The 71,557-nt window shown below is 47.4% G+C and overlaps 2 protein-coding genes across 3 annotated transcripts; both read left to right on the forward strand.

Moving 5' to 3' along the window:
• The first annotated feature begins 19,088 nt into the window (after positions 1–19,088).
• On the forward strand, positions 19,089–28,988 carry LOC147252661 (arginine and glutamate-rich protein 1-A-like). 2 transcript variants are annotated; one of them, XM_086221033.1, is made up of 4 exons: positions 19,095–19,678; positions 23,275–23,500; positions 25,890–25,973; positions 27,445–28,988. In XM_086221033.1, exons 1-4 carry the CDS (start codon positions 19,347–19,349, stop codon positions 27,607–27,609), a joined length of 807 nt encoding a protein of 268 aa, XP_086077159.1. In that variant the 5' UTR covers positions 19,095–19,346; the 3' UTR covers positions 27,610–28,988. The 2 variants fall into 2 exon arrangements, 1 of the variants encoding a protein (XP_086077159.1); XR_015118785.1 differs by having other exon boundaries at positions 19,089–19,678; positions 23,275–25,973; positions 27,445–27,518.
• Positions 28,989–31,728: 2,740 nt separating this feature from the next.
• On the forward strand, positions 31,729–58,658 carry efnb2a (ephrin-B2a). The gene is made up of 6 exons (XM_086221034.1): positions 31,729–31,823; positions 31,938–32,468; positions 42,199–42,482; positions 50,740–50,832; positions 52,069–52,179; positions 54,741–58,658. The coding sequence occupies exons 2-6, from the start codon at positions 32,356–32,358 to the stop codon at positions 55,148–55,150; spliced, it is 1,011 nt and encodes a 336-aa protein (XP_086077160.1). The 5' UTR covers positions 31,729–31,823; positions 31,938–32,355; the 3' UTR covers positions 55,151–58,658.
• Positions 58,659–71,557: the final 12,899 nt, after the last annotated feature.

Genomic DNA, 71,557 nt, shown 5'->3' on the forward strand with positions numbered 1-71,557 from the left:
CACAGCCCCTGCAGCTCATTTAGCAGCCCCTCGTTGGAAGCTAATGGGTTGTGTGTACTGACACATTCCTTCTGTGTGTGACTCTTTCAGGACTTTCATACGAATGCACTTAATTGGACTTTGCACTCTTTATGTGTTAAAATGTTGGAGTGAACACCAAAAAACCCTGGTAATTTTATGTGTGTGTGTGTGTGTGTGTGTGTGTGTGTGTGTGTGTGTAGGTGTGGGGGGCAGAGCATCTGTCACCCCCTGTAAAAGCACTGCTACCACAGGGAAACACAATGCTTATCATCCTGTTGTGAAAGACTGTGTGTTATAAAAGGGACCTTGGCGAGACTCTGACGCCCATCTCACCATCTGATTCGGCCTCTACTTGTTCAACGGTAACTTTCACCAGTCGCATGACGGTGACTCAGCCTGGGACACAAGGACACGAGACGTACTGGACTTCTGGTCCATGGACACGACTTAAACAGGCTTGGAAAACAGAGCAAGTTGTGCTGCGTGTCAAGGAAAAGAAATCAGAAACTTGAATCCATGCACGTGAATCAATACATAAAAAAATACTAAAATCATCAAGACGTGAGAGTCTGACGAACACTAAACGACTTTGTCACAAGACTGAGTCACAGAGGATGAGGTAAATGACTTTATTCATGGTTGGACTGCTGCGACGTCCCGCCACTGTTAACAGCTGATCTCATTTCTGGAACCGTCAGCATCTGAGCCCACAGACGTCGTTCCACCCTCATGTGGAGCTCTCTGCTTTTCCACCACGGTTGTTTTCACATGGTTGCTTGGAAACTGATATGACTGAACCTCCAGCCAGCACAGCTGGACAGTGGTCACATCTGGACTATTTATTCTTTAGGATGGACGGGTGCATCATTTTTGTTGCTCTGACTGCTCTTTTTCCTTTTAAATGTCTCATAGTTTCATAATTAAGACAAAAAAATCTAGATGTCCAAAGGAAGCCAAGCTGAGCTGTCAAATGAAAATGTTAATTTCCGTCTGTTTTCCTTCCATCCATCCTTCCATTTTCTACTGCTTATCTGTTCAGGGTCGCGGGTGGGGGGTGGAGCCTGTCCCAGCTGACATTGGGTGAGAGGTGGGGTTCACCCTGGACGGGTCACCAGTCCATCACAGGGCCATCAGGAGCAATGAGGGGTTCAGTATCTTGCTCAAGGACATTTGGACAAGGTCACCGGGGGAAGTGGGGATCGAACCAGCGACCCTTCGGTTGCCAGACGGCCACTCTAGCCATCTATTACTGTTACATGAAAATTAGCCGTTTGTCTGGACTCATTCTTCCGTCTCAGTCTACCACTCCTGTACGTTACTCATTTCTCTGAACAAAACACTGTCCAGACACGATTCATTTTCAAGCCTCCCTGAGCTCAGAATGAAGTCTCTGCATGTCCCTGCAAGTGGAAGTGATGTCCTGAACAGTGTTTCCATCCCTCGTGATACGTAGTAACTTGTTTTCATGTGGCCACGCCCACCTCCCGTGAGTATAAACGCGTTTTTAGCAGGAAAATGTTCTAGCTCTGTTAACCATCAGTCACCAGCATTGTTCAGATTTGGCTGAATGTGGGTTTGATGTGGATTACTAACCACTGCTAACCCTGAAGTTTTAACCTGTTAACTAACAAATCAAGCGGACGTAACTTGACATCTGTCAGACATTAAATTGACGTCAGGTGCCAGCTGAGATGTTGCCCACCAGTGTCATGTAACTTTACAGAGGATATTATTAACCTGAGTATCTGAAAGGCAAAGTCCACATTTTTGGGTGAAGAATCACGTCGGCGGTGCTTGTAACCCGCTGGCTCGGCGAGTTGAGTGAGACAGACAGCATGAGGACTCTTTGTGTGTGGTCATTGCAAACCTGCCAAAATGATTTTCAATTGCTTTCCTGTGATTGTCTGCCTGCTTGGCACTTGCATTGTCTCTCGTTCCCCCCCAGTCCCACCCATCTGTCACTCCAGACAGGTTAAAACAAACAGGCGGAATGATGTAAGCATTAAGTTTGCTCCCAGGTCAGCCAATGTGCTGTTTCCTCCCTCTTTCAGTCCTCTTCCACTTAATCAAGAAAACCTAGTTTGGTGTCAGATTTCATTCAGATATGAAGGAGGCTGTGAAGAAGAACATAGAATATCTGACACCGTTCGAATCGATTGCGAGAGGAGTGAAGAGGATGAGACACTGGGAGGATTGGGACAAAACTTCTGACAACCTCCAAGACGTGTTTCTGAAAGTGTAGTGTTGGCCTGAGTGCCACATGATTGTCAGACATCAGAATGGACCTTCCTTTGGACTTCTAGACTTTTTTTGTCTTAATTCTGAAACTATGAGGCCAACATGCCTGTGATGGTTGAAGTGGTGAACTTGTGTTGTTCAGAAGTTGATCAGCAATGACATGGATGCCTGGTGACCTCAGGAGACTTGGCTAACTGTAGCTGTTTATGTAGTTGACCAGAGTGTGAGTGTGGAAGTGGAAGAGGACTGAAAGAGGGAGGAAACAGCACATTGGCTGACCTGGGAGCAAACTTAATGCTGAACCTCACTAACCCACCCTCTCCTGGAGGTCACGCCAGGCTACTGTGATCCAGGTATCCACTTGTTTTCTTGCAGAAAATCGCAAATCAGTGACTGTGGTGACAGAATGAACCAAAGCCAGCAGGATTCTTACATTACATTTTGGACAATTGTGGAAAATAAGCATATTGAACAGCACGTTTATTTTAAAAGTTCAAAGCTCACATTTGACTATGAACAAACTGCATCGTCCATGCTGGACTTCACTGCTACAAGAGTGCAACCTCGTCTGTTTCATCGTGATGACGTTTAATGTCGCTGACAACATCTGTGGTCCGTCAGAGTCATTTGTTAGCAACTGCCGGTTTTAAGAGACTCAAAACGCTTCAAAATTATGGAAGAAGTATTGATGGTATTTACTTCCATATGTACGCTGCAGCTGCAAGCTTAGCCTGAAAACCTCTCACGTTGTAGCGTCCTGTGTCTCCTCTGACACACAAATGGTCATTTCTGCATCTGCAGGACCTCAGCGGTCTGTTTCCTGTTGTTTTAGTCTTTCTCTCATACCTATGAGGGTCCGCGTGCCGCATTTATCACACGGCAACAGATGTGTGCGGATGATCAAGCTCAGACCGTGTTTGGGTTTCAACCCTCGCCCGCTAACCTCACTAACCCACCCTCTCCTGGAGGTCACGCCAGGCTACTGTGATCCAGGTATCCACTTGTTTTCTTGGACTCCCAGTTCTGCAACCTTGATGATGTCTTGACATTCATCATTTGGTTCGTCAGTTTGCCAGTCTCTTACCCACAACAGTCGGTCGCACCAGCGGAGACTTGTAAATGCTGAGTGTCGTGCCTGCAGGCTGCCACCAGCAGCCCGAGAGCATGGACGATTCATTCGGTCAGTTCAGCTCTCCAGCTCACACAGATCTGGTGCACACTCACATCCCTGGCAGGCCTTCACTCTCAGTGTGCGCCATGTGATTTTATTTCTTGTCCCTTTGAATTGTTCTGTTGCCTCTTCCGTGATGTAACGTCTGATCATGTTCCTTTCTTTTACTGTTTTGATTGTTTTGATTTTTCCATCTCGTCATTATGCTGACAACCATCAGCCTTGCTGTTGCTAAAGGCAGAACATAGTGAGTAGACGGAATTGACACCAGGCTCATTTTGTATTTCACGGTGAGCCCGGCAGCTCCTACGGTGGATGGTTTTGTCCAATCATTTGTATCAGCATCGTGTTCAGCTCAGAGGGAAGGTGAAGGGGCGTCGGTGCAGATCCAAATATCAGTCGACTAATGGGTTTGGATCTGGCAGCTTCGTCCAGGTCCATATAGAGGTCAACCCAGTGACAGTGGGGTGTCTTCAACAAGTTAACTGGACTGTGAACAGGCTTTCTGAGGTGGACAAGGCCTCCATACATAGCACGCCGGGCCTCCTACTGTTAGCGGAGGGCCCTGTCGGAGCGCTCAGGGAGGCTACTGTTTCGGCTACTGTCAGCGAGATGGATGAGGGGGGAAACACAGAAAGAGGGAGAGTCTATTTAGGCCTGCTGACATCCTAGACTGTGTTTGACATGTGAACACAAAAACTCACATCCCCCACTTTTACTTACGCTGGCACAGCGAACATATGGTGCCCTCAAACCCTCAGACACATATGCAAAAGAAATTAGTTTACCATCGATGATGATGACCAAATTAGATTTGTCACACTGGGGATGGAGAATGCTTTACACACGTGTATGCACGCACACACACACACACACACACACACACACACACACACACACACACACACACACACACGTGTACAGCACAATGGCTGGAATTGTACACAAAGAGCGCAGGGCTGACACCATGCTGGGCCTCGGACAGGCAGGGTGATGGATATGATGGATCAATCACTCGCTCAGTTTAATCAGGACATCAGTCACCCAAACCAAGACTGAGAGCCATGGGTGAGATGAGAGGGCTGGGAGGGGAGGGGAGAGCTGGAGGCTCTTTATTACCACCTTTAACCCCTGGTGGGAATCTTTATGGGTTGATTGAATGAGGATGCTGTATACTTACATTAGCATCAAGCACACACTGGCTGTGAAGAGTGTGATCCTGCTTACAAGGGAGAAGGAATGAAGAAACGAGTGTAAGAAAGACTTGAGGGAGGATTCTGTTCTAGCTGGTATTTTTGTGGGAATTCCAAAATCCCCAACGGTTATCCAGGAACTGGCACATTGCAGTAATATTTTATCTGTAACAGTAAGAGTAGCTTGTCAGCCAGGTGATTTATGAACACAAACACCACAAAGACTGAGAAGATGCTCCTTGAAGGTGCCTCTTGGTGAGGACTCATCCTGGCGCCCAAGCAGGTCGGCGGCTGGAACGGCTTCATGCTCCCACTGTTTCTGACAAATGGCAGAACTCTGCATTTGCATCCCATCATGTGTTCAGCTGGACGCGCTGACGAGGACTGAATATGGCAGACTGAGATCAGCTTGAATGATTTTTAAAAGAACAAACTGTTTAATTTGACTGTTATTGATATCGTGATATGACTCAAGATTAGAAGGGATTGTCATTCTTGTGTCATGATGATTTGAATTGAAAAACACATTGAAATGGTAAAGCTGTGATTCTGACAGAAATCTGAATCCAAACAAAGATCTTTCTTAAATCGGTGGAACAGCATTTGAGACACCACTGTAGAACCTCTGTACTTCACTCAGAACGGCTCTCTTCTCAAATATTGCACCTCCTGCCATTAAGACACTGCAAATGGCTAAATGGTCGTCCTGGTATAATTGTGAGATATTGTCCACTGAAACATGCTTTCATTAAAGCTCAGTGCCAGCCTCATTCCACCATCTTAATGCACCTGAGACAGATGTAAGCCAGAGAGAGAATAGAGGAGCCAGTGTGTGCCGAAAGGGTCCTCATGCTCAGAGGCAACCGTTAAATTCATTCTGCTTCCTCTGTCCTTTCTAGTTTATAATGACCAGTTTCAGTTTTGCTCCTAAATGTACAAAGAGGAACGTTGTCCTCTGTTGGAGCGCTGATGCAGCAGACTGAAGCTGCACAGTTCACAAAGGAAAATAAAGTTTACTGAAGGGGCATCTTTGCCCGACGGGCAGCTGTGGAGCTAAAACTTCAGGGAATCGAACCTTCAGGGAATTGAGCCTTCAGGGAATCGAACCTTCAGGGAATCGAGCCTTCAGGGAATCGAACCTTCAGGGAATCGAGCCTTCAGGGAATCGAACCTTCAGGGAATCGAGCCTTCAGGGAATCGAACCTTCAGGGAATCGAGCCTTCAGGGAATCGAACCTTCAGGGAATCGAACCTTCAGGGAAACGAGCCTTCAGGGAATCAAGCCTTCAGGGAATTGAACCTTCAGGGAATCAAACCTTCAGGGAATCGAACCTTCAGGGAATCGAGCCTTCAGGGAATCGAGCCTTCAGGGAATCGAACCTTCAGGGAATCGAGCCTTCAGGGAATCGAACCTTCAGGGAATCGAGCCTTCAGGGAATCGAGCCTTCAGGGAATCGAACCTTCAGGGAATCGAGCCTTCAGGGAATCGAGCCTTCAGGGAATCGAGCCTTCAGGGAATCGAACCTTCAGGGAATCGAGCCCTCAGGGAATCAAGCCTTCAGGGAATTGAACCTTCAGGGAATCGAACCTTCAGGGAATCGAGCCTTCAGGGAATCGTCTATGCGCACACACAGATTCAGGAGACCTGAAGGCCCACCCTGGCATCGCTACTGTAGAGATTTAATATTTGTGTTGACTGTTCCAACCATTATTGTTTCTTTGGTTTGACTGGAACAAAATTTCCAGGAGCCGAAGCACAGGAGGTGCACCGCTTCCTCCCACTGGTGAAAACTCTGTCTGTGACGCTGCATCCACGCCAAATGTTGCACTTGTGACAAGTCCACCTGAAAAAGAGCTGGCAGTGCGACCCCTCCTTCATCAACCATGGCTGATAAAAATCAGCGTGAACTTTGCCTCGCCTGGGTTCAGTTCAACAGGGGAGCGCTAATTAATGCTAACATGATCAGACAGAACAGCAACCTATCTCTGAGGGCTTATCAGGGCTTATTTAGCAGCACTTAATGCAAATCACATGAAATGTGATTTTCATGACATTTACATTCATTTTCACTAAGAGTGAGTTTGCCACAGCAATAAATCTGTGGCAGGTTTAATAAATACTCCCTACAGAACTTTAACTTTGGAGCCACGGATTAGATCTTTGTGGTGGCGCTGAGGGAATGTCTGAACACATCTGCCTCAGCCGTCTCAGTGGAGTGGTGTGTGACGGCCAGGGAGAGAGAGGTGTGTCAGTGAGAGGTGGCAAACTCATCTATTCGTGCTAACGAGAATGACAGAGCAGCTTCTCGCTGAAGCGGATGTTGATGAAAGGCAGCCTGACTCAGAAAGACACAAACCTGACGAGGCGCGAGGGCCTCGACACCTTGTTGTTGCTCTAGAGATATCAAATTAATAGAAGGAGTCTGGGGCCTTTAGTGCTTTCATCTAGGTGAGAGTGATGATCCCCCTCTAACCTGACTGAGAATGTACTCCCCTTGCCACTCCAGATGAAGTGATTCCTGAGCAGCAGCCAGAAACTCCATATCTCAGAGGTGAAAATGTTGCAGCTTGTCGACAGTAAAACTCAGGGAGCTGAGATAAAACTGAGTCATGCTGCATTCAGCAGCAGCAAACCAGGGAGCTTGTGAAATGTTTGTGTCATGCTAAAATAACGAGTGTAGAGAGGAAACCATGCGTGGATATGAAACCAGTCTCCTATTGTGTGTGCTTCTCAGGAGAAGCGATGGCTGGATGTTGAGTAAGACCTTGGCTCCTTTCTAGTCACCGGTTCTGGAGCTTTCACACAGCAGCGTCTGGACGCTCACAACGTCACCATGACCCAGTCTTCAGGAAACATCTATTGTTACAGCAGGGAACAGTAGCAAATGTGTGTGTGTGTGTGTGTGTGTGTGTGTGTGTGTGTGTGTGTGTGTGTGTGTGTGTGTGTGTGAGTGTGAGTGTGAGTGTGTGTGTGGCAGCAGGAGAAGGGGTGTGTGTGCTTGTGATGGATGTGTCTCTCTTCCTGTTTGTAGGTTCTCAGGAGCGCTCTTTTTCCCAAGCTGTGAACTCACACACACTTTCACACGCGCACACTGCCGTGTGTTCCACCGTGCACATTGTTGGAGAAAGGCAGGCACAGGCAGAGAGAGGGGAGGGAGATGAAAGAGTTGCAGGAGTAAATCTCATTCCCCGTGGACCCAAGGATACGCCACAGGCACACTCAGGAGGGCCTGAGACTCTTTTAAGTCAAATTCTTTATTCCCTCTTCTTTTGACATAAAGCTGCAACCTCCACCGTCAATATGGTGTCGGCACTCAGCACAGCTCATGTTTCCGTCAGGCCCTTGCGCTGTCACATATCTGCGCAGTTGAGCAAACACCGACCTACGCCTCTGCATTCACTCACAGCTTTTCATTTCAACTGATAATTGCTTTGCCTCTTGCACCTTAGACTGGCAGGAAGGGAGGGAGAGGGCAGAGGACAACCGTTCACCTCAGATGAAGACAAAGACAAGAGACTTAACCAGATCAGCTTCCTCGCTGGCCAGTACTTCAAACCTGACCCATGACCTTTCCGTTTTAGCCTGTCACGATCACCTGTCCTCTCATCCAGGTATCTCGAGAAAGATGATCTTCCATGCTGACCACATATACGTGGTGGTGACAGCCACGTTCCCTCGGAGTCTTTTGTTCCGGAGGTCATCTCTGAAGCTCGTCTAACACTTAATTACATCTCTTAAGAGGAGGGGACCGAGCTGTCACGTGTGAGACCAGCCACTTCATCAGAGGAAGAATCCTAGAATCCTAACCTTCCCATCTGAAAAGTTGTGGCAGTTGATCAGAGCAAAATAAATATTGTGTCTTTCTGTTTAAATGCTGCTTTTGATCGCTGCCGTCAAAGATTCATTCGGTCTATTCTTCTTCAGAGCAAACACACAGCGACCTTCAAGAAGCCTGCAAAGGCAACACTTAAATTTGCAAATATTTCATGTGACAATTTCAGTTTTCTGTGCATGGAGGTTTGGCTCATCATGGCCGAACAGAAGGATAGCCATCTTGTGGCTTCCCTTTAAATCCAAGAAAGTTTGATTAGCATCTTGGAAAAGGATGGTGTAATGTGGTTATAAATTCCTCTCTGATCGTGGCCAAGCAGAAACATCTTGGGGGAAACCACAACTTAACAAAAACCCTCTGGTCAAGTTGCAATACTTCGTTATACTGTTGGCCTGAAGCAACAACAAAAGTCAGCACCTTTGGCAACCAGAGACAGTCTTTTCCAAAACATGGACTACAATAATGTCTTGCTGTTATGCTCTGTGGCTGAGCTAGAACGGATCCTGATGGCAGAACCAGTACGAACAGGCTCCCTGGAGGTGGAGGAGCCACTATTTGACTGCACCATTTGTTCTTATATGTATGAATCTAAATGTGCTCTGCAGGAATCAGACCTCATAAACAATTTCATATTTGCATGTAAAGAAAAGAGAGTGAAGCAGCAGGGAGACGACTCAGGCTGGAGTCAAGCTAGCGTGCACAACTATGTGGAGTTCAGTGTTCTGGGTAGGAGCTCAAACACACACTCACGCACACACACACACAAACACACACACACACACAAACAAACACACACACACACACCCTCCAAATCACAGCAAGTTGCAGTGAAGTGCTGAGCATTAGGCAAGTTGGATGGTTGAATCCATTTTGTTAAAATAGAGAGTAAAACAAACAGAAGCCTAGGAAACAGAGAGAAGAACGAATGGGACGGGTTCATAAAATGTTCAGGACCTTTTAGCCCTCAATTTAGTCTTACAGACAGGAAGCAAAGCCTCCTCGCCCCCGACATCTATTGTGCACAAACCTGGGTGATTGACAGTTACACAATTATTCTGCGATAATGGCTATCATTTTATTATCATGGCAATGATTTTAGCCGTCACTTCTCAGCAGTTGAAATTGTTCATAAATTGATTTTTTTGTCTTGAAGACCTTTGTTGCTTCAATTCCCAAAATTGTGTGGGAACACCCGTTATTTAGCCTTCCAGGGCCGAAAGCATTCTTAAATCAATGAATTTCATTAAACGCATGCCTGCAGCAGTCACATGGTGGCCTGAGCCACTGCTCTCAGCGTCTCACTCTGAGATGCTTTACATTGGAGTTTTGCATTCTTGTTTCCTTGTGGTGCAGAATTCAGTCTAGGGAGACTTCACGATTGATAGGTTGGACACATGCTGTCATTCACTGCTGAAGTACCCACTCTCCTCCACATCCTCCATCTCTTTGCTCTCCTAAAATCCCCACCTCCTCCACCCTCCCTCCCCCTTTGTCTCCTTCCTTCCTCACCTCTCGCTTACCCTCCCAAAGGTGGAAGAACTGTTTCCATTCAGGGCGGTGAAGGCGGGGGTGGGGGGGGGCAGCCTCTATGGCTCTTTATACCAAGGCCCCTGGGCTATCAACATGACAATGTGACAATGTGGCGGGGCTTTTTAAAAGAGATCTTGTGATTGTTAAGTGTTTTTTTTCCCCCTGAAGAGGCACTATGGGGCAGGGTCAGGGGACCTGAAAAGTTCCAGTGAAAGAAGAGGGCCAACTTTGATCACACAATGTGACAGGGATGGACATTTTATTAACTTGAGCCAGGACAGCTGGGTTTGGTCTCTTGGGGTTCAAGAGTCTAGTAATGGTAAATCGGAGTTGTCAGGGAAATTCATGCTGAGATGAAGGAAATCTTCAGTGAGACTCTCACCAAAAAGTCTGAAAGGCTGCAAAAAACCTTCAAAGGGATTTGGTATTTGGGAGAACTCTTTTATTTTCTAGACTCATAAATGCCTCAAATTTTCAGTGCAGTTTGAAGCCAGGCAGTCAGTAGCCTGCAACGCATCCTCATGAAACATTCATACAATATCTTACAAAAAGTTATGCAAAGTTATTCATGCAGCATCCCACAAATGTCCAACACCACCAGTGATCAGTGCACCTGTGTAAGAGTGGCCAGCAGATTCAGGGCGACACCAGAGATGTGTCCACCACCAGGGGGGGCGGCCTTCTCCTGAGCCCATCCGCCTGTCCCACTGGGGTCACGAGCTCCTGCTCATCCCCGCCACAGGGAAGCAGACTATCTTGTTGAAAAATTGAACTGAATATGCATCAGACATGCAAGTTACAACTGTGTTGACGAGGGATAATCGCATTTACATGAGTGATACATGACAATGAGTCCAGGAAGTACCTCTGACAGGCTTTATACATACCTAGAGTACACCAGTTTAACTCTTTCCCTGCCACAGCCCTGCCAGCGGGCCTCCAGACCCTGAAGAATTTTCACCTACTGCAAGTGCTGCTGTGTACATGTATTTGTACGCTGTTTCCTAGAGAGCCATTGTTGAGTTAAAAGTATTTAACCTTATTCTCTCTTCCCAGTCAGTGACGAGAGGGAAACACTCATGAGATAAACCGTCTGTGGAGGCGAAGTACAGAACGCAGAGGCAGCATCTGTAGTTCGGTCCTGTAGTCCAGACGTTTGCTGCTCAGGTTGAACAACAACCTCATTCACATGCACTCAGTATTCACCTGTTATTCCATATTCTACCTGTATTGTGACTAAGCTGTTTTTTTGTCTTGGGAAAAATAAATTTCCACTAATAATCCTGTTAAAATGCATCCATTCAAATTCCAGCAGAGATTTGTCAGACACAGGGGATGTTTGCTGACATTGTTTCCCTCCTGTCTGGTTCAGTGTTACACACCGTGAGACTTACAAAGAAATGAGGTTAAATGCTGCTCTACTGTTTGCTTTTGTTACTGTAACATGTTTAACGAGTGAGAAGTCAAGTCAACTTTATTTCTAGAGCGCCAAATCACAACAAAAGTTCTCTCATGACACTTTACAGGTAGAGCAGGTCCAGCACCTCCCTCCTTCAATGAACCTCCACCCAACAATTCTCCATCAGCAGCACATCCTGCAACAGCAGCCACCAGAACCTTCCTTTACCAGCAGGAAGGTGGAGCAGATCCAGGATCAGTGGGGACGGAGAGAGAGCAGGAGAGCAGGACAGAGACAAAGACAAAGACAGAGAATGGAGGAAGACAGAGAGACAGAAGGAGAGAGAGAGAGGGACAGAGATAAAGAGAGAGAGAGAGGAAGAGAGACTGATGGACAGAGACAAAGACAGAGAATGGAGGAGGACAGAGAGACAGAAGGAAAGAGAGGGACAGAGATAAAGAGAGAGAAAGGAGGAGAGACTGATGGACAGAGACAAAGACAGAGAATGGAGGAAGACAGAGAGACAGAAGGAGAGAGAGGGACAGAGATAAAGAGAGAGAGAAAGGAGAGACTGATGGACAGAGACAAAGACAGAGAATGGAGGAAGACAGAGAGACAGAAGGAAAGAGAGGGACAGAGATAAAGAGAGAGAGAAAGGAGAGACTGATGGACAGAGACAAAGACAGAATGGAGGAAGACAGAGAGACAGAAGGAGAGAGAGGGACAGAGATAAAGAGAGAGAGAAAGAAGGAGAGACTGATGGACAGAGACAAAGACAGAGAATGGAGGAAGACAGATATGCAGAAGGAAAGAGTGGGACAGAGATAAAGAGGGAGAGAAAGGGAAGAGACGGACAGAGACGGACAGACGGGGACGTGAGCAGGTGGAGCTACGGGTGGCAGTTGGAGCCTCTTCAGGTCTGGAGCCTCCTCCAGCAGCACCAGGATCTGGGATGAGGGGAGAAGAAGAGGAGTCAGTAACACGTCTGAGGACAGGAGGAGGAGAGAGAAGCCCAGTGCATCATGGGAGATCCCAGCAGTCTGAGCCTATAGCAGCAGATCTAAGGGCCAGCCTAAGCAGTCCTGACTATAAGCCTGATCAACAAGGAGGTCTTAAGACTGCTCTTAAACCTAGAGAGGGGGTCTGGGTCCTGGACTGGAACTGGGAGACGGTTCCACAGGAGGGGAGCCTGATAGCTGAAGGCTCTGGCTCCATTCTACTGTTAGAACTCTAGGAACCAGCAGGAACCCTGCATCCTGGGAGGGAAGGGTTCTAGCTGGATCATAGGGGACTAGGAGCTCTGTCAGGGATGAAGGAGCCTGATTGTTGAGGACTTTGATGGTAGAAGAAGAATTTTAAATTCTATTCTGCATTTGACAGGGAGCCATGCAGAGAAGCAGTACAGGAGAGACCTGGTCTCTTCTACTAGTTCCCGTCAACACGTGGGCAGCAGCGTTCTGGACCAGCTGGAGAGTCTTTAGGGACTTATTAGTCCAGCCTGACAGGAGGGAATTGCAGTAATCCAGCCTGGAAGTGACAAAGGCATGGACTAGTTTTTCTGCATCCTTTTGAGACAGGATGTGACTGATCTTAGCGATGTTTCGTAAATGAAAGAAAGCAGTCCTAGAAATTTGCTTAATGTGGGCATTAAAGGACAGATCCTGATCAAAGAGAACTCCTAGGTTCCTTACGGTCATGCTGGGGGCCAAGGTGATTCCTTCCAGGGTACCTGTCTCATTAGATAGGGTGTCTCTAAGATGTTTTGGGCCCAGGACAATGACTTCAGTTTTATCTGAGTTTAATAAAAGGACATTATGGGTCATCCACGTTTTTATCTCCTTCAGACAGGCCTCCAGTTCAGTCAGCTGATTTATTTCATGTGGATGCATTGATGAGTTCAGCTGTGTGTCGTCTGCATAGCAGTGAAAATTAATTGAGAGTTTCCTGATCATGTGACCGAGAGGAAGCAGGTACAGGGTGAGGAGGATTGGTCCAAGCACAGAGCCTTGAGGAACACCATAACTGACTGCAGTGGTTTCCGAGGGTTTATCATTAGTTAGTACCAACTGAGATCGACCTAGTAAATATGACCTGAACCAGTTTAGTGCAGTTCCTTCAATGCCAATGACAGGTTCCAGTCTCCGTAGAAGGATATGGTGGTCAATGGTATCAAAGCTGCACTGAGATCTAATCAGACCAGCACAGAGACCAGTCCCTCATCTGATGCTAGTAGGAGGTCATTGATAACTTTGACTAGTTCTGTTTCTGTGCTAGGATGAACCTGGAACCTGGCTGGAAATCCTCTAATAGGCTGTTACTATGGAGACAGTCACACAGCTGTTTAGCAACTGCTTTCTCCAGAATTCTGGAGAGAAATGGAAGATTTGAGAAGAGTTCTATCCTTTGTTCGTAGTCTGATAGTAGCATTAAGCTAACATATTTATGCATCTGCCATAAATAGGTGAGACGCAAAATCACAAACGGCTGTAAAAACCCTGACTTGAGACTGAGGTAAATGTATCCAAGACTGCTCCTAACACCCCCATAATATCTGCATGTCCCACGTCTTCACTGCAAAATGACAAATCGTGGAAATCCAAGTGAAATTTGCTCTTAACCTGACCTTGAAATGAACATTGCCATTTTTGGAATCGTCAAGACAAGTCAGGTGCATCAGCAAATCCCTCACATTAGAGAAGGTGGAGAACCTCCCTCCTAGTAGAGCAGGTGGAGAACCTCCCTCCCAGTAGAGAAGGTGGAGAACCTCCCTCCTAGTAGACCAGGTGGAGATCCTCCCTCCCAGTAGAGCAGGAGGAGAACCTCCCTCCTAGTAGAGCAGGTGTAGAACCTCCCTCCCAGTAGAGCAGGTGGAGAACCTCCCTCCTAGTAGAGCAGGTGTAGAACCTCCCTCCCAGTAGAGCAGGAGTAGAACCTCCCTCCCAGTAGAGCAGGAGGAGAACCTCCCTCCTAGTAGACCAGGTGTAGAACCTCCCTCCCGGTAGAGCAGGTGTAGAACCTCCCTCCTAGTAGAGCAGGAGTAGAACCTCCCTCCCAGTAGAGCAGGAGGAGAACCTCAGTGGGGGGTAAAACGTAGCCACTGTTGCGTTGCATAAATTTCCACTGCAATGCCACCGATCTGGTTTCTGTTTAGTTTGATTGTCTCATGTTACTCTCACCTCATCTTTACACCATAGTACAGTTTGTGAGTGTTGCAGAGGCCACCGAGTGATCACACATCATTTTAACCTTGTGTTTCTCGGGAATGTTGAGAGGTCAAACAAACTCTAGCTGAGTCACAGAGGAGGCAGTGGTCTCACCTGCCTGGTCCCAGTATGTCTGACACCAGCTGGGGAGTTGATCCAGATCCTACCAGGAACTGGAGAACAGAGATGAGCAGCGATTTGCTTCAGACTCTGACTGACATTTCTGTTCAGTGAGATATCAGATGACTCTTCATTCCGGCTGAAACTGAAAGGAATTGTTGGTGCTAGTGTCACTTACATGTTTTTGCCTTGACTGACATGTATCTAATTACTGTCCCTTGAGATTACCTTCCAAATACGGATTAGAGAAACATGACTCCTGCTCTGTGGATGCTGGAAAATCCTGTCTCTCAGCCTCAGCTTCCCCTCATGTCATAACCACTGACTCCAAACCACCCAGGAGCACAGCAGACAACCCCTGCAAATGCTGTCATTTACACATCCACTACCCCCGCCCCCCATCTGAGCCACGCTGGAACTCTTTTCCTCTCCTCTTCTACGAAACATGTTTTATTATTCATCAAAAGCTGTAAGCACCTCTCCCTCCCTTCTACACACCCGAAAAACAAGACGTCTCTGGCTCTTTAATGCTGATTCCTCTCATCCCTGAGAACAGTTTTGGTGGATCATTAAAATAAAACACAACCACAAGTTGCAGGAAATCAAGTCTTTGGCTTCAAGCAGGGGAATTTGAAAAAAGAAGCTGGGGGGGGGGGGGGGGGCGCGGCTGCTCCTGGATGGATGAACCAAGAGTTGCCCTCGATTTCTGGCAACGAAAAACACAATTTGCTTTAATTCAGAGGAAATGTGTATTTCTGCACATTCTGTACACTCACAACACTCACACTCATCCTAACAATGTCTGGTACAGTGGAAGACTACAGGCTCAGGAGTGAACACACACAAAGAGTCTTTTCATGAGTATGAAAGCACTTCATCTGACATCTGTTTCTAAAAGTATTCTTGATCTACAATCGAAGCACCACGCAGCACAAACGCGTGTGTACAAATACTCTCTTTCTACTAAAATTAGACTGCAATGCTGAGAGGGGCGGGTAATTAGAAAAAACAAATGACAAAAAAAATATCCTCCTGGATTTGGAGCACTTTCATTTTTAGCTTGAGAGTTGTGACCTTTTTAATTTATTCACTGGGCTTTTGTTATATGTTTTTAAATATAGTTTTACCAGTTTATTTTAAGTGTGATAGTCCAGGGAGATTTATCACAATGGCCTCATTACCCCAGAGTGGGATAGCAATCATTTCTGTTCAGGATGTCTTTGTCAAGTTGTGCTTTTTTACTCCGTTGCTCTGCCTGCTCGGCTATTTGATGTTCCTGCTGTTAGATTTACAAGCTCAGATTAAAGTATCATTTTAGCCTCCGATAGCACATGAAAAGAGTATTTAAAAATGGACACAAGCAAAGTTAATTATAGTTCAAACAGGGACAAAACATAAAATCCATGCAAAGGTCAAAGGGTCAACATGCATTCATTACTAAAGTCCACAATTAGACACAACAGATGAGGTGATGAAATAGTTTCACGTTAAAAAGAAACTGGAGGTGACGGTGCCTTTGGCATTCTCTCAGAACTCAGTAACTGCCTTCATGTTCTGTTTGATGATATATGAATTGATGCAGTTCAATATGTATGATGGGTTTTGGATGCGTTGCATTTGAAGCCAGTGAAGCATGAGAAGCTGCACAGGCTCAGCTTCCAGTGTCTCCAGGATTTCAACAGAATGCATTTTTACGAAAAAATTGGCAGACCCTGCAGTGACAGAATCCCAGAGCTCTGCGAGCTCTTCAAAGAAAACATTCCAAGAAGTTATTGGGGACTGGGGGGCCTCACTGAGGGGGTGCTATCACAGTGAGCTCATCATCCATAAGTATACGCCTAACAATAACAACAGCATAGCAAGTAACTTTAAAAATGGCAGGTTTAGGTGTCATGTGTCTTATCTAACATGTGTGTAAGCAGCGGGAGGAGGCTTTTGCCTTCAGGGTGTGATTGCAAAAAGGTATTGTCTCCGTCAGAGGACTCCATTTTTGAGTAGAAAAGCTCGAGCCTCACTGCACGGTGGCTTCACAGCAACAAACAGGACAGCAGAAAAACAAATCAAAAACAGGACATCAAGGAAATCCCAAACAGGGAACCACAAAACACAGTAACTCAAAACAAAGTAGCACAAAACAAGAGATGCAACTATTTGGAAATCACATTTGCAATAGACAGGCGGCACGGTGGAGCAGTGGTCCTCACTGTGGCCCCCAGCAAGAAGGTTGAGGGTGGAGCCCCGGCTGCAGCACGGGGTCTTTCTGGGTGAGTCTCCATGTTCTCCCTGTTCCTGCTGGGTTCTCTCTGGTACTCCAGCTTCCTCCACAGTCCAAAGACATCAAGAGGGACCAGGTTAATCCAGACTCTAAATTGACCGTAGGCGTGGCTGGGAGAGCCAATGGTTGTCTGTCTCTATGTGTTGGCCCTGCCATGGACTGGTGACCTGTCCAGGGGGAAGGCTGCTGGGATAGGCTCCACCCACACCACCCTCAACAGGAGGAGAGGGAGAACATGGAGGGATGGATGGATGATGGATGGAGGGATGAGTGGATGGATTTGCAATAAAAACATAGTGAATCAGAAAACAGTACAACACATCAGAAACAGATTTCACCAATAGCAAGGCTGCAGACAGCAGGAGCAGGTCCTCTGTCTGGCGTTAGCATCTTCTCCTCACGTCTGTGTGGCTTCTCTCTCTCCGTTTCGCCACTACCAAAGACATGGAGGTTACTTGGATGCTCTTGTTGGTGCTCCTGACCAGCAGGAACTGGAACTCACTGCCCTGCGGAGGATGGTTGAACGCAGAGAATACGTCTCACTGTGCTGTACATGTCATAATAAAGACGTCACACACAGGACTCAAGTTCACAAGTTACTTTTAGGCAGTAGGAGAGTAATACAAAGGTTTCTGATCAAATTGAGACTGAGGTTTGGTTGCTGCTTCGTTCTCAGTCCAGAGTGAAGATCTCCCTCTCAGAAGCTTCAGAGTCCAGCCTGGAACTTTCCTGCCTGCCGTCATGATAGCGAATGTCTCCTGGGAGTTTTAATCCAAGTGACTGTGCTGCTCTGCTCATCGTGAACACGATTGTACAGCATCACATGACACCGTCCGCCAGTCAGGGCTCGTGTAGGAAGTAGCCTCAGGTATCCTGGGTAACGGAGTTTGAATATGTTGGTATCAGCAAAAATATTTTATTGAGCCCTCAAATATTACCATAACATGTATACATATACTATATGTACATACAAATACAACATATAATGTATGTACACACAGGGAAAAAATAAATCGAAGACTGATATGCATAAATATACACAAATGCACATTTGACACTACAGGTGGTGTGAATAGAGGAGAAATGGTTGAAATACAGTTTTACATTGTTGACATATTACATTTGTGTTTGGAGGGTATTTCCTGTATCACTCCAAAAATATTTAAACCCTGTCAATACTTTCAAGTTGAATGGTCACAGAACATCCATCTTCCTCATGTTTTTAGGAGGGCCTGTTCATCAGAAGGGAAGAAGCTGTTTATGTCACAGAGCACTGCAGTTCCTGTGTGTGTGTGTGTGTGTGTGGGGGGGGGGGGGGGGGTCAGGGAAGTTATGAGCAGGGTGTGATGGGCCTGCACTGAAATTACTTCACTCTGGACGTGTCTATGTCCTGGGTGGAGGGCAAGTTGGCTCTGGTGAATTTCTCTGCAGTCCTGACTGTCAGTTGTCTGTTTGGTGCAGGGATCAAACTGGATTATAGCAGTGTAGACCCGGATCAACAGGTCCTGAGGCAGGTTGAACTTTTGCCCTTTGGAATCCAAGCATCCTGAAGCCTCAACATAACAAGTTGTTTTGAAAAATGTCACTGAGTGCATGTTTTTATCCTCCCTGTTCACTCTAGCCGGGGGCTGCCAGCCATGACGATGACGCCCAGCCACGATGTCGGGGACGTTTTTCAAGACATGGCACCATGAGGCTTCAGGACACTTGGATTACTTGAGCAGTTTGGAAGCAGTGTGGACTGCAGGAGCTGAACTTGGACAGTTTTTCACTGAAGATTGCTGATGCATTTATTACAAAGACAAACATGAAGACAACCTTGCTCCTTTCATTCCAGCAAGGGCTGAACAAACTGCCAGATTCAAAATCAGGCGCCTCAGTGAAACCTGTCCACAGCCGGTGTGCTGCAGGCTGCCGCCGCGCACCTGCGCTCTGTTACAGTGAGCAGAACTCACTGCTCGTGACGAAGGAGCGTGGATGTGTAGAATTCACTGGAATGGACTTCCTATGATGAGAATTTCTACCATAGGAAGTAAAAGCAAGTTCTGGGACAGCAGCCGTCCTTACAGTCGACTAATCACGAAGCCTGGCGGAAAACACCGAATGCAGCGGTGCATGCTGGGAAATTAGAAACTAGCCAAACCGCCATCTTTCTTTACAGCAACTTAGCAGGGTAAATCAACAACCCCATACGAGCGATTTCCTTCATAGCGCACAGCAACTGTGGAAGCAGGTTTGCTTGGCCAGCTGTCGACATCAACACGTTTAAGTAGTCGTGCGTCGAACGCAACATCATATTTTGTCCAGGTGTGAGCCACGAGTCACAGCAGTGAGGGAGAACGCTTGGCCGGGCAGGTGATCAACATGGGCCGCTCACGGAGCCGAAGCTCGTCCCGATCCAAACACTCCAAAAGCAGCAAGCACAGCAAGAAAAGGAGCCGGTCTCGGTCGCGGTCCAGAGACAGGGAGAGGTCCAAGAAGCGGTCGAAGTCCAGAGAATCAAAGAGGAGCAGGCGCAGGGAGTCTCGGTCCCGTTCTCGGTCCACGACAGCCCCGTCCCGCAGGGACAGAGCAGCTTCGCCGCCGGAGCGCATCGACATCTTCGGAAGGACACTGAGCAAGAGAAATGCCCTTGACGAGAAGCAGAGGAAGGAGGAAGAGGAAAGGAAGGCGGAGATGGAAAAACAACGGAAAATGTGAGTGTATTTCAGTGGGAGTTCTGTCGTTAAGGTTACCCGAACTCAACTGCACTGCAAGCTAAGCTAACGTGCTAGGTTAGCTAGCCCTGTGCATCCCTTGTAAGAACGTTAGCTCTTAGCGCTGGGACCGATTGTGAGGAGCTAGCACCAGAGCATGCTAACGTCCACCAGGCCTCGGCCACAGCTCAGCTCTGCAGACATCTGCACCTTACACGCTGGTCAAGTTATGGGGGGGGGGGGGGGGGGGGGGGGACTGTACTCGAAGGTGAGGAGATACGGGATATTCACATTCACTCCTCCCGTGCACACGTGTCAGTGAATGTCACTGGAACGCCTCTCGTCCCGTCCTGAGAACAATGTCACGATCACCCTGACGGTGGTGCCGTGATGTTCTGATGCTGGAGAAGTGCTGTGTTCACGCTGAGGCTTGGTGTTCATGCATGTCTGGCAGAGATTAACCCCTGACACGCCGCACTCCCTGCTTCCGTGGTAGATCTAGTATTCTGTATTATTTCCTCCCATTGGCTTGCCAGAGTTCCAATGCTTAAAAAATTCTATAGTGCAGCGATGATGCCATGGCTATAAACATACAGATGTGCTAAACTCAGATTCCCTCCAACCTATCAAGAGTAGCGGTTAAGGTTACCAACATGAAGTCAATGTTCGTCTTTTTTATCCAGTTGTCCAGGTGCTGGGTTGATCCAGATATTCTGTAAGGTTGGCTGGATCGGAAATAATCCCAATCCTTTGTTTTGCAATGCTTCTGTTCAGGTGTTGTTCAGAAGGAGCACAGCAAGACAAAAACACACACACACACACACACACACACACACACACACACACACACACGTGCCCAGGCTAGGATGCATTAAATACTAAAAACAGCACAAGAACAAGAGAAGGTGAAGATTCCCACACATCAGGAGCTACTGTGACCGAGGAATCTCCAGTGTAGAAAACTATGAGTGACTGTCTGGCAGAATATTCAGTGACCTGCTCTGCAGCCTTTTCATGCAGACACAGAGTAACAAAATGAAAAGGCACATTGACACAGACTCCTCGAGCACCACACACACAGAGCACCTCGACACGAACGCCCTTCACTCGCCAAAAAGCCGGCAGGATGCAGCCAGTCGTGCCTGAGGCCTCCTGAACCATACTAGGGTTTGTATCCATGTCAGCATGCTGGCTGGGAGTTCTGGGGGAATGGCGGTTAGTTCACGGCAGAGGGCCCCTCCTGGCTCATGGTACCGATGTGCAGTGATGGCGCTGTGCTCGCACTCTCGCGAGCAACAGATCAACTCCGGGCCTAACTCTGATGCCAGCGTTTACCTGGCGCTCTCGTTTACTGATTTTTGAAATGTGTGACATGAATCCAAGTTGTTGCCATCGCTTTCTTGAAGGGTGTAAGATATAGAAATACCTGGCGAAACAACTTCACCATGTCGTCTCATAATCAACTCATCACGTAATCAACAGCATTGGCACTGATCGTTTTACAGCACTAGCATGAGTTCCCCCTCGCAGAAAACGAAACTAATAGCTGCACTTCAGTGAGCGAAGCCTGGCCACGGGTGAAGCTGTGGATGGGCGCCTCTTTACAAGCAGACTGGTAACTTTTACTAACATTGTTTTGTTGTGGAGCGAAACACGACCTCTGGTGGCACCTTGCATCCGGAAATAACACGCGCACCTGCTGACTGTATTGTGTGTGGATTGATATTTTCCCTTGATGTATTGGAGCAGCGTGGCTCAGAGGTAGAGTGGTCATCTAGAAACCGAAGGGTTGCTGGTTCAATCCCCATGTCCAAGTGTCCTTGAACATACTGAACCCCTAATTGCTCCTGATGGCCCTGCGATGGACTGGTGACCCGTCCAGGGTGAACCCGCCTCTCACCCAATGTCAGCTGGGACAGGCTCAAGCCCCCCCTCATCCTTAGCAGATAAGAGGTGTAGAAAATGGATGGATGGATATTAGCTATTATTACACTTTTGATTGCTAAGATAACATTCAGTGTGTCTTCAGTATGTTTTCATAATGTCATCTCTTAGGGTGGTTCCAAAAGGCCAGAGGTTTGATAGGATGGGTCTTGGGAGTCAGTCTCAGCTAATCAGACAGACTCTGATTGAAACTCTATGACCGCCGGCCACTTCCTGCACGGAAGAAGCCGTGTTGTGGTGTTGATCATCAGCGGTGGTGCATCTCAATAAACTCTATTCAGAGGCGGTCGCATGCCTCAGCAGCCTCTTCGGCGTTGTTGCTGCTTCTGGTCCTGGCCTGAGACGCACTTGACTCCAGAAGGGGGAAGCGTGTGTATTCCTCGCAGCGTGCTGACCTGCTGAAAACACTTTTAAATGACTGCTTTCATACAGTTTGTCCATACAACACAAGAGAAATGAGAAATATTTTAGGTTACAGCTTTGGCCAAACTGCTAACGAACAACTTGTTGTCTGGCTCAAAAATCTCCTCTGGGTCTTAGTTCTGAGTCAGAGACATGTCTGTTGCTAGCTGGACTGATGAAAGCAGCAGAGCTCCTTTTCCCTGTTATCAATATTATTATTGGAAATATGTTCAAAGTTGAGTCATGAGGCAGTAGTTGACCACAGCCATTTTGGTGTATCCCCTACTGTGGCCCACCCCCACTATGGAACACTGTCCCACATTGAAAGACCCCAAAAATGTATTTGAGTCGACTGAACGTACGTACACGTGTTGGGTTTCACATCAGTCTCAGCCAAAGTTCGATGTGTCTGCTGACCGTGTTTTGCTTTCATTTCACCTCTGGGCTTTTTTATCTGCAGTTTCACTGAGGGAGGGGCTCATTGGGCTCAGACACGTCCACGCTAGGGCCAGGCGATATGTTAGAATTTTCCAGTCGGCCACCGTGATGGCGTCAACCAACAGTTGCAGATATGTTTGTGGATGTATATTCATCAGTGTGTGCAATGTGCAGTGTACTCAACTCACCATTTTCAGCACATGCAGTTATGGAGGCGCTTGTGGCAAAGAAGAGAAATCACCTGTCTGGGACTGTCTGGGTTGTCAACCAGACGAAACCGGCAAGCTAAAAGACCTAAATGAAGCTATTCTCTGTCTTGGCGAATGTCCAGTGTCAGACGGACTCAAACACCACCAGTCCTGGGCTCGATGCGCAGCCACGCTGGGAAGTAGAATAATGACAGCGGCCAGTTCTAAGCACAATACACGTCCTCTTAAATGAATCAAAAATGCACACAAATGCATTCAATTGAAATGTATTCCAAGGCAGTTTATCAGAGCTCTATGAACATGATGTGGCTCACGTTGAGCTATAGAATCTGCACCATCGATCCACTATCAGCTCCTGATTCCGATTGTCCCTGTCCGATACTACGTGTGGATGGAAGTCTGAACATGGCCCCCGGGAAAGAAGCAATGCTGCGAATCTTGTTTGGAGAAAGGACCATTTGTTAGTGGAATTGAGATGGGGACAGAGTTAGTTTTCTGTTTTCTCCGCAGTATTTCCTCTTGGGGTAGGTCAGCCTTGGAGTAAATGTGTTCAGCTCATTTTCTCTAATGAGTCCCTCTGTGTCTCTGCTCTCTGTCCTCCAGCCGCCAGCAGGAGATCGAGGAGAAGCTGATTGAAGAGGAGACGGCACGGCGAGTGGAGGAGCTGGTGGCCAAGCGAGTGGAGGAGGAGCTGGAGAAGCGCAAGGATGAGATTGAGCGGGAGGTGCTGCGGCGTGTTGAAGAAGCAAAGCGAATCATGGAGCGACAGCTGCTGGAGGAGCTGGAGAGGCAGCGGCAGGCTGAGTTGGCAGCCCAGAAGGCCAGAGAGGTAACGCTCGGTCGTTTGGAACGCAGCCCCTCCCTTTCCTCCATATCCCCCAACCTCTTGCCCTCTTGTCCCCATCTCCCACTCTGCCTGGTTCTTTTCCATGGGACATGTGGAGACAGAGGGGCCCCCTCCCCTTTTTTCCTTTCAGAATGTAACCCAGCCATGGTACAGTTTTCACAGCAGGTGGATTGTGTCTCGAAGGTTCTGGATGTATTCTGTACGTTCTCAATATTGCTGGGTTGCAACTACAGGCACAGTAGAGTTTCAACGACGGAGCGGCACATTTTGTCTTAACGGACAACTTGTTCTAACTGAAGCCTGAGTTGATTTACTCATCTCTTTTGCTGGTGAGAGCTTTGCCATGGCTTGGTTAGGAAAACTCCGACTTGGATCAGTTTCCCCTCTCTGGCTTAGTCAGACCCATTAAAGCTAAATTTGTAATTCTGTCTGATGTCTGTAATAAAGAGCTCTCGTTACAACTTCTGTTTACCTTCACTGTTTATCCATCTCTGGCCATTTTTTGTTTCCAATTTTCTTACAAATATATTTCATTTACTCTACTTAACACTTTCATAGTCATTGTTTTTTAAAGCACTAATAAACAGCTAGGTTCTGTAACAGCTTTTATGATGCACCTCCTAAAGGAACATTTCATTCTTTTTGGAAGTAAAGGTAGACGGCAGCGTGACAGGCTGCCCCGCGCCCCATCACCCATGCATCATTATGGAGAGGCGGTTTGTTTACACTACAGTAATTACATATTGTGAATGAGTGGAGCAGCTAAAGCCTAGTGACCCTCGGCTGTACGGGGAGCGACCAGTGGCTCGGTACTAATAGGGTGAGAGATGTAGTCTGAGGCTTGTAAAGTTCCTCCCTCCTGCTTGATGCTCTGTCGCTGCCACCCTGCTCTTTCTCAGTCTCCCACTCTTAATCTTTAACCCAATCAGTAGAACGTGAGGGCTCGTCTCCTATCAGCCAGGCTGTTCAGCTACAGGCCAGCAGTGTCGCCACCCAGGCTCCAGTCTTAATGAAACACCACTTGAGATTTCCTGTCTCTCACACACAATTTCTTATTTCGAAATGTCAAATTCCTTTGTTTAAATTCACAGACCGTTTGTTCTGTACAGGTGTCTTTACCAGCCCCGTACCTTCCTTTTAACAGTCCTTGTTTTGAGAATCTTCTGCTCTGGGATTCATAACGATGGACCCCTCTACATTTCCCGTTTCCTGTATGACGAGGTTAACTATCTGTGGTCTAACCTGTTGTAACATTCATTTATACAGCTCCAACTTTCCCCCCCCTCCCAGAAAAGCAAATGTACTGTGTTGTGTATTCATGACTTGCTTCTCCTGTAGGGCTGCTGTAACGTCTGATATGTTTTTTGTAAATCCATTTGTGTTGTTTTTTTTATTTTGGAAACACAACTTACCACCTTCCTAACTAGCACTTGACGTGAGCTGGCCTGCAGCCTCTCAGCTCAGCCGTGACTTGTCCTGTACTGTAAGTGTACCGTGGTCCGGTCCTCCTAACACACTGAGACACACCACTCCGTACTGTACTCTCCTTCACTCTGCTGTCGCCTCAGTGGGGACTGAGCCACTGTACAGAAAAGGAAAAACAAAAAGTGAATGCGAGCTGTGGCTGCAGGCGCAGGCTAAGCAGTACAGAAATCAGTTATAAAGAGGAATGCCGCGGGCGCAGTCTGGCAGAGTTCCCCCATACCTACCTACCTACACACCCACCCCAGGAGCGCTTCACTGTCTCTGCAGGGGCCACACAGTCCGGACGAGACAGTAAATATGCAACTTTTAAGTGCCGAATGCTTTCACCAGTTGTGTAGGTACACAGGCAAGGAAAATGCGTAGGTATGCGTGCATTGGTGAGCCAAAACTATTCCCTCCTTTATTTGTATCCTTCTTTTCTTGCTTGTAATGTTGTTAAAGACAGCTATTGTATTTTCATCTAGATTGTCTGTCATTTATATCTGTCTTCTATTGATGAGTGTGATGAGTGGCTTCCCCCCTGTGTTAAAATAGAAACTCTTTGACGGTAATGCAGAGTGCCCTATGTGAGGCTTAGCCCTTAATTTATCCCGGGGGGTATTAACAGCAGTTGAGGGAGGGAAAAAACAGGGTTCATTCTCCCCCTCCCCTCCCCCCCCCCACACACAGTTTCTTTATGCTTTGTGCCCCCACTATGTATTTTTAAAACAATTCAGGCTGACTGCGAAGAATGCCAGTGTGGTCATGTGTAAGAGGCTAAACAAACTTCTCTGTGGCGTAATGAGTTAGGTGTGTGTGTTGGTGGTGAGTGTGTATGTATGTTTATGAAGTGCTTTGTGGCTGTAGCCTGTTTGTGCGCTAACATGGCACCGTGTCACCCATCTAGGAGGAAGAGAAATCTAAGCGGGAGGAGCTGGAAAAAATCTTGGAGGAGAATAACCGCAAGATCGCCGAGGCTCAGGCCAAACTGGTACGCCCTGCTCTGAAGAGCGGCGCTCTCCGTGTGCCTCCTCTCAGATGCATTTCTCACATTATAACCCTGTTGCATTGTTCATGCTGCCTGCATCGCGTATGAAAAGACCAGGGAGCAAACATCCTGTTTACTTACGCCCTGAAAACCAGTTAACTGACAGTTTTTCTGCTAGTTTTTTTCAAGTGGACTTCATCCCAATCAGGACGTGAACGGACACACAGCATCACAAACTTCCAACTGCAGAAAGAAAAACCCACACCAAAACTTTATTTATGTGCTTTTAATGTCACTTCTGTGTCTTTAATCACAAATCCCCGTCCTCCACTGATTGAGACCTCCAGACTTTCACCACAACATGAGTGGGTAAAGTAATAGCGCTTTGGCAGGGACCCACTTCTAGTTAGTGGCTTTGGAATGATGGTTATCAGCGGCTGTTAACAATCCAGTGGTGTGTTTTTCCCCGTGGAGGCAGCACAAGCGGCAGCCTACGTCCACACTTGCAATTTCAAACTGCATTTTAAAATGAACATTGTCCTCAGAAGCAACCGAGCAGTGTTTCAGGAATGACACGCCTGACACGTGACTTCAAGACTGGGCGAGCACACGCGGGGTGGCGTGCAGTTGAAACAGTAAAACCTCAGCACCGTTTTAGCGGAAAAGACAAATGGAAATAATTTTGTACAATATTGGATGAAATTATTTTCAAGAAAATTTTACACAAAGGACTACCACACAAATGCATGAAAAAAAAAAAAGCTACAGCGTTTTCAAAGTTTCACTGAAATAAAAGAAATCCAAAAAGCTGCTTCTGCTACATTTGTGCAGCTCTTCAAAATATTTGAATTGGTTCTTTTGGTGGTTTTATAATTTCACTGACTTGAAGTCACAACTGCAGTTCAGTGAATTGTGCACAACAGTATATCACCATATTATGATAGTATTTATTGCTAGTATATTCACATGAAAGTCTATGAAAAATAAACAAAGGCAAGCATTTCTAGAAGTCGTCAGTAATTATTTCCTAATTGTCGATAATTTGTAGCAAAAAATCTCCTCAAATCAGATTATTTGTCGTGTGGTTCCAGACTCGGGAACCTCCCTCTGTTAATGTCGATTAACTTGAGGACACGTTGACGTGATGTTAAACTACCCTGCTTGTCGTTAGTTTCACTTCAAAATATGCTAGAAAATGTGAAGTTCCATTTCTGTTTATTTCATGTGGAAACAGACTTTCAGAGAATCAGAGTCATGGAAATGTGTGAGTGCAAACATCCAGGAGCTCGGGGGTCGAATCGGAGTCCCGGTGACTCGGGGTCAGCGAGGCCCGTAGCCCGGTGTGCATGTAGAGGAAACCGCCGGAGGTGTTGGAGCTAACGGGCTGACGTGTTTTGTTCTCTCCTGTCACATGATAGAATAAACACCCCCTGAGTTTCTGAGCTCGTCTCTCCTCTCTCGTGTGTTCCCACAGGCCGAGGAGCAGTTGCGCATTGTGGAGGAGCAGAGAAAGATTCACGAGGAGCGTATGAAGCTGGAGCAGGACCGTCAGAGGCAGCAGAAGGAGGAGCAGAAAATCATCCTCGGCAAGGGCAAGTCCAGGCCCAAACTCTCCTTCTCCCTCAAGGCCACCGAATGAGACTGCTCCCGCTTCGTCCACAATGTCACACCCTGCCTTCATCCCCATCCAGCTCTCCTCCTCGTCACTCGACCCCGCTCCTCCTCCTCCTCCTCCTCTATGGGCCACTCGCTTCGTTTTGGAAGTGCTGAATGAAGGCTGAGGAAAGGGGCGCAACCATGTGTGTTAACTTGCTCGTCCCTGTGAAGGCCCGTGTTGTCCCTCCTGGCCTTGAAGAGGAGGCAGCCCCGGACGGACCACACTGCTCCCTCCATCCTTCCCTCCAGCCCTGCTGCACAGATGACTCTCGTTCATGCTTTTTTTCTGTTTTATTTCTATTTTTAGGGAACATGAACTTTTGATGTAGATGGTATAACATGTCCCTTCCCCGTAAGTCTTAACTCTGGTGTAACATCGATGTGTCCCCCGTCACAACACAGCCAGCAGCTGCGGTAGGAAGCCAGTCCCTGACGTAGAGCAGCGGTGGGACTTTCTCTCCTACTCACTGTAAACCTCATGTGCAGCTTGGGAGTCAGCCTGTGGTTTTCCTGTTTTCATTTATATAAAAAGATTTCCTTAAGTGGCTGATAGAGTGGTAACCAATCACAGCGCAGCTTTTAAAGGCACACTTAACCTCCCGTTCGACTGACAGTTTTGTGTCGTTCACCTTCCTCACTTCCTCTGCCCAAACTCTTCATCCTCAGCCTCCTTCCCGTCAGTCTTGGCTGTTACTTTGCCCCCTTTAATGACAAAGCAGCATGTTGAGAGAAAATGTGAAGCTTTAAAGCCTCCGGTGCAGGTGAACTGGAGCTCTACTCCCAAACTGCCCATGACTGAACCATGAACCTGTCGCAGGATTTGCCTCTGACAAGGAGGACTGAGTAGTGGAGGAGCGAGAGAGTGAGAGAGGTTACTTCCTGTCTGATGTGATGTCGTTAGCCTTGCTGTGGTGTGCTGACTCCCTCTCCACCGCCTCACCCAGGTTAGATTGTGTTATGAAATGGATCCACATTTAGAAAACAAGAAGTCCCAGTGAGAAGTACTTGAACGTGTTTTATCAGACTCAGTGGGGAAACGGTGAATTGTACTAAAGCGCCCAACCATACATCCGTGTTCTGTCCCAGAGGTTTGTAATGGTAAATTAACTTGGCAAGCCGCCTCGCGTGGTAAGTCTTGACTCGTAGAGGATGGACAAGTTCAGGTAAGGTCAGGTTTGAGGTCAGTAGCAGTGAAAGTGTGTGTGTGTGCGTGTGTGTGTGTGTGTGTGTGTGTGTGTGTGTGGTTGTGAGAGGCTGACCTCAGGTGGGTATGATGACTTTAAGTTGTGGGATTATGATTTTGTCATGTAATTTCCCCCAGTTGTCAAGGGACTGAACAGTTGAATAAACCATTGAAATGTCTCCTCCGACGTCTTGGTGTCAAGTTCTTCATGTTGCAACTGAAGATGCAAGCCGGAGAGTAAACCTCAGACCCGAGGTGACCCGCGCGGGCCTGCGGGCCAACGCGTCACGTGGTCTCTGCAGCGGCGTCATGGCGGTGCTGTCGTTTCCTTAAGATCAGAAGACCGATACATCTGTGTCCCGCACACCAAGTCCCCGCAATCACGTCACCCAGTTGCAGCCGAGGACGTCAACGATGACAGACTCGCCCCCCCCCCCCCCCCACACACACACACACTCGCAGGCTGTGGGACCTCTTCGATGTAACAGGCCAACTAAGAAGACCAATTGCAACTGTCAAACACATTAAAGGTGTTAGTGAAGCTCTGATGGATGAAGACATGAATATTTGATTCAGGTGCTGCATTATTAAAGGCTTCAGAGGACGAACGCTGTTGTCATTACTCTTTGTGCTCTTTATATCTTCTCTTTCTTATGAAACTTTTATTCAAACTTCAGCCGACATCTGGCCCCGTCCGCACTTCTGTTCTCCCCGCACACACCGGCTTCTCTACACCGGCTGAAGTCTCGCACCTCGGTCACCCACCGGCTGAGCAGCCCGGCGGCTGGGCCTCGCCGGAGAGCTGCTGAGTAAACACCGCTCGGCCCCGGCCTGCGCTCTCCTCTGGCCCCGCTGCTGCAGCCTGGCTGTGCAGCACGGCTGAGCCGAGCCGCCCGGGTCATTAAAACAAGGAGGAGCGCGAGCACACACACACACACACACACACACACACACACACACACACACGTGCGAAAATGTAGCGTCCTTGAATAATTTAATTATTGCAAATATTATTATTGTTCAAGGATTTTATTATTCAAACAGCAACACTAATTCAAATGAATGTGTAATAAAAATAACAAAAGCCTCTTAGAGAAGTGTCAGGATTTACTCCAACACAACTGATTAAATCCTGACCGAACTCCTTCCTGTGCGCAGATGTCAAGATTCACAGTTCAGTGTGTGTGTGTGTGTGTGTGTGTGTGTGTGTGTGTGTGTGTGTGTGTGTTTCCACGTCTTTTTGTCAGCCTGGCTGATCTGCAGGAAAGAGTCCGCAGACATTATTGCCCGACGGGGTTGAGGAGCTGGTTCAGCCCGGAGAGGCAGGAAGGAAGACTTAGTAAAAATAACGAAACCCTAGCAAATACATTTAGAGGCAAACAAAACAACATGAAATTATATACAATTAAAGTGACATCGTGTGTGTGTGTGTGTGTGTGTGTGTGTGTGTGTGGAGGCTACTTTGGTTACAACATAAAAACACGGCAGACCCCCGTGTGCATAAAGGAAGCAGAGGAAAAACATAGAATTCAAGAGTTGTTGTTTTTTTTAACAGCAACAAAAAAAGTTCATTTACACAACTAAACCCCGCTTAAAGAAAGTCCCAGCCCGCAGGAGGATTCTAGGAATGTCGGAGGGGTTCGGTCCCGTGCAGGATCACTCCTGGATCGTCCTGGATCTCCCGTCTGGCTCCTTGGTGGAAAACTTGAACGTTTCTGTCTGAATTCAATTAATCTGATGTGCGCGGCTGCAATCAACATCCGCAGCGGGGGAGCCTGCGCCTCTCCGCGCTCAGGCCGGGCGGGCCGGGGAGGACAGGAGCGGGACCTCCCTGGCTATCAGGCCCGTGGTGAAACCATCAGCGAACGGGCGGCAGCCTGGAAAGAAGCTGCTGATCGAATTATGGCGTCAGAAAGTGTCAAACCTTCACACGCGTAGCTGCAATATACAACTGTCACACGCGTGCGTGCGTGCGTGTGTGTGTAAGTGTGTGAGAGAGAAAGAGAGTTCGACAAATTAGAGGCAATTGACTAGAATTGCGTGTTTGCTGTGAGGGAACGCTCGCCGTGTCTCTCAGCCTTGGAGGAAACTTGAATGTGCAGTAAAATATCGCTCCGGCGGTGATGAGGGCGCGCGGGGTCTCACCACACACACCGTAATTTAAGTGTAGGGTTATGGGAATAATCCGGGAGAAAGTAATCATTAAAAAGCTGGTTTTGATTCAAACTAAAAACTTGAAAACATGTTCAGCTCAAGGTTAAACCCCCCACGACAAACACAGATGGAATTAAATGATGTTAAATCGCAGAACACTCTTAAAAACTGTTTTATGATTTTTAAAATATTTGATTTACAAGTAAAATGAACCGTGAGGAGAGCGAGTGAGCTCTGGCCCTCCCCACGGCTCCGCTAGTGGGCGCTGTCGGCCTGTGGATGAACCGGCGGCGCCTCCTGCTCCTGCACCCGGCGGAGGCACACGCGGCTCCGCGGAGTCCCCGTCCGAGCGTTACGGGAGCAAGTGGTGCCTCCTCGTCCTCGTGACGAGGCTCATCGGCAGGTTCTGGTGCTCTGGGTGGGAACAGAACCGTCCAGCTCGTCTTCAGTGCTGAGGGAACCCGGGTCACCGTCACCCGGGTCACCAGGCTGGAACCCACTTAGTGGCATCTTGGGGTGCTATGGCCCATACATGTCCAGTAATGGAACAGGCCTATTAATAAAAGTGTTCTATCACTTCTGCTGTTGTTCGGGACCTGATTCATCCACCTGCCCCCCACCGCACCCTGTTGACTGACAGCAAAGCTGCAATCGACTTCTCCGCCGGGGGACCAATCAGTAGCGGCGGGGGGCGGGGCCTGGGCTGAGCCGGCTCCACCTAATACTCCCAGTCGCGCGCTCCTGCAGTTCCTCTCCATCCAGGTTCCGGAGCACAGCTCAGGCACCTTCCCCACGTCGTCCGCGGGTGTTCGGGACGGCTCAGCACGGTTCCGCCGCAGTAGCTGTTCTGTGGACATCTAGTATGAGAACTTCCATTCCAGCTCTTTTGATTTATTTCATTCTCATATTTGACCATTTTCTTAATTTTGTCCATCCGACCTCATCGTCTCGCCCTTCTCCTCCTCATCTCTCAGCTGCTGCTACTTCGTCGCTCGCCGCTCCTCCTCTCCTCCTCCGCTGCTCCGGATTCTGAGTTGCTGGACTACAACGCGGGGAATTTATATTTGGGTTGATTTCCATCAGCCGCCGGCCCGCAGCGGACAGCTCCTGCTCTCGGAGGGATGTACCGCGGCGGGTGGAGGTCGGTGCTGTGAGCGGGGAGGAGGTTCAGCTCGGGCCGCTGGAGGAGCCGCTGCCGCCGGGAGCAGGTCTCTCACCCGGAGAGGCTCTAGTGCCCGTCGGGGTTTGTGGTCCGTGCGCGTCCCCGCTGGATATAAGGTGAAGAGTGCTTGTCCTCTCTTCTTTTTTCTTTTTTTTCTTCCTTTTTTGGAACTCACACATTTGGCTGTTCTGAGGCGGATTGTGCTCCCACCAGAGGCGCGCGGGCTCACCATGGGGGACTCGGTGTGGAGATATTATTTTGGAGTTTTATTTATTGCCTTCAAAGCGGACTTGTGCCGGGCGGTGATCCTGGAGTCCATCTACTGGAACACAACCAACACCAAGTAAGTGGAGCCGGAGGGGACGCCTGATGGCCCGAGCCGCCTGGAAAGCTGCTGGTTTTAGTGAATAATGACTGGTTTTAATGGTGCTTGCTGGCCGCGCGCGGCTCTTCTGCGTAAAAATAACACAGCTTCACATGGAGTAGATTCTTCACACACACACACACACACACACACACACACACACACACACACACACACACACACACACTCACCGAGCAGAACAAAGAGAACTCTCAACGTTTGTTCAAAACTCAACATTAATCTCGCGACTCAAATCCTCGCGCGCGGATCTGGTTGGACTCGCGCCTGTAAACTCGGATTTTTTTTTCTCGGATTAAATTCACCGAGTAGACGCGCCGTGGCTGCCGAGCAGCAACCCGGTTGGCAAATATCTGGTCGCTCCGCAGCTTCACTCCCGAGCTGCTGGAAGAACGCATCACAATTCGGATAAAACGCCTGACGAGAATCAGCACCTGTTAAGACCCGCGCGGCTCTGAGCGGGTCCGCGTTCCGGCTGCGGGGCCCGGCCCCGGTGCCGGTGCCGCGGCGCGGCTCAGCCACAGTTTGAGTGAATAATATTTATCTACTGGTCCTCCGTATTTCTCCAGAATTCATGGCATTTGAGGCGCGTCGTCGCTGCTCCTGAGGATTACTGATGTTAGATGAATCCTGCTCGGCTGGTCCAGGCTCGGCTCCACCGGCAGCTCCGTCCCGCCTGGCGGTTGCGCTCGCGCGGGGTCAAATACTGAATGTTATTTTTATACTCCGGGATGAAGATTTCAGGAGAAAAACGCGACCTGCGCGCTGGACGCAGGCTCCGCGGGCCGTCGCCCTCCGTCCGGGGTCGATTGAATTGTTCAAAGGGGAATAAGAGTGTGTTCAGAAGGGAAAAAAGCATTAAAAAAGCATAAAAACGGTCAGCGAGATGAAAAGTTTGAATAGAGGAGCAGGAGCGACTGCTGCTGTCAGGCCTGCGCTCCGGAGCCGCTGCTTCATGAACGCGGCGGGTCCAAATTCACCCAAGACCTAAAATGCTCAATAAACTTGATTCCCTTTGATTTGAATCCATCAGCACGAATTTGCATTCGAATATCGCTCCTGCATGGTGAACTCAACACGTAAAATAGAGTCTTCCTCCTCCTCTCCACCCGCCTCGGCCCGGCGGGGGGCGCCCGTCTTTGTGGCCGTTTGGCCCGGCTCGCTCAGTATTTCTGCGTTTGGTCCGTCCAGAGGCCGGCGGGCCTCTCAGTCTCCCCTCAAATATACGCCGCGGAGCCGCTAACAGGTGTCCGCCGCCGGGTCCTTCACACGGCTCAAGGCTGGAGGTGAGCGCGGGGCTGCGGTGTGTGTGTGCACCGGCTCCCGGTGTGTCTCAGGCGAGCTGCTCGGAGTGTCAGCAGGACTGAGCTCCTCGGCCCTCGAGCCTGACAGCCTCGGAGGCTGCTGGCGCGTCTGGACCCGGACTCAGGCCTCATTTCATAACAGAGAGAAGCAGCAGTCTGTCAACAGTCTGAAAAGGTTCAAATGGCTGCTGATGCACGCAGCGGCCTGCTGGAGAGACTCTCCCTCCGCAGCTATGGCGCGTTTACTCTCAGACTGGAGCCTTAAAACCACCCGGATAGCAGCAGGAAGCCAGTGACCAGCACCCCGGTAACTACCAGTGACCAGCACCCCAGTAACTACCAGTGACCAGCACCCCAGTAACTACCAGTGACACTGAGAGTCTGATACCGCACGCCTGAGCGCGGCCTCGGTGTCAGCCGGTGCTCCTGCACGCCGTTTATTCCAGTGAAACCCCAGCAGAGCAGGAATAAATGCAACTATACGAATTTTTTTTAAAGTATTTCATTGTTAGTTTGGATTTAGAAACGGAGCAGCAGAGAAACGCGTCCGCCCTCGCAGCGTCGCCTCCAGGCCTCGAACGCAGCGGCATTCCGCTGAATTAGCGTGTGCTTGTGCGCATTCTTTGCGTTGTGTCTGGGTGAAGAGTTCAGAGGTAAAAGGCCAGAGAGTGATATCATTGCTGACCCCAGACCTTCTTTTTCATTTTAAATGTTCCTTTGTGAGCTTCCCCTCAGTGGAACTGCTGAAGGAACCCTAGCAAGAACAATAAAATTCTGGAGTGGCTGCTGCTCTCACTGCCCTCCGCCCGGAGCAGAGGCCAGGGTGGACCCCTCGCCCGGCTGGGAGATTAATAACATATCTGCAGTCCAATAAATGACACCTAACCACAGTCCCGTCCACGAGTCCTGCCAGAGAGAGAATATCTTGATTCAGCAGGTCAGCAACATGCTCAGCAGCCAGCCGTCCCTGCCTGCGTCTCTGCTTCAGTTTGTGTTAGTCGTCCTCTTTGACTATTCAGGAAGGATGAATGTTGGAAATGTGAAGGCTCCGGGCCAGTCTAATGCCTTTGTGTGTAGGCGGGTGGAGGATAAAGAAACAGCAAGGCTCTCTCTCTCTTTCCCTCTCTATCCTATATGTGTGTGTGTGTGTGTGTGTGTGTGTGTGTGTGTGTGTGTGTGTGCATCTATCAGGAAAAAAATCCCTGCGTGAGGCCCATGGCTGCGTCGATTAAACCTCATTGTTGTTTGCGCTTTACTACTTTTCTGCCCTTATGGATGAACCTCCCAAGAAAAAGAGAGAGAATTACCCCCATTCCTTGTTCTCTTCACCCTGATCTTTCTGACACACACACACACACACACACACACACACACACACACACACACACACACACACACACACACACACACACACACCTCCTTCTTTTGGTAATCCATTTTGTAGTTGGGAGGGAGAAACAAAAGAGGGGCCTGCTTTACATGGTTTATGTAAAAGGAGCGCTCCCTCTCCTCCACTGCAGTTCATTAAGAGATTACATAGAAGCCCAAAGGCCCTTTGTGACCGGGCAGTGACGGGGGCACCTCTGTGGGTCCTTTTGTTCATGTGGGGGGGCGGGGGGTGGCATAGAGATGCAGGTCCATCATGAATGAATGACTGACGAGGCCTTGTGCTGAATGTGGTAAGGATGCCCTCCCTCTTCCTCCAGCTATCCCTCTTTCCACAACCCCTGGAGTGCCTCTAATTTTGCCTTCTCTCTCCTTCTCGCCGGAGCCGAACGCCAGGAAGATCAGTTGTTTTAATTTAGCTACATCGAGCGGCGGCGAGCGGAAAGATTGGCTGAAGGTGAAATGGAAGGAGAGGAAGTTCAGCCTTGTGGTAGTCGACACGCTGGCGGGGTTGGAGAGGTTGATGAGGCGGTTTTTATGATCACATTTAGGAGAGAAGCTGATGATTAAGATAGTGTAATAAAAGAATAGGAAAGAGAGGAGTGAAACAGAGAGGGGCAGGAGAAAGCAGTGGGGCCCCGTGGGGTGACGAGGGTAATTATGTCTCTGCCTGCTCAGATCCCATAGGCCTGGATTACTGGATGAAAGGTGGGGCCGAAGTCTCAGAGTGCAGGCAGAGCCAGAGAGAGGACAAGAGGGATAGGGTGACAGGCGGCATAAAGACCTCCGTCCCCTCGGCCGACAGAGGGCGAAAGCCGGAGCGCTGCAAAGAATTGCGGGTGGATTAACCCTCACTATACTCGGCTTGGCCTCTTTGTCTGCCGCCTTAATGAATCCGTGCATTGCAGCTGGGATTCTGAGTCAAATAGTTGCCCTTGATCTGCAGTAAATATTCACCCTGGCCTCGCCTCACTTTGTTTTGTTAGAACTTCAGGGCCACAGGAGGAGAAGGAGGGAGATTGGGACAGGGATTACACCAGGGTGGCCCCCGGGGCTCCGCTCCGTCACACAAACCCAACAATCCAGTGGGTTAAATCGTGAGTCGAAAGAGAGACAGGAGTGAGAGGAATGAAGGGTTATATAAAGATGTGCAGTGACAGGAGGACGATGGGGTTCCGTGTTGGCAGAAAGAGACGGAGGAAAGAAAGAAGGAAGGGAGGATGAGAAAATGCACTGCTTTTTGGTTCTACTGAGAACAACTGCAGTGGTCGTAACCTCAGGAAGTAGGTCCACAGTCCTCCTCCTCCTGCTTTCCCCCCCGTGCTCCTTTTGCCCCAAACACTTCCTCTTTCTCCTCCCTGACCCCCCCCCCCCCCCACACACACACACACTAAGTTAGAAAATAAACATTACAAAAGCAGATGTCGCCCAGCCATGCTTTCAAGTGTCCAGGACTCTGCCTGGGTGTCACCCACCTGTGCAGCTCCTTCGTCACGTAAGGGGAAGTCTTTGCCTCCATTTGACTTTCGCTCAGGAGCCACAGCTCCAAATGGCAGAGGAGCCTGTGAAACTCACAGTCAGACCTCGGTGGACACAGAGATGTGTGTGTGCTGGGTTAACGCTCTAAAAGCAAGCAGATGAGGGCGACACTGTGAATCGCAGGCAGGAGTCGGTACTTTAGAACTCCCCCTCCAACAAACGGGTGAGGACTTTTGTTAGCTGAAAATTGCAGCTGTCTGATTTCGCCGTTGCGCTGTGAAAAGCTGCGGCGTGTTATGAAAGCCTTTCTCCTGACAGGAGAGGCGGTGAGGAGGGAGTTCAGACACCTGTGGCTGCTCTCACTTCACCAACAAATGGCCTGACAGTGGAGTTGGAGATGAGAGAGATGAGTTGACAGCTTAGCGTCTCTGAACTTAAGCACAGAGAGTGTGTGTGTGTGTGTGTGTGTGGGGGGGGGGGGCCTGGTGGTCCTCTCATTCTGTGGAGGGACAAATGTGTGTATTACATGACAGAAAATGAACTCTGATTATTTGATATTATTTCGTATTTTCCTTATGGTCGCATCCGACTTTTATTATTTTCATGAATAGTTTTTTATATTTTTTTTTTATGTTTCAAGAAACCAATTAATAGAAGTCTTAAGTGACATTTAAAATAGGTTTTTGTCTTATTAAAAATTCAAAACCCAAACATTTTTAATTTACACGAAAAGGCAGGAAATTTAGACAGTTTTTTGTGCTCAGAATCAACATTTTCCTTTTTATCCATGACAGTGAAAAATGAGCCTAAACTACCTAAAAACCACAGGTGGGGCTGAGAGGGTTAAACGGACTAAAATAACATGCATTCATCTGTTGATTTTGCTCGTAAACCAGCAGGAACCAGCGGGTGAACACTCCAGACGACATGATTAAAAAAACAAAAAGCGGCCGCACGCCACTCCCTACACATGGACGCTGTATTCAGTCAGCGCACGCACGCACGCGACTGGAACCTGTACTTCAGAACATCTGTAGTCCTCCACCCTCTGGTCAACACCTTTTTGTTGCTTGTCTCTCTGAACGAAAAGGTGTTGGTGGCAGGTTCGTGCCAGGCTGAAGCCCACAGGGCTGCCCGGCGTTAAAGGATGAGGAGCAACGTTTTTGGAAGCCGTCCACTGCTGAGCCTGAACACTCAAACCTGCAACTATGAAAAGACTGCAAAGTCGCGCAGGAACGTTTGTGTGTGTCACAGCTCGCCCACTAATGTGCTTGTTTTTACTCCGGCAACATTATGGAAAGGATCCCTGCAGGGACAGACATGTGTCCAGCATGTAGAAGTGCTCTGTTTGTGTTATTAGCTGAAGTTGTGGTGTTAACCTGCTAGCAGTTCACAAGAAATGAAGCACTTGAGAACAACAGCAGAAACAGTCTCTCAGGTTTGTCTCTGCTGGGATCTTCTCCATAACGCTGTCACACGCTTAGACTAACAATCAGAATCTGTCGGTGGACTGGAAGCTGACAAATACTCTGCTGTAATGTTCATGTTTCATATCCGCGCCAGTTTTTGTCCTTATTAATCATTTAGACACAAAAGACAAGAGAGAAAGAAGGACCCAGAAGAGGAGAGGATGTTTAAAACAGGCCGGGGCTCGAGAAGGAACCGCACCCAAGTCGTGAGAGCCCCTTCTATTAAATATAATCCACAAACATAATGTCAGCTTTCAACTATGAGAAGTATGGGAAATTATGCACATATTTGGATTACATAGATCATGTTCTTCTGTTGTGAAAAGAAAGGATCTGCACTAAGTCCTGTACATGAATAGCAGTGGCAGTGGTCGTTCTTAAATATCCGTCCTAATATTTCCTGAGAAATTATATTTCCTTTTTTGGTGAAGGTGACCAAGAGATGACGGGGCAAGTTTTATTTTCTGCCGCTCCCTTCCGCCTCCCTCCCTCCCTCCATCCATCCTTCTGTTCCTTTATTCCCTCCCTCTATTTCTGCAGTGGCTGTATCAGGCTCCTCAGTCTGTCTTGGTGACCTTGTGTACCTGGTGTTTTGTTGTAATGGCTGCCATTGGGACAGGTGTCTGATACCTGAAAAACACACACACACACACACACACACACACACGCGCGCGCGCAGAAAAGGCAGCAAGGTGCAAAAACCAATAAATCAGCAGTGACAACTTGACAACCTCTCAGTCTTCATCTCCTCGCGCTGCTCTCCATTATTCCTCAGTGCGTCTGTGTTTCATCATATCCTAAATAGCTCATATTTGTCTTTCATAAGTCTCTTGGCAGCTAATCTTTAAACCAACATTCAAACAGTTTTATTTTTCTTTGTCAGCATGTTTGAATGCCTTTAGCTGGCTAAAAACCCAGCGTCTAATCGAGAGGATGGTGCATCGGAGACGTCTTTGCCTCTGGCGAAGGCAGATCTAAATTGTGAATTGTAAAGAGAGTGAAAGAACGGGACACGGCCGTTATGATACCCTATCTCGTATTTAGTCAGGTCAAAAATACACACCCAGTGTGTTTTTGTGTGAGTGAAACACTGACGAAAAAAGACACGAGGGCACAAGAGGATGACACTTCCTTTAGCTTATCTGTGTGTGTTTCAGCGTTTGTTGTGGCAGAGTTTGATCTCCCACTCGCTGCCCACTTCCTGTCCAGATAGCATTCATGCTAGCAGAGGCAAGTCCTGACGGCCTGAGTGATACGGTTGTCAGAATTCACCTGCTCAACGTGTGTGCGTGTGTGTGCTGTAAAATTACCTCACATTGACTGTTGCCTACAGAACATTTTTACTTGTTGGTCGTAAAATCACCACACCTGTGAGCAGGTGCAGGCTACAGGGACAACTGTGCACACGCTCAGTAGGACCGGACCGGCCTGTTAATTTAGAGTTACATCAGTTTTATCTTTCTGAGGTCTAGTTGTTAAAAAATGAACATGACAAAATAATGAAGCTGCGTTCAGTGTAACCGGGAGGCTCAGCGTCGCCGTATCTATGTTGAAGTACTAATCTGTTCTACACATTTCACCAAATTTAAATTCAAAATTACATATAAGGGTGTGTTGTTCAGTGTATTTGTGTAAAATATTTGTGCTAAGTATTCAGAGCTGGATTAAAATAACACATTTGCTGCCAGTCTACTTTGAATACCTGACATCTGAAGTAATTGGAATCACATTCAAGAGACAACACTCAGAAGCTCTCGACGGTATCAGATACAACAGACGCACGACTTCTCTCGTTAAATATAATATTCAGCTCCGTTCTTTTTCTTATTAGAGAAAAAATACCATTAATACGAGTTAGTACCTGTATAGAGGTTGCTCATGGCATCTGTCACTAGTCTGAGTTAATATAGAAAATGTCAAAATGTCACTGCTGCCTTCAGTGCTGAGTCTGAGTCAGGGGGACAAGAGTAGCTTAGCTTAGCTTAGCTTAGCTTAGCTTAGCTTAGCGTAGCTTACATAGGACGGAAGCGATAGGAAGTCAAATAAATATGCACCCCCATGAATTACTTTAAGTTGAAGAACTCTCAGGGTGAGGAACATACACGTACTTTTGTCTTTGCATCAACACACTTGTGTGCAAGTAATGAACCACACTTACGAACACACACAGACACAAGGTGAATGCACACACTTACCACTCCTCCATGTAGAGGGGAAGACCCGGAGGCTTTTTAAAGATGACCCACCGCCACCACCACCACCACCACCTCTCCTGCACCACACACACACACACACACACACACACACACACACACACACACACACACACACACACACACACACACACACACACACACACACACACACTTTGTGTAGGTCACTGCTGGACACACTGTATCACGGCTGAGTGTGTCCTCGGGGGCAGGACAAATATTCACTCGGCCTAGTTAGCTGCTGCATGCGTGCGTGCATATGTGTGCTCACTTGTGCACGAGCTAATGCTGGGAGCAACAGAAGATGATGCATGCGCTCTCAGAGGGACCTAGGAATAATGTATGTGTCTGTATCTGTACATTTGAAGGACACGGTGTGTGTGTGTGTGTGTGTGTGTGTGTGTGTGTGTGTGTGTGTGTGAGAGAGAGAGAGAGAGAGATAGAGACAGATAAAGAGGAGGTGAGATTTACAAACCTTCATGTGTATATAGAAAACTCTACGCTGGATTTCTCTCCCTCTTCCTATTTCATTTGGCATTAGTGGTTCATTAGGAACTGCCTTCTTTACCACCAGTCCCCTGCACGATGGCTCCTCACTGCCCTGTGGCGTCTTTCAAAAAAAGATGAAAAAACCCCCACAGTATCTGGCGGTGCAGATTATTTGGTTTCTCTGCCTTTGAAAAGAGCTGACTTCTTCTGACTTGTGCTTTCTTTTGAGAAAAAGCCTCCAAGTCAAACTGCAAAGGCCCATTTAAACAAAATTTTGGACTCTTTGCTCAGCAAAGTACAACAAATACCCAAAAAATTCACCAAATGATTGGGCAATTACTCCATGACAATTGACTAATTATTTAACAAAGAAAAAGATGAGTTAATTTCTGTGCTGAAATTGACAAAGTCCAGCCAAATGTGTGCCACCACCCAGTCGATGAAGGGACTCCTCGATGAGCAGAGATCAACTTCATGGACATTTGCTGCTTCTCTCTCTGATGTGCTGAATATCCTTTGTGTCGACGTGTCGGTGTAGAGGCACGCAGGAGCGTTGACCTTTTGAAAAGCAAGTGCTTAATTAATAATCAAGACAATATTTTGGTGACCATGAATTTGAGCTGTTGATTAGCGCGTCTGGGTGCTGTTGTCAGGCTGTGAAATGCCTTCTGGGTGTTCATGGCTGTAATTTCAAATTGTATTCTAGCGTGGGGTAAACTCGTTTAGCACATGAGCACAAAGTTGCACCTACAACAGCTTCAACTGTGAATGCGTGTGAGTGTTTGTGCAGTCACAGGAGTGCTGCAGGGGCTCTCTGTACTTGGAGACTAAATGCCAACATTATTTTACTTTTGGGAAGAATTTAGGGATATTCAATTACACTCGCAGACAAACCGCTCCAGGCTCTCCGTCGATGTGTGTGTTCTGTTGTTGTGAATGTGCCCCACCAAGCGAGGATTTTATTATTCTTTAATTTTCTGTTTTGTATGCCAGCTGTGTGCTGCCACGTCCAGGAAGCATCCGCCTTCTCCTCATTTATCTGGTTAATTATTCGCTCTCTCTCTCTCGCTGCCACAACACTGAGAGGATCTCTGTGATTCTATCTGCAGATATGGGGGTCACTTTTCACCAGACACATACACACGCACTCCTATCACATATTCAGCCATTATCTTCCGTCATCAAAAATTAATTGACACAATCAGTAATTACCACATCCGTAATTAAGACGTCTCCTTTCCTTTTTTTTTTTTTTTGAACGATATGGAGCGGCAACCACTCCAGTCTGCTATGCATAATAAATGCCATCACTAACATCCTTCCTTCTCTGCCTCGCTGCTTCTCCTTTCAGATTCGTGCCAGGCCAAGGTGTGGTATTGTATCCTCAGATCGGGGATAAGTTGGACATTGTGTGCCCCCGCGTGGATGGCGGGGTGGGCGACGGCGTGGAGTATTACAAAGTGTACATGGTGCCTAGGGAGCAGCTGGAGAGCTGCACCATTACCAAGGCAGACACGCCACTCCTCCACTGTGTCAAGCCAGACCAGGACGTCAAGTTCACCCTTAAGTTTCAGGAGTTCAGCCCCAATCTGTGGGGCCTGGAGTTCTTCAGGGGCAAAGACTACTACATCATCTGTGAGTATGTGCTGGTCTCCACCTGGAAGCTTCCTAACACAGTTCAGAAAGGTTGAAGAACCACAGATGGGTTACATACTTGGAATGTCTGGGTGTAGTTTGTTGTGTGCGTCTGCGTTTGGATTATTTTCCTCAGAACGAGTCGAGCAGCAATGCGGAGACATTCTCTCCCAGCTGAGGCAATAAGTGCCAGATTAGGTTGGCGTTCCATTCTTACTAGAGTTGCAGTTGGTGTCACACTGGCTGTTCCTGTCGCCACCTACACAAAGCCTAACTTACACTGAGTAAGAAATCATACACTTGTAGAATTAATATTGGGAAATGCTGGAAATAACAAAGGAAATAGATTAAAGCAGATTCAAAGGAATGCAGACGTCATGTCATTGCCAGGTTGTTGTTTTTTTAGACGTCAGAGTTTTAAGCCCAAGTAAGCACTAAATCGGAAGTTATATTAAAATAACATCTAAAGGAGCCTGGTCCTCCCTCGGGGAGAAAATCCAGCTCCTCGCGAGATCCAACATGAGAATCACAGAGACAAACTTTGCAGTTGGAAGTTGAGTTGATTCAGATCGCTTCCGTGAAAGTGGTTGTTAGATACGTGTCACTGCACCTCCTCGCGCTGCCTCCAGTGTACTGGGGGAGATCAAATTAATAAAATTGTGTACTTGTTGGTCAGGAGTCGTCTGCAGGGTTAAACACCTCTTACGCAGCGACTTGTGTTTCTTCATATGTGCACACTTGAGTGTAATAATGAATATTGTGGAGAGCATAGACTGCAAGTGTGCTCCGTGGGATCTTTCCTCCTGATTCATTGTTTTGCTCTACCTGCAATCGGTGCGACACTTCATGCAAACTGGTTCATTATATGGTGGAGTGCACCCTGAAGGCCCCTTAGTGCCGCGGCTCGCGCTCCTCAGTTCATCCTTTCTGGCTGAAAGGAGTGACGGTCCGGCTCCTGGTGCAGGTGTGGCCACTCCACTTGGATGATTGCCTGCGATGTACTAACATCATCCTGAGAGGAAGTTTTGATGTGGTTTAGCGACGGCCCCCTGGTTTGAAACATGGGAGGTGGACTGAACCATCTGCGTGGTGCTGAGGGGGGTGCATCGGCGATAAGACCATCTGTGAGGCTCTGCCATCGCCATCTGTGAGCTGTCACACTAGAGGAAGGCCATATTTCTAACTCAGTAGAAGGAAGGGGAAGAAAGGGGAGTCAGGAGAGAAGGAAATAAGGAAATACTGCATGGTAGTCGTCAGTCTACAATGGGGGAGGAAGTTGAAATCTGCAAAACAAACAGGTCTAAATTAGGTGTGATCTAGCTAGGCAGTCCCACCTTAAAACTCCCTGCACTGCTGCAAATATAATTCTCTGCTTGCAAAGACATCTGTCAAGCAGCTGTTGGAGAAGAACAGGTTCACTGACTAACACGCTTTCTCAGTTACACCTCAGTGAGCGTAGAAGCAAACAGGCGGCAGAGGCTGTGCCGTCAGTAATGACTCATGGCTGTGGGATATTTGCATGGCAGGACATGTCTTCCTGGGTTTGGACTCTAAAAAGGTCCCTTTGTGGTCTTGCAGGTGAGACATGCAGTCATGCAAATATGCTGAAGCAAATAAAGCCGGTTGAATGCCTGACAGCAACACAACCCAGCACTTTTATTAGCTTTCAAATTTGGGTGAAAATCCACTTGATTGGTTACCTGACTGGATGCAAACACACATGTTTGAGCGTGTGTGCGAGCCTCCGCACCCACAGAAGCTGAGTAAACCATTCGATGTGGTTTGTGTGTGTGCTCAAGGACTACAAAGGCTTCTGACTGAAGACACAGACACGCTCACCCTCCTCTCAGCTCCTCTTCGGCTCCCTCCACCCAAACGCTGCAGTAAATTATTGATGAGCCGATGCTGGTGTTTACTTATCATAGTTCTCCTCTGCCTGCTCTCCTGCCGCCAAGTGCGATCACAGAGTCTCTGGATGAGGAAGCGCAGCACAAGCCAGCACAGGTGCATGTAGTGGTGCATGTGGTTTGGAGGGCGCTGATGATGCAGATAGTGGTGGACGAGGCCGGAGCTGCGGCTTGCAGCAGCTGCTCTCCGCACACACACACACACGGCTCCATGCACCCTGTGACACTAACAGTCCCCCTGGCTCGATCTGTCTTTGAAATATATTTCTCTCTGTGGCTCTTCATCACCGCCTGAGAATATTCAATTTCTCACATTAAAAAAGCCTCCTCTACATCTGCCTGCTGAGTCGACGGGTTGGAACAGAGAGAGCAGTGGGAAAGTTCATTTGCAACTTAAAAAAGAGGGGTTGGAAAATCCAGTTTTGCATTACTTGCAAAGCCGCCCCCCCATCCTCACAGTTACCCAGAGTGCTAATGTGTAGCCTAAAGAAGGGAAAGTGAGAGCTGTTCCTCCATTGGAGTGTGTCACGTTTTACTGTTAATTGCTTCTTCTTGGCTTGCTCTTGCCTCGGTTCTGCAGCTTTAGCAGCTCACTGCAGTTGAATTGTGCCACTATGTTTGTGTTGTTCCTTTTTTGAATTGGAGAAGCTCCAATGTTGCACGGATAAACACCAGGAGTAAAGCAAAAAGACCAAAAAAAATAGGGAGACAGAGGAGGAGAAATGCGTTGAGGTGTGCGTAGGTGGTTGCTTTACCTCTGCCGGAGCCTGCGGTCTTTGCTTGTAGGCGTAATTGCGTGTGCAGCTGTGGATGTGTTTGGTGGCAGAGGTATGGCTGCTACAGATGCATATAGCGCTTGACTCCATGGAAGCTTCACCTTCTTATCTGTGCCGGTGGTCCAGTCGTGCCAACCTCCAAGAAAGTTCACGGGAGGATTTCATTGGTCTTTTAGAGTGAGCACTTGATACGTAATTAATTAACCAGTGTTTAATCCTCCATCTCCCCTCACAATTGCCAAGGCCCCCACATCAATGCTACGGATCTCAACCAATTGGATTAGTGCTGCCTTGTGTTGACTATTGTGCCAAGGTTAGACCTAGATTACATGGGAATGATCCCCCTCCTTCAGATTAAACAACTGGAACATCAGGCCTCAGCGTTTGACTGAGTCATCCTACGGTCTGACTGGCAGAAGGGTTTGTGCTTCAGTGAAAAAATACCTCTGATAGTGTGTGTGTGTGTGTGTGTGTGTGTGTGTGTGTGTGTGTGTGTGTGAGCAGCAAACATGCACCAAACAGTCTGCTGTATATCGGCAGATTTTTCTTGCTTACATGTGTGCGCAATGTGTATTTGCTCATGCACAGGTGTGTGTATGTGTGTGTGTGTGTTTGTGTGCGTGTGTGTGTGTGTGTGTGCGTGCCTTGAAGAGGCTGTGCACGATGCTCCAGTTGAGAGCAAATGAGTTTGATGTGATTGTTTGCGGCAGCATGGCCTGAAGCCGAGAGTCTAGTAAGCTAGATGATTACATGAGCAAAAGAAGAAGAGAGAGAGTGAGGGGGGGGGGTCTAGGAAGATGGAGGGAGAGGGAGGGCAAATAGACAGAGGCATAAGGAGGGAGAAAATGGAAGAGAGTGATGAAAGTGAAAGAGAGCTGAAGAGGAGGCAGAAGCAGAGATGAATCGAGCAAAAGGGGGCATAGCTAGAGACAGAATGAGAGAGATGAGCTAAAGAGGGCAGAAGAAGGACGAGGCGGAATTTACAGTCAGAGCAGACATGCAGAGTGAATTTCATCAAGCCCCTAATCACCTTTTGCTTCAGTCACAACTGAAAATAGTCCTGTCACCCCCCCACCCCGCCCTCCACACACACATGCACACACCCGCACACGCACACACACACACACACATCCTGCGCCACAGACTCAAGCAGTGTAGCGTGAGTCTGAGATGTAAAATTCCTCTCATTAAATTAATTTAAAAGGCACTTTCAGTTTTTTGTCTGTTCTTTATGCAGCCAATAATACAGGCCGACTCACAGTATTAGATTGGTGGTGGCGTCATTATCACATAATGAAAATGGCTGGCAGGAAAATGATCTGTGCCGTGAGTAGAGAGAGAGGCTAAACACAAGTGGATGTCTGCTGCAACTCTCGGTCAAGCTGCACGTGGAACTGCCAGCCAGCCTCGTCTCCCTGCTGGTGCTGAGTATTGAGTAACCCATATTTTCTGTTGGTGGATTGATATCATATTGTGATCGCTATCATGGGTGTTACGAGTGGCGATGGGTAGCAGTGGTCATTAGACAGCTTTGTGGTGACCCGGCTCTGACCCGGCTCGCCTCTTTCCAAGGGTCACTGGGATCCCTAAACATGAAGGCGCCCATGTCACAGGTGATTAGGACCCAGAGTGGTGACGGGCATTAACCAGCCCACAGCGCCGGCACTGAGATGATGGCTTCACGCTCCACAGCTACCCGACGCACGGCAATTACGGCCAGCGTTTACTTCAGTGCTGCCTTTGTCTCTCCTCCTCTTCCTCTGTCTTTCTGGGACACATCCTCATCCTGACCATTTGTCCACTCCCTCTCTGTGCATCAGATATTTTCTGTCTCTTCCTATTTGTCTGTCTTCGATGCCTCTCCAGTCTCATGATGCTTTGCATTTGCTCTGTTCCACTATTTATGAATGGCACAGCTCTGTCTTTCGGCGGTGCATTGTGTATTAATTATGCCCAGAAAATTTGGCAGTGCTATCAAAGCAGACTTGAGTGTAGTTTAGGGACGGCTTGACAGTGCAGCACTCCAGCGTGAGCTGGAAACTCAGCCACTGCTGTTTGCAGTAGCAGTGGGGCTGCAGGATTTCAAAAAATATCTAATTGCAGTCATTTTAATAATATTGTGATGTGATATGACTTTGTCATCTTGGAGGGAATGTTAATTTTCATGATTCACATTTCATTGACAGACCCATGGAATGAGTACAGTGTAATTTTGTTGGAATCTATCAAAGAGGATTTCTTTGTTTTTACATCTGGAGAAGTTGATGTGTTGGCAGCCGCACATTATTGAATTGAAAATGGTATTTGACACACAATTGAGCCTGAACAAGCGTTGCACCTTCCTGCTATTTGAAAGCTGCTGGAGGCGATATTGTGATTATTCTAGATTAATTGTGGAGCCCCAGTTTGGAGCTCAGTTTCCATCCACGCTCATCATTGCAGGGTAAAGATGAGAAAGTGCAGTTAAAAAGGGTAAACTGAGGTGGGGGCCGGGGGTTTACATTGGGGTGTGAGGTGGGACCTGGTGGGTTTCACGAGTGACCAACAGGGACCGGCAGAGACCAAAGGGAGAACACTCGTGTGTTTGAGACTTCAGGTGATGTGAGTGTGAACGGCGTGCTCACATGTCCGGGTATCACCAGATGTGGTCCCTACGTAGGAGAGAGAGTCACAGTTATGAAAACCGCCATCGTCACCTCACTTCATCATCACTGCTACTTCTCACTGGTGCTTGGTTTCGTGAGCCACGGTAACTGGATGGCATCAGGGCGCCGGCTTGGTTTGTGCTTCAGACCCACTCGAGCTGTCACGCTGGTCTCTCGTGGGACCTTGTCAGAGCTGTTGAGTGATTTTTCTTGCTAGCCCCCCCCCCCCCCATTGTGTCTTGAGTATGGCAACGCATGTGTGTATAGCACCAGCATCTTCCACCCCCCCACCTCATGGTGCCAGTTGAAAGGCTGTGACAGACACAGTCATGACGAGAGGAACAATGCAGAGAAATCAGACACAGCTTTCCTTCTTCTCTCGTTTCTCTGGTTGCCTGCAGATGCTGAACAGAATCTTTCTCTCTATTTTCTCTGGCTTCCTTCTCTCCCGCCCCTCCTTGTCTGAGAGTCTTATCTGGGTGCTGTAATGCCAGTGGTCGTCAGTAACTAAATCCATTTGTGAGGGTCTTGTATGAATCAGGTCTATCCCAGCCCCCTCCTCCAACTGTGCTCCTCCAGCATTAGGGATTAGCTGGTTACTTCTAGCCAGTTAGTCTGTCAGCCAGTCCAGTCTAGCCTTGTCTGGCTTGGCTGAGGAGGGCCGAGTCATTCAGCCGATTCAACAATCACATTCTGTTTAAATCCAAGTCAGGCTTGCCTGGACTGCAGCCTTGGCACAGCAAGCGTGCGTTTTACATTTAAAGGGGATAAAGACATTTCCAAATGTCAAAGAAATGTGACTGTCAGAAAAGATCTGTTTTGAGAGGCCTGATGAGGTGATGACGTGTTGTGTTTTTCATCCTGATTGTAGATGTGTGACAGTGTGCAGTGGTTTAACAGGTCAAGGAAGGAGGGAGCACAAAGGAAGTGGGTGACAACACCTGGCACCTTCTGTACCTTTAACTGTGCTCCACATCCTGTGACCTCTGACCTCTCAGGCACAAGAGGTTTGAAGTATACATGCATGGACCTCAATATCCCACATACCTCATTCCTCGCGCTTTCACACACACACACACACACACACACACACACACACACACACACACACACACACACACACACACACACACACACACTCACACACACCCTCATCGTGCCAGTCACTCAACAGTGTTAAGTTGATTAATGGCGTCCTGCAGGCTTGAAAAAATATGTGTGTGTTGTGCTAACAGGTTTATAAAACAGTCACACATGCACAGACATACACACGATCACAGGAGCACAAGCCTTTAAGGAGCTTTGTCTGTAATGTGCTTTTCGGTCTCCACTGGAAAGCCATAGGTCAGCTAGAGAAAGAGACAGGGGGAGAGAGGAGGCAGGATGGAGGGAGGGAGGGAGGGAGGGAGTCCTTGTTAACATGCTCTTTGTGTCCGCTCCCATCACCATCTTATGGAAGCAAGGGGGTTCGGATCAAAATGATTGGTAGCTGGGAGGGAGGAAAAGGAAGAAAAAAGCAAAACGGAGAGGAGAAAATAGGGAAGTATGCAGAGCTTAATTTCTCAGAGCCGTTTCAATCAGCGTCTTACCAAAGCACCTGTCTTTCAGTTCAGTAGCTGATGGAGAAGCTTCAGGAGCAGAAGCAGCAGGACTGGGAGGGGACGAGAGGAGGTGGCAGGGAGGGGCGGCGGGTAAAGGGGGTTTAGGGAAGAAGGTGGTGGCTTCAAGGTGGGGTGTTGTTCAAAGGAAGGGAAAGAGGAGGAGAGGCTGGAGAGGAAGCAGAGGGAGGGGGGGTTTGATGGCGGGGGCAGGCGTAGTGAATGCGGGCCACTGCGCTCTGGCGGGAAGCCAAGCCGCTAAGCCCTGGCAGCTCGTTAGCCTCTGTGTTACTGACCTGATAGACCACAAGCCCCCACCTCCCCTCACCCTCCCTCCCTCCCTCCCTGCCTGTTTCTTGTTCCATTGGAGTTCCACGCCAGCTGCAGTTCTGCCAGCATCCTGCAGAGGCAGCGCAGATAAAAGCAGACGAGCCAAGAGATGGCAGCTCACGGTCTTGAAAGTATCCTGCTGACGGAGCTTTGGCAGGGCTCGGGTGTCTGTGTGTGTGGGCCACATCTGTACAAGTCTGACACTAAGTAGAGACTCAAAAGTGCAGTTTCCATTTGTAAAAAGACACATTACCCCCCCCCCCCCCGTCACATCTGTAAACACTGTGTAGTGGTGCACTTCCTCTTGTCATGTTGTTTTAATCCTCTCAGTGCTTTTCATCTCAGAGCCATTCAGGTGTTAATCACCTCCCTCTGTTCCCTTAATTTCTCCTCTGGAAAGTTTCCTCATTTTCACTCTTTTCCCCTCCTGCTCCATTTTTGTCTGTTGTCAGCACAACCCTCCTTCGTCTTCAAGCCTGGCAGCAAGTTTGGCTTTTAGATCTGAGCAATTTAGGGCTTTTAAAATCCAGAAGTGTGTTCTTTAATAACTGGCTACCACTCTCTGGAGTGTTGTTAGCGCTAATGCACGATAAGCCGTCAAATTTCCTGTGGCTTGCCAACATGGCCGCTGTCATCACAGGCATTGTCGCCTCTCTCCTCACCTCCCTTAACTGCCTCCTTCATAAGGCCCATCAGCACAGTTAGAGATATTACTGGCACAATTACTCAGGCTAATTGACTTTGGGGATGTGAAATATTCCTCTGGTACGAGGACACGTGGTACTCAGAGCGACTGAGGTGATGAACGGCTGAACTGTGATTTTATTGCGACGGGGGTATGACTCACATCCTGCCTCTGTGGAAGGCTTTCAGTGCCCGTGTTTTCTTTAGGAACTGGCTGTTTTTTAAGATAGGCTTAAAGTACACATGGCTACATATTTTCCAAACCAGATGCTGGCTGAAACAATCCTAACCTTGTTCCTCTCTCCTGTCTGCTGCAGCTACATCCAACGGCACATTGGAGGGCATCGACAACCAGGAGGGGGGAGTGTGCAAGACCAAGTCCATGAAGATAATCATGAAAGTGGAGCAAAGTGAGTATTTTGCTGTTGAATTGCAGTGGCGTGCGCCTGCAGGAATGAGCGGGCCGTCACAACGCTGAGCTCGTTCACTGTGAAGAATTGTGAGAAAATGCACCAATAAGATCACGGGGAGCAGCGTACGGCTCCATTGTCTCCATGACACCCAGTGCTCCAAGGGAGTGACAAATATAATCAAGCGGAAGCCCGGGGCAATAAAACACACACACACACACACACACACACACACACACGCACAATTGTGTAATTGTGTAAGGTTGCATGCACAAATGCACTGGAAGCATCTGCTTTTACACACTGTGTCATCTGGAAGCTTTTATACACATGCAAATCTAGAGTAGATACCCAGAAGTCTCATGATCCCTTCCCTAATTCACGTGTGTGACACTCACACAGCTTTTGAGAGGACAACCTGTACACAGAAGCATGTACAGTACCCCCAACACACACACGCACTCACACACACACACACAAGCGTACACACACCACACACACACACACATATCACTCACACACACAAGCACACACACACACACACACCACCCACACACATACGCTGGGATTAAGTTGTTTTTGCAATAGTTTTTCATAATTCAGCTGCTCGGTTGCCACCCAGCGAGGAGTTAGTCCGCCCGGCAACAAACGTGTCACAGAGTAGCCAGAGGTTTAGAGCTGCTGCACTCTGAAGCCTCACAGGTCCATGAAACAGGCGCTGATGTTTAACCATCCCAGCTTCAAGTACACTTTGTTGGATGGTGTTTTTTTGTTCCTGTCAAGCGTTTTCACGGGTTTTTGTTGTACGTGTTTGCAAATGCTATAAAAGTGCTGCACCTCTGTGGTGCGCAATCACGGCTCAGGGGGTTGTGCAATTTCATACAATACATTGAAAAATGAAAAAAAAAATCAGTAGCCAAAATAAAGTATCTGAAAACAACTGGAAAAACTTAGAATCAATATGTTCAAGTGCTCTCAAGTCTTTCCACTGCTGGGAAACCTGACAGCCATTAAACCTGTGTTCAGCTGCATGAGTTGGACCAGCCTTTACTGCTGCAGTAGCTTTCCTGAGATTCTGAGAGATTTTTTGGTGCTTAAGGAAGATTCTTCTCTGAGATTCAACACTGAAAACAGAAGCCTGTCTCGCCAAAGAACCCTGTGACAAACGAGGAGGACGACACCCACCTGAATTCTGGGGAAAAGTCATTAATCTCTGTGAATTTTATCTTTTTTCAGATCCATCTGACCCTATCTCACCCAAAGACTACCCCACTAGAGTACCCTACTCTCCTAAGCACCCAGATGGCAAGGACACCCACAAAACCAACGATGTGCTGGAGAAATCAGGTGAGCTCACCTAATCTCAGCCTGAATCCTGGGAAAGTGGTAGTTAATGGAGGATTTATCGAAGCAATGTGGCATTTGGACACACAATTGTCCAGCCAGCTAAGAGCAGATAGCAATAAGTAAGTGTGTGTGTGTGTGTGTGTGTGTGTGTGTGTGTGAGTGTGTGTGAGTGTGTGTGAGTGTGTGTGTGAGAAAAAGAAAAAGTGCAAGATAGAAAGGTCAGCAATTCATCAGCCAGTAATTGAATGTTACCCATAAAACTGATAGGCATCTACGGCCCTTCAAGGACTTTTAAGGTATCTCCATTCCAGCCCAGTTCCATTTATCCCATCGCTTAAGTGACATTTCCAGGAAAATGATCTGATCACTGTCTGCCATCTTTTTAACAACCGGTTCTGAGTGCAGACTTATTTCTGCACCAAGTCACAACCCAGACAGGCGAGTGGCTACGTGCACACCCTTCTTATCTTTGCTATTATATTGCAGTTAAACATCTCTCACAAAGAAAGCCAGACCAGCAATTTCTGAGGCGGGATGTGATAAAAAACACAAAAAAAAAATGCAGGAAGGGCCCAAGAACAAAACAAGTGACCTACATAAACAGTCCAGCAGTCCCTCCTGTGGTGTCTTGGTTCTTCGAGGGTGTGGCCTCATCTGACACTTTATGTTTTCACCCGCAAATCAGGCCAACAATGAGCTTCCTGCTCATTAAAAGGACGCCGGCACTGTTCCCCGCTCGCATCAGCATCTTCTGTCTACATTCTCGCGTCCTCTCCCAGGCTTCTTTATGTCTCATGCCTCCATCTCTGCTGCTAGCAGGAGCATATGGGCGTCAGAGCGCTACGGGCAGAGCGTCTGAGGCAGCATAATCTCCTTGTAAAACAACGGAAGGGTCTTTGCTTTGGGCTGCCTGCCATCCCGTATCCACTCCCCCTACCACAGAGCTACCACAGCATAAGCACTTTAAGGCCCTCAAGAGAACAGCAGAGGAGATGCAATAATCCGCCAGCTCAGGGAACGCGTTCCTGTCCCGGGGAGAACTGAACCCAGCCAGTCCAGAGTTGGACGTGAACCAGAGTGTCCATCGCTGGGAGTCAGAGCACAGCCTGCCTTTCATAATTGATGTCTCATGATGACATCAAATATCTCTTTCTTATTTACTACCCACGGGGCCTGTAAGTTAGAATATTAAGTTACATTTTATGTCTTTCAAAATGCAATTTATCTAAGTGCCTTTTGCCTGCGTGTACCCCAGCTATTGTTCCCTCTCCTCTCAGGCTTTACTTGCCCTAGTTTCAAGGTTGCAGTCTTCACCGGCTGAATTGAACAGCCACGATCGAACGTGACCTTTCTCCAGAAGCTTCTCTGGGCCTCGCCACGCCTTCACGGTGACCCGGTGAAAAGATTGGGAAGTAGAAGAGAGAGAAAAGAGACACTGCCTCTGCTTCTTTTCTTAAAAGGAGTCATTAAGCCTTCACTGAAATAGCTCGAGCCCCAGCCTGTGCACACCGCTTGCAAGAAAGTAAACTTCAAATTCACTTTATTAAGTAAACCAAGGAAAAGTTATATTAGGTATATTTTGCAAATATAGTCATGCAATTGTGTTGCTTCTTTAGACTAAACTAGCTCACTGTCACTCTGTATGAGGCGACTTAAAGCACAAAACCTTGAGTAAACAACCAGGTGACATCTATTTTGTTCTGAAACTGTCAAGTTTACTGTTGTAATTTATAGGTGAACTTTTAGAGATACTGCTAGTTACTAGAAACATACTTCCAACAGACCGAAAGTACACTTTTCTATTGATGTAAACAATTTGCTTTTGTTGAACGTCTTTGTTGAGAACACAAAGAAACTAAGCTCTTGTGTACTCTATTAGATTTGGTTCAATAGAAGTCAACTGACAACTTTTTAAAAAAATGGTTTATTTGTTGGCGGCCCGGTGGAGCAGTGGTCCTCACTGTGGCCCCCCCAGCAAGAAGGTTGTGGGTGGAGCCCCGGCTGCAGCCCGGGGTCTTTCTGGGTGAGTCTCCATGTTCTCCCTGTTCCTGCTGGGTTCTCTCTGGTACTCCAGCTTCCTCCACAGTCCAAAGACATCAAGAGGGACCAGGTTAATCCAGACTCTAAATTGACCGTAGGCGTGGCTGGGAGAGCCAATGGTTGTCTGTCTCTATGTGTTGGCCCTGCCATGGACTGGTGACCTGTCCAGGGGGAAGGCTGCTGGGATAGGCTCCACCCCCACCACCCTGAACAGGAGAAGAGGGGGAACATGGAGGGATGGAGGGATGGATGATGGAGGGATGGATGATGGAGGGATGGATGGATGGATAGTTTATTTATTATTTTTTCATATTTCATGTAAAGAAGTGCAAGACCGTGACGCCACTGAGTTCTGAGACAGCAGCACCACCTCCCTGGGGGGTCTGGGCACTTGTGTCCACTCAAACTACAATCTTCTAATCTCAGTCTGTATTTGGTCTGTGTGGGGAGGTCATCCCAGGAACGACTCCTGTCATCGTTCTCACGTCTCCTCCTCCTCCCCCTCTTCCTCTGTCTTCCAGGTCCAGCACAAAGAGAAAGCAGTGATGAAAACAACCCAGGTGGAAATTCCTCCAGTGTCATCAGCTCGGAGGCAGCCATCTTCGTCGGCATCGCCTCAGGCAGCGTCATCTTCATCATCATCATCATCATGCTGGTCCTGTTGCTCCTCAAGTATCGGCGGCGGCACCGCAAACACTCACCCCAGCATGCAGCCACGTTGTCTCTAAGCACCCTGGCAACGCCAAAGCGGAGTGGAGGTGGAGGGAACAATAACGGCTCTGAGCCCAGCGACATCATCATCCCGCTCAGGACTGCTGACAGCGTCTTCTGCCCGCACTATGAGAAGGTCAGCGGCGACTACGGCCACCCAGTCTACATAGTTCAGGAGATGCCGCCGCAGAGCCCCGCCAACATCTATTACAAAGTCTGAGGTGGAACTTTTGAAAAGCAGGAGACAAACTGGAAGGACCCCGGGCAGAGCAGGGCAGGTGTTGGGTTCTCGGCCGCCAGCACGCCTGCGAACACTCACGCTCTGACTCGCTCTCTCACTCTGTCAAGTCCACCTCCTCTCCTCTGATATCCTGTCACTATTTTTTTTCGTAGTCAAAGTTTTGCTGACATCTTGTCCTTCTGGTATGTTGATAATGGGTGGGGCCGGACAGGCGGGGGCTGGAGAGAAGGCTGCTGCCACCACTGTTGCCCCCTCTCTGGGGCATTTGGGAAAAAGAGAAGAGAATGATCTCAACATTGCCCATCTTTTCTCCCTCTTTTGGTTTGTGCACAGTGGCTGGCGTTTTGGAGGAACTGCATTTTTTAGGATCAGAAAGTTAGAGGATGCACAGTGTTCTTTCTTTTTCTTGGACAGACGGATGTATGGCGTGAAGGATTGGTAGGAAGGAAGGAGGGGAGCATTTCAACCCCACCATTAGAGAGACTGCTGCTAGCAAAAAAAGAGAGGGAAAGAGACAAATAAATAAAGGAGTGAGGAAGAGAGCTAATGGAGGATGTGGGCTGACCATGAACTCACAAAATGGCTGCCCTCCCTTGTTCTCTAGCCAGAGAGACTCTGTGGATTTCCCAGCTGGAAGTTGGAAAAAGGGGGAGATCCTTGCACCAATCCTCTCTGGGACTTTCCTGATTGACTCATGTGTATCACCTGCCACCCACCATCTCACACACACACACACACACACACACACACACACACACACACACACACACACACACACACACACACACACACTGTCTCACTGGTCAACGTGAACTGTTCGGGCCCAAGTGTGGATTCCAGCATTTCTCCTCATTCCCAGTCATCTGTCAGTTCAGTGTCAGACGCTACTTGAAGGTTTTAATTTTGTACTGTCATCATATCTGGTTTTCATATCCTGCTGACGTGCAGATTTCTTATCTTTCAGTCACATGTCATCTGGTGTGTGATGTGAAACACAAATGAGCCGACGGCGGTTAGGAGTGGCAGGAGTGTGAGGGAGTGACAAATATTTGTGTTTTTTTCTAATTTGCGCCCTCTCGCTCTGGGATAGGGTGAACGTCAGGTCTGTCCAGGGTCGCTTGAAGGAAGAGTTGAGGACGTTCATATACATAGAGCAGCACTTTTAACCTCTTTTTGGTACCTCCACTCTTCGCAGCGCTCCAGAGACAGAGAGAGAGAAAGATAGTGATCGGTAGAGATGAGCGAGCAGCTGTATCCTGTCAGATGTAATGGGGAGGGCTCAACTTCTCTTAACCTGGTCTTTTCACACGAGAACGTGTCACGGGCAATAAGAAATCCAACTCGCCTTACTGCATCAGGTGAAGCCGAGGCCCAAGATCTGGTGGAGGTTAGCTTAGCATAGCTGCCTGAAACAGCTCTAGGTACTGTAATGTTTACCCCGAGGGCCATTAAGGGTGCCCTGAGGGCCCAAATCAGTGTGGCCAGTGCTCTCCTATTCATTTGTGTTTAACTTAAATTGCCACTGTTTCTCAATCTTCATTAGCATTTCCATATTGTGACTTCAATTTTTTTATTTTTTACAAAATAGATGTACATTTAAAAAGGACATTACAAAGATAAAAAAAATAAAAAGCAGAATTTATTTATGATAGACACATAGAGCACAGGTGTTGTCAGGCAGCATGGAGAAGAAGTAATGTTAATATATTATGGTATAAGAGAACATTATGCAATCTAGACTTTTGATTATTTGATATCTCCTGACCCAATGAGTCCTGTATTTTCATTCGCTCTCCTGGGAAAGAGCGACCAGGGGAGGGCGGCCTGGGCCTCCACTCTGAGGGGAGCAGAGTTATCTGACCCAAAATAGCTCCCGTTGGTGTACACAAGGGCAGAGTAGCTGTGTCTCCCACACTCACTCAGTGTAGCATCTCCCAAAGCTGAATTCCCATGAACACCCAGTGCCCCTCTTTCTTCTCATACACACCCTTCATCTTATCTGTGTGTGTGCGTGTGTGTGCGTGTGTGTGCGTGCATGCATGTGAGAGAATAAATTTATGTCAGTGACTTCTCATCTCCAGACTACAATCATGGTCGTTCTCCGAGCATATACCAGCCCATCATCGACATCCTCATTTGTTCATAAAGAACATCAAATTTCACCGAAAAGCCAAGCCTTGTATGATGAGGTTTGTGCCTCTAAGAGGCCACAAAATCTGCAAATATGCAATTCTTATTTATTTTTTTAATCGATTCTGAGAAAAAAAAAAACACCTATGGAAAGTGTTCTTAACCACTGAAAGATGTAACAACAAACACACAACGCAGAACTAACAAAGTACGACACACAAGCCTGTGGTTAGTTGGAGTCCCTGCATTATTTATAGTGCTATCTGAACCTTTTCTGTTTGTGCCGTAGAACAAAGGTAGGCTGTGAGAAATCAAACCATTAAAAGCATTTGACACTTGAACAGGTATTTCAGAAAAGGTAAAAAAGAGTCACACATACAATAAACAAAAGGCTGTTTAGTTGCTGTCTGTCTGCGGCAGAATATGACAATCTTATTAGTTTCTTTTAATCTGGCGTCCTTTTCTTAGCTGTCGCTCGACTAACGCTCTCCCACCATTGGCCAGCTTTGGTCGGAGCTGTGATGAAACGCCGTAGCGATGCTGTGAGAGTCTTAGCACACGGGCTAGGAGAAGCACCTCAGGCCACTGTAAAATGCCTTGCTCGTATGGTCAGCCCTTGGTCACTTGACTCAGTAATTTTGCACCGTACTTCTGTAGGTAAGAAACTGTAAATACATTAATGTTTGTATTGTATATGGATCCTGGGTTGTTACAATAGCCTTATTCACCTTTTTAGGAAAGTAAATAGAAAAAAGTGCAGAAAAACAGATTACACTTCAGTGAAACAGAGCATACTACTTTTTTGGTAAATAGCTTATGTAAATAGTGACCAGAACACAATAAAACATTTTTTATAAACTCTTAAAGTAAGATGTTTTGTATAAAATTTGAATTTTTTGCTATGTATTTTAGCTAGCGCTCGATGGAAAGCCCGTGTCCTCCCCACTCCCTCCCCCTTTTGCACTGTTTCCATGGTAATTTGGTTTAAAAAAAAAAAAATGAGCGAAAAGTTGCCAAACCGACTGCTGCATATTTGTGCCATAAGTGTGTACCATAAATATTTATTGAATTAGTTTCTTTTTTTCTGTTAATGATTTAATTTCAGTCCAGTTTGTAAGTAACACAGTATTATATTTGCATTGTTTTTCCTTTTCTCCGACCCCTGGTTTTCTTTGGTCTGTCATGGTTACTGGGTGGAGCCCTCTTCTCCCCTTCCTTTCAGTAGGAGATGGCCAGGTTGTGGACAAAATAGTTTTATCATTCAAAAACTGAAACAAGTTCAAAGTGAGGATAAATGACACACATTCCACCAGTCTGTTACAAACTGAAAATCTTTTTTCAATAAAATGTTTTTCCTATGGACATGCTGTTTGCCTGTGACGTCTTTTTGATTTCGTGATCTCTGATTTTATCGTCTCTCACAAGTTACCAGTGAAAGATGTAACCACGCTTTCCTTTTTGCTTTCATCGTAAAGTATTTGAACGTAATCTTGACGGTCGTGCTGTTATTATGAGGTCAGACCAATCACAAAGCCAGTTACTCCTGGACCAGTTGAGTGCGTTTGTCATACGTATTCGTCCTTGCAGCCCAGAAAGAGGGAGGAGCTTACACGTGCACGTAGATACCAACGTGTTGCTCCTCTGGGAAGCCCGGATATGTCAAAGCATCTCCAGAGCTGCACAGCTCAGTGAATGTGGAGTTGGTAAAGGTGTCACATTCGTTAGCGAATTCGCATCATTGGCCTCCCTGGTGACGTTGCATGGAATCACCCTGCAGGAAACACCGTCTTTATGTCACGTCTGAGCACAAGAACTCCTGTCCTGGAAGTTGTCATAGTGACGGATGGCCCGTCAGAGGGAGAGAGGCTCTTCATCCTGGAGATGTTGGCAGGGGTTGAGATCAGAGCTTTGTGGAGGCCAGTTCATCCACACCAAAGTGAAACAAAAGTCCTTGTTTATGGACCAGGTTTTGGGTGGGACCCTCTCCAAAAAAACCCTGTAATGGCACTGTTTTACTGCTGTAGCATTCAAGGTACTGACAACGGTACGGTGCGAATGTGCTAGTGCATCAATGTGTGAGGGTCAAAATACACGAATCACAGGCTGAGGCACTCTGGTTCTCACCCAAATACTGGATCCCACTTTCATTTCCTTGTTCCTGCCTGGTGAGTACCCATAACTCCCAGTCCTTAAACCCAGACCTGGCAGCGCCTGAACAAGTCTTCAGTTTCATGGTTATTTGTTTTTTGCAAGAGGATTCAGGTTCAAGTTGAGTTTGGTTCATCTCAAATCTCCCTGCCTAACTGTGCCAAACTGTCTGGATTCAAACAGGTGTGTGTGTTAGAGGGCGACGCTGGACACGCTACACTTCCCCTCCTCGTATTAGTCCGTCTCATCATTCTTTCATTTTGTCACCTTGTCTTCAGCTGCACCGTACGTCTCCGCCAGGACCCAGCCAAGAGCCACAGCAGAGCACAGACTAACACCAGGCAGGCCAAGCTCCATTTTGATAACAACACTCTGTCGGATGTTCTCACCTTGAGAGGTTGTAAGAGTCTCAGGTTTCAGGTCAGGTTCAGGTCTTGATTCCTGGCTTGCACAAGTGCGCAGAGCTTCTCCACAGTCACAGAAGGCGTCAGGGATTTGCTCTCATGAATAAACGGTGGAATGTAAAGTCAGTGGAATGTGGATTGCAACATGAACACACATATGCTTCTATCAGGATCCGTTGGCAGGAGTGTCCCCATACCTTCAGCTCAGAGGCCGTGCCAGCGAAGGTGTGTGTCCTCTGTGTGAATTCACACACTCCTTATTGGTGTGATGTGGAGACAGTGATTAAGGATCCTGTTTCCCGTCAGAGGGGTGACGGTGGCTCGCTGAAACAGAACCAGTATCGAGCCAACTCGTCACTAAGCCGGTGTGTCAGTCCTGCTCTTTCGTCACTAATATATCCAGGCAGCCAGCCTGTACAACCATCCTGCTGCCAGTGAGTCACAAGAGAAACCTGCCAAAATATGGCTCGGCAGAGATGGCAGGACCATAGCGGGCCAGGCCTTCCTTTCCACTATAGCTGGCTAATATAGCCCACCACCACGTCTGTGCTCAGCCAGAGGGTCCGAGCGCCAGTGTATCAAGCAACAGGCAAGATTAGAGCGGTGACAGCCAACCGTGCAGCTTGTCAGCATCCACGGCCAAGTCTGGTTTGGGGGGGTTAGAGTCTTGGCTTGATTCAAGCATCAATACGAGGTCATCGGGTCTGTATTTGCTTTCAGATTGAAACCTTGGAACAATGTTTAAATCTCTGTATCAGGCAATGAAGAGAAGGTGCTTATTTTGTGGTGGGAGGGAATATTTTGATGATCCCCGGGTCACTGCCCATGAGGCTGGAATCAGCCAATCACCTCCACCGGTCCTATCAGCTGACTGGCTGAGCTGTTGAAGATCTCTTTGATTTTTATTATCAGCATTTTCACATAATACTTGTTCAATACCTCACTGGTCCGCGTTTCTGCTGGTGCTTTTACATGCTTTGTGCACGTACACTACTTTATTTTTGGGTTTCATATAATCTTCACATCGACTTGCCATCATGTGTCTCTGTTAACATCATACGTGCCGCTGCCCCCGTACAGGAAATTCAAGATAATTCAATAAAACTTCATTAATCCACATATCTAATGTTACTTTGGACAAAATAAAATACAAAAAAAAAACAATGCCAGAAAACAAACGACAATATATTCAAGCAAATAAATTACGTTGGCTAAATTGGGGTTAATTGAGTTCTATTGATTCCATTAAAAATCAGTGAATATAAAAGCTCCAGGTGTTGGTGCTAAACTGTCGATACGAAGAATGATGGGAATGAAACGAACCTCGAACCCTCAGCCAGCTGACAGTCTCCATACTCTGCTGCTGCAGACGCTCTCACACACCATCATAGAGATTTCTTCATCTCAAGCATATACAGGAACAGTTGGAGCCACGTTCTCTTCCAGATGACGAGATTGATGGCTGCATATGTCCGTGGCATTGGCGAGCAGCTGCAGCTGGCAACCAGTTAGCCTAGCTTAGCAAGCGTCCTATCACTAGCCAACAGAAACACAGCACCTCGAGCGCTCAGGCTAGCGGTTTCTCCATGATCTGGTGGCAGCCATGGTGTCCCTCAACCGTGACCCTCTGATCTTTATGGGATGGACTAAGCGTCTTCCCGTTGTAACAGTAACAGGATGTCCTGAGAGGAGCCGGAGGGCTAAAATCAGTGATGAAAAATACTAATAGAGCATAAAAGTCGCTTACTGATGTTTATCACTCTTTTTTGTGATAATCCAAGAAACTGTTCTATTTTCTGCCTCGTCCACAGGAAGCACCTTATTAAAGATATTAGAGCCACCGGCTGTAGAGCCGTTATTGCTAACCACATTGTCTTGACAATGTTCTGTTTCTGAGGCAGCAGCTGAAGAAAGAAATATCATCACTCAGCTGCGCTCAGCGTTTGACTGTTTATCCAGAAAGAGAGAAAGAAAGAAAGGAAAAGAAAGAAAAAAATGTTTAAAAAAATCCCACAAAGCCAAGATGAAAAAAAAACAGGAAATAGAAAGAGAAAACAAATTGTGAGAGTGACATTGCTGGCTCTGTCACGGCGGTACATCATCTCCTCACATCTCACTTTGATGAGGAGCAGGAGCGGGAGGGGGCAGAAAACTTTCTGATGTTTTTCCTATTTAACGTTTCCATTTTATCTCCCTGGCTTTCATGCCGTGGACCGTGGAGTGCTGTTGAGAGGCGACGAGGCGTTGCAGGTTTTTAATGGGTTTTTCGTTTTCAGGAGGCTGAAGAGATTATCATTGGGGAGTAGTCAGGTTTTCTTGGCCCTTAACCTCACTCCACATGTCTGTAATATAACAGAGTTTTGAACCTGAGGGCCACTATGACTGAAACCCCTCAATGCCCAGGAGCTTCCTGTGTCAACATTGATTATGTCAGTGGGAAGAAGACAACTGCTGGGATTTGGGTTGGAGTTGTTTGAGCTGGATGAACTCTCTCTGGAGGACGCTGGGAATGAACGGCAGATATATGTTGGTATACTTTACAGACTTTATCCAGTGATTGGGTACAAAATCCTGAAAAAGACGTACTCATCCAGCATACTAACATAACAACTTTCAAACACTGTGTACCCGTTCCAACCACTGAAGAAAATCGCAGTGATCTGAGGCGCATGCTGCATTTGAAGTTCAGAGCTTTGCAGCAGCATTTGCGGGCAGACAGATGCAACACGAGCCAAACACTGGATTTGTGCACAGATCAGTTCTGTTGAGCACGCGTATTACTCACTCGGTACTGCTGTGTCACGCAAATGGCAACCACCTACTTTCTGATACTTGAAGGAAGCAAAAAGAAAGAAGTCATTGGGTGCACTGGTATCTTACACTAAGAAGATAATCCTCGCAGAAGCAGCAGGGTGAGGCGTCCGTGTGGCTCCGCCAGGAACATGGTCGCTCTGATTCTGACACGCAGCCCGTCTGAGGGAGCTTGATGTGGTCGTCCATCTGCCACATCCACGGCAAAGACCGAAAACCAAGTGTATTTCTTTAGAATATATAGTCAAACTATCCCATTACACTTGCACTGCAAAAATAAAATAAAAGAAATAAACATTACATTTAAGAAGAAAATGACCTAACATGAGTGAAATTAAAGATAATTTTACTCAAATTGTGTGAGCAACAATACCTGCCAATGGAACAAGTAAATATCTGCTTGTTAAACTGAAATAAGATATTTCGTCTGATTCTGCATCACGGCCTACGCCGTCGACGCAGACCCTTAATCCTGCAGTGTGGTGCCATTATGACATCCTGCATCCATCAGGTGGCGCTAGAGAACACACTTGTTGCCACATAAACTGTTCTGACGTCAGGTGAACGGCCACAACCCCCTCCCTCTGTTTCAGAGGTTATTTTGTGTTTTATGTGTCTTATTGTCATCAGTTCTCCTCAGTCAAAACGAGGCGTTCACACTGGGCGATCAATAAGGAGCTGGTCTACGCTGGAGGGCATAGATGGGGGGGTTCTTCCTTGTTCAGTGCTCTGGTGACTCACAATAAACTGGTGTGTGTGTGTGTGTGTGTGTGTGTGTGTTCATGGTAATGAAGGCTACGAAGAGGCATGTGAAACGCTGTGGCTCAGTGGTGGGTTTCTTTTTTACATCAATGGAGCTCAATGGCACAGGAGAATGAAATAAATCAGATTACACTCACTCACTCACTCACTCACTCACTCACTCACTCAGTCACTCACTCACTCACACACACACACACACGCTCACACTCACTCACACACACACACACACACTGAAAAACTATAAAATACTGCCACAATTAAACAGCACCACCCCAATTCCAACCCTAATAGCTTTTCTCTTGGTGTCTGAAAGTGCGATGAATATAAAACCCGATGATTCATCCACACGGGAGTTTCAGCTCACGAGGTGCTGGTGGTAATAAAGCTTCCTCCTCTGACTCATGAGTTTTTGGGTGTTGGCTTTGTTGACAGACGTATGTAAATACAGCCGACACCTTCAGCTAATCAGAGGGCCAGTCCGCTGCACATGTACACACTCTTCTCAAAAATGTGCTCTTTCCTAACACAGAGCACCTCCTCACCTTTGCGGGGCAGCGGTCCTGGGCAGACACTCAGCTCCACCCTCCTCCTTTGTGTGGATGAATGGAAGGTGTTAGCGTCTGTTGCTCTCAGTGTTACGGTTAGAAAAGGGAACAAAAGCCGAGGCTTTGAGATCACTTAATCCCTTCACCCGGGCCCTTCATCGGCTCTCACTCTTCCTTCCCGCACTTTAATTTTCTCTTTCATGTCCTACTTTTGTAGAATTTCTGAAAAAAACATCAAAAGTCCCAAGTCGCCATCCCTCTGCTCTCTCATTTCTATAAACAAATACCATGATAGTACTAAGAGTTCTTCAAATAAGATGGTATTGTTTCAAAGCGAGCCTCTTCATCCTTCCTCGATGGTATGAAGTGATTCTGTCTTATACCAGCAAAGTGAAGAATATACTTGGCATCACTGCGGAGAACTAACAACTCTATTTGATATTCTGAATTTCATCATCTGTGACACCTCACATGCGTTTTATTTTCTCAGAACAAAGCAGATATCTGTGTTTTTGGTCATCGCGTAAAAAACAAATGTGTGGCATAGTTTCTCTGACCAGGGTTGAGATGAGGGTCCGATGAAGCAGCGAGAGAACAAAGAGGTCATTGTCTCTGCCTGAGACATCTGCAGCGCAGATTAGAATGAGATCAGAAAGTCTCGTCCCAAGGGCCAGTTTGGTTTGCAGCTTGTCGTGTTTGGGTAGGTTTAGCCACAAATTAAACTTGGTAGCAGTTAAGAAAACATTGTCACTTGGGTTAGTCTTGTACTTCCACTTGGTTATGTGACTTTCATGGTCAGTGAATCCAACATCAACGATCCTCACTGCCGTTGCAAATGTGCAAACCACAGGTCCTCATTGGCAGCCCTCATAGTTGCCGGCCCTGCTGGTGTCAGGAGAGTAGGTGCCTGTTGCTCTTTCCTGTGCCTGATGTGTGTGAGAATATCAGCTGATTTAATAGTGTGACGGCCGTCCACTCGGGCGCACAATCACGTGAGTGTGTACTGGTGCAGGAGAGCCCCCCTCCTGACCTGAGCTGTCAGTCAAAACGCTCTCCTTCCCTTCACACCAGAAGCATGTCAGCCCTGCTATGACGGACCCTCAAGAAGCCGCAACACTGAGTGACGCTCACCGTGCTGAGCCACACCCTCACGCCACACACCAGTCCGCCAGCGACTCATACACACTGCTCCAGCAGCTTTAACACGACGGCTTCAACAGTGAGAGCACAAAAACAGCTTCTGAGTCCAGTTTGAAATCAACGAACTGGCTTAAAAATATGCGCCCGCAGGCACAGCAAACTTCCACGCTGAGAGTGAAATGTTTGTTTTAGCTATTAATATTCATGATTTCCAAAAACACAAAGGAGACACAAAAAGTGTTTGTGTTTTTTTAGTGAGGTAAACACATTTTTTGGATTGCTATTGCCGTGTATTCCTTTCATAGCAGCTCTCACTACCTGGACAGGTTTCTGAGCCTCATTTGCCCAGTGAAACCATTTGATGAGACGTAACCTCATTTTGGAGGCACAATGTGAATGGAATTGTTCAACGCTTGAGGAAATAGGTGATGTTCCTTCTTGCTGAGACAAAGATTAGCTCAGCATAAATACTGGAAGCACAGGAAATCTATTTCCTGGCTGAGAGGGCAACTTCTGTCGGTTTCCTAGCAACCTCATCGTAACAACGGATCTCCTGGACGTCACCGAGAGAGAGAGTCTCAGCAGAACTCCTACTGAAGCAATTTTCTGTGTGTCTCTGGACTGAAAGATTGCTTAATGATTAGAGAACTTTCAAGGAGAGTAGTGGTATTTGTAAATGACGGACGGAGCTATTTGCAGTCTTCCTGCTGGACGAGCTACCGACCTGCAGCCTGTAGCCTCACATTTAGCGTTCGATCATGCCTGTGACGTCACTGTGCCAAGTATTGTCCTCCTAATGATCGATGTACGATTTCATCTCATCCTTTAAATTCAGCTCGTGAGAAAAAAAGCATGTTGTTGGTTTAATGGCTCAAATACACAGGAGCCTGTGCTGCCCCCCCCCCCCCATCTGTGTCGCTCTGTGAAAATGACACATTCAATTAAATAAATCAGTGTCGTCATGATCCTCATGAAGACAACCAATGTGTGTGTGTGACGCTGTTGGTGGGAAGATTCTGGTGATGCGCAGTGAACAGCAGCCGCCTGGCACTGCCTCCTCCTCCATCAGCAGAAATAACCTGACGAGTTCCCTCACTCTAATGACGATGATGTTTGGCTTCGGTGTTTACGTGAGTTTCTGATTGAATATTCCGTTTATATTCCTGTTTCTACGCCACTGACCAAAGACCTTCATGTTTCCTAACAGAAGCTGACCTGAAGTCTTTCATGTTGCTACATTTGGAGACTTTTCTTGCTAAACTCCTAGAAAACTGCTTGGAGCCGAGTTTGTAACACTGGCCGGTGTTGATCAGTGTCGGCTCCCAGTCACATGGTGCGATTTAGCTGCAAACACATCTACAAAGAACTTTGTTAACGCAACTAAGAACATTGACCATCTTATTCTGATGAGTGCTGCCAGCACTATGACCTTGTTTGGGCTGGCAGATGTAGCAGGTACAAAACCTGACTTCTGAAAATGCTGGTTTTCTCTCTCGCCTCCCTCTTCTTCTCCTGAGAACCTTGATTGGCTCATAAGTGACCCTGAACTATATCAGACATTTGTCTCAGTGATTCAATTATGTGCACAGCAAAGGAACTCCTGATTTCAGTCCAGTAATCTCCCAATAAGATGATAATGGTTGATGATGATTGTTATTTCCTAAAGTCTGCTGGAGCGTGACCACAGCACAAAGGTTCAGATCCACATCTATCTGAAGGTTTTGGGAATACGGCAAAAGAGACAAATTATCAAAGGAGCTCAGTTTAATTTGCATTGTTTTAATGGCGGAGAGGAAGGGGTTTTGCATACATAAATATAAATGGACGAATTAGCTCTTTTGGCTCAAAGTGTGAAAGCCTCACTGTCAGGTTGGGAGACGGGAAGGAGGAGCCAGTCCAGAAACAATGGCTCGCTTCTCTCTCCTCACACCCCATCCGGATCATCGGCACTGATCCGTATGATTGGCTGATGATGAGTTTGTAATGCTCACACACACACACACACACACACACACACACACACACACACACACACACACACACACACACACACACACGCAGGCACGCACGCATGCACACACATATGGATATTATGGAGGAATAATGAAAGAACTCAGGGCAGAAAACGCAGAGTAGAGATGAGTTGTGTTTGGGGAAGAAACCAGGAGAGACAGAAGAGTGATGGCACCCATGAGCTCCACTCCAAACCTGCCCAGCAGAGGAGGGCGAGGTCTGGTGCGCCAGCGCAGATTTGGTTCACTTGGGCATCAGTTGCTCAGGTGCTAGATGAGTTTGTTGGTGGCTGAATATATTTGACCTCATGAGTGATACCATCGCCTCACCATCCACTGGGCTGAGGGCAGATGCAGGAGAACTCAGGCATTACAGCCGCACACACACCGATCCACTGTCCACACGGGGGGACTGTGGACTGATAAAGTGTGAACTGAAGTAGGTTACTAGGATCCCGTGGCGTCCACATCTGTCCGCAGTGTCTGTTTCAGTTCCGAACAGAGTCCCTCTTGATACGCCTCCCAGCAGTGCGGCTGCTCCTCTAGCGGCTGAAACAGACTCCCTGCATCCAAACTGCTCCGTTGTGCTAAAAGTCACACTCCAGCTTTTCAGTCAAAACCAGGAAATTGGCAACAAACAGAGGTAATAAAACTCCTGTAAATTTGAGAGCTCACCAGTATGAATGCCAGTATGACACTTAGCCGCTTCTTCCGCCGTCTCTAAGGTGCATGAAAACCCCGTCCTCCTCCTCCTCATCTCATCACGTCTGGTTGTCTTCAGACATCCTGCTGCCCTGGAAACACAGACGCATTTTGGTTCTCACCGTCAGATTCTCTCATACTGATACCACAAAACTGGCGGTCGTAAAATATATTTAACGCGAGAAAAATATCCTATATGTAGTCCACATATATATCTAGACTTACAGAAGTTCAACTCTGCTTCCATGTACAGTGAAAACAGCCCTCCCACTCAAAGCTATTTGAGCGCATTTCTAGACCCTCCTGATATTTTGGGCCACATTAAAACACAAAATGCTTGAGAATCATTTCCAGTGCTGCAGTTTTTCTTCTATGCAAATAAATCCTCAGAAAATATACTCCTGTGTGACAAACACATTTATCAGGAGTGTGTAGAGATTCACCTGGAGCTCCAGATGTTTGACTCAGTGCATCCACGAGTGTAACGAACGCCGCCTCTCTACCTGCACCTGACGGCTTTGGCTTTAAGGATATTGCACAAATGTGTTCTGCTAATCTGAGGAGGGACTTTGACAAATAGGTGTGCACTTTCAAAATGTTATTGCACTTTATCAGCAGGACATTTTTGCATGTTGTGTATTTGCGTATTTTGGGTCAAACATTTATGGATTGCATTTATGAAAGAGTTGAAGAACATTTTAAACCATGATTGTGTTTTCCCATGGTCAGCGAGAGCAGGTTGCTGGCTCTGCCTGAATGTAAGCGGTGGTCATGATTCACCTCTCTCACATTCCCGTCCTACATCAGCGTGAACTGCCTTTGGTTTCTCCTCCTTATTCGGTCTGACCAGGCTCCCATGCAGACGCTTGCAAAGAGGGGCGTTGCTGGAGATGGAGTCCTCCTCAGTAAGAAATCATAGCATTTGATGTCAGTGCTCAACAAATAAAAAGAGGGAAAAGTGGCACCTTATGGAATATCTCAGTTTGACACCTTTGCAATAAATACAAGAAGATAGGAAGAAGTGGAGCCTTTGGACCAAAACCCTGGCAGAGATGCAGGAAAGACAGTTGAATGCCTGCAAACAACTTAAACAATCCATGTCCAACAGATAACTTAGCATACACATCAAACCAACAGGTGGCACAGTGGAGCAGTGGTCCTCACTGTCGCCTCCCAGCAAGAAGGCTCTGGGTTCGAGTCCCGGCTCAGGCACGGGGTCTTTCTGGGTGGAGTCTCCATGTTCTCCCTGTTCCTGCGTGGGTTTTCTCCAGTACTCCGGCTTCCTCCACAGTGGGGGGCATGGCTCAGGGGTAGAGTGGCCGTCTAGCAATTGAAAGGTTGCTGGTTTGATCCTTGACCCCAGTGACAGGATAAGCGGAAGAAAATGGATGGATGGATGGATGGATGGATGGATGGATGGATTAAACCAACATTACTCACACATCAGAGTTATCGATGTGCACATCGAGGGAGAAGCACTGGTAGCATAGGTATCAGCGAGGCGCGCTAATGCGCTCATTTCCAGAAATATGAACATGAAAGGCAGGGTCAAAACTTTGTTTCATGTTCTTGATGTATTGGGGTCGAGGGTTTTGATATTTGAGATGTTAGATATCTCTTGTCAATCCCTCCGTTGATCTCAATCAAGGCTTGCAACAAAATAAACGTTCAGAATGTAAAGAGGAAAGTTCCTTGAGTTTGAGAGCACAGCTGAAGTGGAGATTTCTGGCTCAGATGTCGACAAAAAAACTCACTTTGAGGAAATGGCCTTGAAAGATATGTTTTGTTTTTAGACTACAGGTGAATAATAAAGCTACTAGGCTGAACTTCCCCCATTGATAACTTGTCTTTGTATTAAAATCTTCTGGAATTATGTATGCAAATGATAAAGGATGTAATGAATTATGCACCAAACAGCATAAATGTCCAGAACATATGACTCCTAACTCTAATAAACACCTTGATGTATATTTCGGGTGTTTCGGTCCACCGGTCCGACATGTAAATCCATTTCTTACCTTGAACAAGACTTCTAGGATTGTAAATGTACCATGAAAGCACAGCACCAAATATCCCTACAAAGCAGGTCAACGGGTAACCCTGCAGGACCGGTACTGGTCCAAGATGGAGGCGCATCTTCAGAATTCGTGCTTCAACACAGCAGCACCCCCAGGTTGCCCCCTCCCCCACCCCCCAGGTCATAATTAGGAAGAAAAACAGAATCCAGCAAGAGTAACAACCCACTTGACCAGAGAAATAAGAGACTGTACAGGACAAAGGTGGAGATGGAGGGGAGATAATGAAGTGCAATGTGGGATTCACGTGCTCTCCTGATGTGTGTTCACTATGCATGAATAGCTTTGCATACAGCGCTGTCCCCAGTGCCAGAGGCTCTGAAACAGCGCTTGAAAAGGTTCAGCCATCATATACTCTATGAAGCTTTCTATAAATACCATCGACTGTACTTGCTGGTGTGGTGAATGTAATCCTACAGAGTAATATGTCTAACAGACAGAATCCCAAGAGCCTGTGAGAGGAGAACCACTTCTCACAAGCTCTGCAACATTAAAGGAAAATAATCCAGGCTAAAACTGGGTTTGCACAAATTACTCTGTTCGGCTCCGTATGTTTTATTGAGTACATAAACAACTCGCCCTCTCTCAGCAGTCCACAGTCCAGTTTGTGATGTCATCCATGAGATGAAACGCGGGTCTGGTCCACTGAGAATAATTTGGAGGCTGACTAGAGAGTTACGGTGTGTTTACACCACGGATGTAGGGGCTTTATTCATACTCCAACACGCCTCTAAATAATCACATGCGCACGTCTGCATATGTGGGCTTCAGTTGTCTTTGGGAACACGGCGTTACCCCAGCCTCCAGCAGACGCAGCCCAGACACATGAGGCCTGATGGCATGACAGATGGTCCTGAATTTGATCAAATCAAAGGAAATTCATTTTAAGGCACATTTAATAAAACAACTACGAACTGTAATGCTGGACAAATTCAAGAACACCACAAATCCAAACAGATCAAACACCAAAAAGGAAATGTTGCATAGTTGTGTGAGCACATAAATAAACAGAAAAAGAAATGACACATGATCTGCCTAACAGATCAGGAGGGAGCAAATACTGGAGAGTAAAAGTATGTTTCGAAGCCGGGGTGAATGCTCCAGAGGGGCTGCAACTGTGAAAGCACCTCTGAGTTTAAAATTCGAGCCAGGGATCGCTAAGAGACCCATATCAGACAATCTGAGGGGCCTGGATGTGGTGCAGGGGCTTAGAAGGTCTCCAATATATGAGGGGGCCAATCCTTTCAGGGCTTTAAAAACAAACAGCAAGATCTTAAAATCAATTCTAAAGTGGACTGAAAGCCAGTGGAGCGGAGCAAGAAGGGGAATGACAGTCAGAAGTCTGGCTGCAGCATTTTGGACGAGTTGTAACTGGTCCAAGGATGACTGACTGATGGCAGCATTACAGTTCTCAGGCTGGGGGGGAATTAACGCATGGATTACTCTTCCTAAGTCAGTGAATTAGAGAAATGGCTTCATTTTGGAAATCGTCCAGAGCTGAGAGAAGCTAGGTTTCTCTCAATTTTTGTCAAATGTGACAGTAATCAGAGGGACTTAATGTGGACGGTTGACATCAGAGGCTGACATCCAGCCTCCTCACACATAGCAATCACTTGCTCAAGGACACTTGAACATGGTCTTTGGGGAGTTGGGGATC

The sequence above is a fragment of the Aulostomus chinensis genome, chromosome 12 (assembly GCF_037954235.1).
Source record: "Aulostomus chinensis isolate RoL2024-O1b breed Wild chromosome 12, RoL_Achi_v1.0, whole genome shotgun sequence".
Classification (NCBI taxonomy): Eukaryota; Metazoa; Chordata; class Actinopteri; order Syngnathiformes; family Aulostomidae; genus Aulostomus; species Aulostomus chinensis.

Coding starts and splice junctions, on each gene's coding strand:
- LOC147252661 (XM_086221033.1), top strand. CDS start 19,347: ATGGGCCGCTCACGGAGCCGAAGCTCGTCCCGATCCAAACACTCCAAA. Junction 23,501..25,889: donor CAGCCCAGAAGGCCAGAGAG/GTAACGCTCGGT, acceptor TCACCCATCTAG/GAGGAAGAGAAATCTAAGCG. Junction 25,974..27,444: donor CCGAGGCTCAGGCCAAACTG/GTACGCCCTGCT, acceptor GTGTTCCCACAG/GCCGAGGAGCAGTTGCGCAT.
- efnb2a (XM_086221034.1), top strand. CDS start 32,356: ATGGGGGACTCGGTGTGGAGATATTATTTTGGAGTTTTATTTATTGCC. Junction 42,483..50,739: donor CAAAGACTACTACATCATCT/GTGAGTATGTGC, acceptor TGTCTGCTGCAG/CTACATCCAACGGCACATTG. Junction 50,833..52,068: donor AATCATGAAAGTGGAGCAAA/GTGAGTATTTTG, acceptor ATCTTTTTTCAG/ATCCATCTGACCCTATCTCA.